Source organism: Juglans regia, chromosome 9 (genome assembly GCF_001411555.2).
Source record: "Juglans regia cultivar Chandler chromosome 9, Walnut 2.0, whole genome shotgun sequence".
Taxonomy (NCBI): Eukaryota; Viridiplantae; Streptophyta; class Magnoliopsida; order Fagales; family Juglandaceae; genus Juglans; species Juglans regia.
This window is the reverse complement of record NC_049909.1, coordinates 2752460-2824548: the sequence shown is the minus strand read 5'-3', so window position 1 is coordinate 2824548 and position 72089 is coordinate 2752460. Positions and strand designations below refer to the sequence as shown.

The 72089-nt window shown below is 36.1% G+C and overlaps 4 protein-coding genes across 4 annotated transcripts; all 4 read left to right on the top strand.

Moving 5' to 3' along the window:
* Positions 1–182: 182 nt before the first annotated feature.
* On the top strand, positions 183–6384 carry LOC109011467 (SNAP25 homologous protein SNAP33-like). The gene is made up of 6 exons (XM_035694228.1): positions 183–459; positions 1486–2078; positions 4022–4115; positions 4330–4457; positions 5536–5633; positions 5793–6384. Exons 2-6 carry the CDS (start codon positions 1593–1595, stop codon positions 5890–5892), a joined length of 906 nt encoding a protein of 301 aa, XP_035550121.1. The 5' UTR covers positions 183–459; positions 1486–1592; the 3' UTR covers positions 5893–6384.
* Positions 6385–7492: 1108 nt separating this feature from the next.
* Positions 7493–8158, top strand: LOC109015446. The gene is made up of 2 exons (XM_018997914.2): positions 7493–7724; positions 7931–8158. The coding sequence occupies exons 1-2, from the start codon at positions 7575–7577 to the stop codon at positions 8021–8023; spliced, it is 243 nt and encodes an 80-aa protein (XP_018853459.1). The 5' UTR covers positions 7493–7574; the 3' UTR covers positions 8024–8158.
* Positions 8159–41902: 33744 nt separating this feature from the next.
* On the top strand, positions 41903–43347 carry LOC118349397 (replication protein A 70 kDa DNA-binding subunit B-like). Its single transcript, XM_035693797.1, has 7 exons — positions 41903–41955; positions 42054–42178; positions 42260–42338; positions 42460–42604; positions 42684–42841; positions 42945–43065; positions 43180–43347. The coding sequence occupies exons 1-7, from the start codon at positions 41903–41905 to the stop codon at positions 43345–43347; spliced, it is 849 nt and encodes a 282-aa protein (XP_035549690.1).
* A 4763-nt stretch (positions 43348–48110) lies between these two features.
* LOC109011465 (translation initiation factor IF-2, chloroplastic) lies at positions 48111–65410 on the top strand. Its single transcript, XM_018992689.2, has 13 exons — positions 48111–48299; positions 48453–50071; positions 50217–50249; positions 50516–50629; positions 51214–51363; positions 51517–51615; positions 51707–51769; positions 52554–52709; positions 52870–52935; positions 53819–54055; positions 61935–62210; positions 63073–63261; positions 64864–65410. The coding sequence occupies exons 2-13, from the start codon at positions 48548–48550 to the stop codon at positions 65023–65025; spliced, it is 3069 nt and encodes a 1022-aa protein (XP_018848234.2). The 5' UTR covers positions 48111–48299; positions 48453–48547; the 3' UTR covers positions 65026–65410.
* Positions 65411–72089: the final 6679 nt, after the last annotated feature.

Below are 72089 nucleotides of genomic sequence, written 5' to 3'. Positions count from 1 at the left end.
CCATACATAAAATCAAATAAAGGCTCCAAAATCTAACATAACCAGCAAGTTTGAAGGCAATTACAAACATGATATCTTATCTAAAAAAAAAAATGACGTGTGGGGTGTGTGATTCGTAGTATAACTTAAATTAATATTAGTGTCATCGGTGTTAACGTCCAAGCTGATAGAATAGATACACTTCTAAGGACAATTCCGTCCAAGAAAAAGACAGTAACGGGATCTTTATTCATAGAGAACGGATATATCATGACCGGGAAAGGGCCTTCCGTCTCCGTTCTTGCTAGTTTTCTAGGGGGGAAAAGCTGGGGCCCCCGAAGACTTTGCTGATGCAATTTATGTGTCCTTGCCCCGGCCTTCGCTATGTCTTCATTTGAAGGCTTGAAACCGTCTCGAATATATTGCCTGCGCTTCACTCGTGCAGGATATTGTCCCTCATGATTTGGTGGAGCTTTTGAGGTACCCAGATCGAGTTACCCACTGATCATAATTATTGATGTGTTTAAACGATGGATTCTTTTTCTGGGTTTTGATGGATTTACTCTATTTTTCTTTTAATCTTGGCTTCTCTTGTTTTATTTTTAGTAACATCAATACTATTTCCATTTTCTTCCTTTTTCTAGTTTCTTACGGGCTATAAAGCCGAAATCCCTTCTACTAGCATGTGCTTGATAATCCTTCTGTGGACTTGTCCTTAAACTTTCGGGTACTTTTTGTAATATCGTACACGGGTTCACTTTTTGATTATTTTCTGTCCTGATTCACTTTTTGGTTGGTGAGAAAACAGGAATGAAATGGAAAAGAAAACGACATTTCTACTGTTTTATTGCTGTTAGAGAAATTTTAAGTCAACCGAGTGAAACCGCTGTCTTGGGATCCTCGTTCTGGTTTTCTCTATCCTCGAACGATCAATAATTTTAGATTCACGACTTTTCCTGTATTTTTTTTCGCAACCTGGCAGAATATTCGAGTATGTTGATTCTTTGAAATCTTTTTTATTAATTTTTAACCAAAAGATAATACGTATTTTGTTTGAACTTTTATACCATTTGATCTATTTCGTTTCTCGCCAAAGTGGCCCCCGGTATGTTAATCTTCAAAAATTAATAATAGAAATCTATGATTAACTTTTCGTGCTTCCTTTGGTCACCTCACCTCTTTGCTTTTGGAATTTCGGGTAAGTTATGGTCAACCTCGTAGTAATTTTTCCCCTCTTTAATGGTTACCTATTTATAGCAATGAACTGCCTTGGTTAGATTGCTCTTGGGTTTATTTTTTTTATTCCTCTCTCTTTGAATCTTTCAGTTCTGGTGGCTTTGGATTATTCTTTACAATTTTACTTTGTAAGCTTTTTTTTTTTTAAAAGTCTCGAAGACTTTATAATTTTTTACACTAAATGCTCTTTGAATTTGGCTTGTTGGCTATCGATTTTCTCATTGTAACCGGTGGTGCAATCTCACATATTGTTCTTGTTTTCCTTTGCAGGATCATTGTTAATTTCTGTACGATTCAATAGTATCGGTGTTTTATATGCAAGAGCTCGTACACAATCAACTTTTTTTGACTGAATTCTGCATATTTTTCATTGCAAAATGTTTGGTTTAAAGAAATCTCCCTTGAAGATTGCTAAACATAACTCAGTTGATCCTGGAAATTCTGTTCCCTCTAGCTTGAACCCTTTTGGCCATGATGATGAGTTGGATAATAAGCGAAAACACAATTCCTCGAGGACTTCTTCTGAGGTTACACCAAACTTTGGAACCAACCCTTTTGATGATAAAGAGCAGAAAACAACCTCCTCTTCTTCATCTTCTTATGCACTTACTTCAGCAGAGAGAAACAGGTACAAGAATGCTTTCCATGACTCTGGTGGATTAGAGAACCAATCTGTGCAAGAGCTGGAGAACTATGCCGTGTACAAGGCTGAGGAGACTACGACAGCAGTCAAAGGTTGTGTGAAGATAGCAGAGGACATAAGAGACAATGCTACCAAAACTTTGGTCACCTTGCACCAGCAGGGTGAGCAACTTACCCGGACCCACATGGGTGCTGCTGACATTGATCACGATCTTAGTCGGGTATGGCTCGTTTGCGTATCAGAATATCTACTATAAGAAATTAGTTTATAGAAGGCAAATTAAAGTGATATGTTTCATGTTTGTCAAAGTATAAATTTCTAATATGTGAGGATCACATGGTTGTCTTTGATATTGCTCACTCTCTATGATAATATGTAGATATCGATTTTGGATGTCAGCTGCATGCTTTAGAAATTTGATTTGTAATGTCTCTGCATTGGGAAAATATCTTTTTATTTTTTGCTCAATCCTGTCTCCAGTTTGAGACCCCAAGGAGTCGTAGCTTTATAATTTTTGGCACCACTCCTATCCAATAAACCTAATATACAACACTTCACTAAGCTTTCTAACTGTTGCCACCTGGATGGAAACAATGAGCAATGGTGATGAGGAAAACTAATCGAGATGAGCACAACCGATCTATAACCTGCTGCTCTGCCAATCCTATCACCAGATATGTACAATCACCCTATCATTATTACCACAACTAGTCCTCTGCTGCACTGTCTTCCTGCACCACCATCCTCAACTGCCACCACTATGTCAATGTGCTGATTCATTTTGCCGTTCCTCCATCAACCAGTGTGTATAGGTATGACCTTAATAAAATAGCCCATGCTCCAAGAGTCAAAGATAAATATTTTAATCAGAAGTGGACTAAATATATCTTCATAGACTTGGTATTTTATAAGATAAGAGTAAAGAGTAGGTGATCTTTTGAATTTCTTATGTAGTTGTCATCAAATGTCACCTGTAGGATTTCTATTATATTTGTTGTGTGCATGTTATGCTTTTTGGAGGAATCTTCTCATTCTTTGTTGTTATTTATTTGAGCAATTAGTACTCCCACTTTACAGAGACAGAGAGACCACTTGATGGATCTGATTTTCATATATTGATGTTCCTTTTTCAATCCTGCTTTCCTATTGTACTCTTGTTTTAAATAACGTACATCGTCAGGATTCCTCACACTTCATTTTGTGGAGTTTCTCGTGTTATATTATTTTTACAGGAATTAACACGATGCAGACTGAATATATGAGAAGTGTTAAATCCACAAAGGATCTCACAAAAGTAAACTTACAAACTGACATTACTTGTGTTACATCAAATCTACTTTGTAACAAAAAGAACTTTCAATCTAACATACTACATCAAATCATATCAATTTGTAGGTTTATTTTTGTGAGATCCTTTTGTGAATAAAGCTTTTCTCTAATCATATCTCTTCAGTCTTCATAGATTTAGTATTTTTTAAGATAAGAGCAAGAGAAGTTAATCTTTTGATTTCTAATGTATTTTTCATCAAATGTCACCTGCAGGTTTCTATTATATTTGTCATGTTCATTTTATGCTTGAGGAAGGGAGGGATCGAACGCTTATATCAGTTTCACATACTGATATTGCTTTTTGCATCCTGTCTTCCTATTGTACTCTTGTTTAATATACATGCATCGTAGATTTCCTTGCACTTTTTTATGGAGTTTCTCGTCGTATATTAATTTCACATCTTCATGGAATTGCAGAATCGTCAATCAACAAATACTTTCCATGAAAAAAAATTCAAAATGTGAAGACATATGACTTGTAGTCTCAATTCCGAAGTAGTATTGTAACATTCCAAGCCACATATCGGCCTATATTCTAAAAGAATTAGTCAATATTACAATTAGAGCCTTTTGGAAATATTATAGAGTGTAAGTACTTATCTCTTTCAAGCAATTTGGAATTTCATTTACCACCTTGCTATACACAATCCGGGTTAGTACAAGTATATTCTTCATGGGAGTCTTGACGTAGGAAATATTGCTTCTTTTTGCATTTCAGTCCTTTAATGGCAACTATGGTCCTCTTGATTTTTATATTGTTGTCTTGGGATTTTCTTTATTGATATTCTGAATTTAAAGAAACAGTTTCATTTCATTATTATTTGCTGATTTCAGGGTGAGAAGCTTCTTGGAAGTCTTGGAGGCATGTTCTCTAAGACTTGGAAGCCAAAGAAGACACGCCCAATAAGTGGCCCTGTTATCATAGGAGGTTAATTTTCTTTCTATTCTATAAATGCCATGGCTCATTGCCCTCCTCCCCTCCCCTGAAAAAACAAATAAAAATTATATTGGTTTTGGAAAATGATCAAAGAAGACTGGCAATGACTGAACCATCTCTGCCTTGCAACTCTTTGCTATCTGTCCTTTTTCATTATCATCTTTTGCTCTGTTTTCTTTATATGTGGTTTTTTTTGGTTATACAGATGATTCATCCAGGAGAAACCTCAACCACTTGGAGCAGAAGGAAAGGTTAGGATTGAATACAGCCAATGGATCGTCAAACACACTAAACCCATCTGCTGAACCCATAAATGCACTTCAGAAAGTTGAGGTATGTTCGTCTTTTCATAATCGAGCAATAAGCTCTTTTTTTTTTTTAACAAAGCATGAAACAACATTACTTTGAGGGGTTATCTGTTCGCTTGACCGAGTTAATCCAGATTGGGTTTTGAGGGGTCATCTGTTTGCTTTAGTTTAAATTCATTCGCCATAAAATACGAAAGCAACACGTTTTGGGTTTCCCTCTAGGAAAGGGAAATTCGTTGTCCGTTCATTCTATTGGACCACAAATGGAACTTTGAAGACAAGGAATGCTCAATGGATGAACTTAGATGTTTTTTATTCAATACTTTATTTCTATGGGAAATTGCAATAGACTTCAACGGATCGAGCTTTCATAATTTTCTTGTATCTATTTATAGCCTTTGACCAACTGTTTTCTCTTGAATACATCCCGTGTACTTGAGTTATGCCTATTCCTTCATTCCTATTAATAAAATTTCATATATCTATAAAAAATACAAAAACAGCGTATCAAAAACAACATGTATGTATTAATTGAAATATAAGACATGCTCAAAATGGGTTTTCATTATTATGCGTAGGGTATTTGTTCAGTTCCTAATTTCATTCAAACTGAGCCGTCCAACCTGACTACACAAACTGGGCCAACCCAAATTTTGCTTTCCCCCTCTCTTTTTGTTTTTGTTTTGGCCAATTCAACTTGATTCCTAGCAAGCTACAATCAAAATAATTTTGATTCTAGCAAACCATGCTCAGATTATGCTTTGTTTGCTTTATTTTTGACTTTTTTTCTGAAGAAGCTTCTGGGCTTGCCAGGCAAATCTGGGTTTTGATATCCTGGGCTTGAGCTTGAACACATGATAAACTCCCATCTATAGTTTTTTCAACTTTTTGTAATTTACCTCCTTTCCCTCACCATTTCTTTCTCCAAAAGAAACAAAGAAAAGAATCCTTTTCTTTTCTTTTTAGACGTCTTTGTTCATAATGTTTACTCATGAATAGGAAACATCTGCCTCCAAACTCTGTTAGGTTGTGTGTATTGAAGTTTTCTAGCTTTCCAATGCAGTATATATCTGTCATTCAATCTCATTCATTTGTGTTAGCAGGTGGAAAAGGCAAAGCAAGATGATGCGCTGTCTGATCTAAGTAATCTATTGGGAGAGCTCAAGGAAATGGCTATTGACATGGGCTCTGAAATTGAGAGGTTGGTTGTGTTGATTCATTCGTCTATTTGATGTTTTGCCATTTTAAAACATCCTGCATTCTCTGACTCTCCCCTTTCAACCTTCTGAACAAAGCGAGGTGGCCAAGTTCTTGAAACTGTAAATTTATTCCTTAATTACATTACTCATGATTCTTGCAGTCAGAACAAGGCTTTGGATCATTTCGATGATGATGTTGATGTGATAGACACACGTGTAAAAGATGCTAGTCGACGTGCTCGTCATTTACTTGGAAAGTAGGGTGAGGATTTGCACTTCTAATGCCTTGTGCACTGCCCTGCTAAAATACTTGTGACCCCTTCCGAAACCCAAATTCTCTAATAATTGTTTCTCTTAAAGCGCCCGTGGAAAGGGATTAGAACCCCTTTGGTGTGTGTGTGTGTGTGTGTAAGTTTTAAATTCTGCTCATGTTGAGAGAGTGGCAATGATGATGTAAAAGCCATCCTGAAAGAAATCTCAATTTCCTATGGTCAGAATTGGAAACTTTACAAACTTTCGTATACACGGTTTATTTTTATTCGGATTTGATGGAAACTGAAGAAAACTCATTTGATTTTCTTGGACGATGTATGGTCAGTAAATAAGATTGGCTTTTCATAATGAAAAATTATATTTGTAAGCCAGTGTGCTTAAAGCACATCTTCCATGCTGTTAACATGAACAAGACTTGATTATATATCAAGGTGCAGTGGATCAGATGCCATTTAGTGGAGGAAAATTTTGAGAATTTTATGGTAACAGAGTCTGTGTCCACTGTCCAAGCTCTTGTAATAGCTAGATTCTATGTTTAGTCATTAGTAAAAAATATTCTATATTGTTTTATACAGTTTTAATATGTATAAATTCTACACTCATTTTGAAAAAATAAAAAAATTTAATACACATGAAAAAACTCACATTTTAATAATACACTCTACTATTTGTAAAATAAGGGTGTGGAACTTGTCCACGTAATTAACTTCTTTAAAAAAAGATTATTGGTTGGTTTCTTTTCTTTACTAAAGAGTAAGGAAAATGCTAGGGATCCTAATAATGTATCCTAACTGTTTATTTTTTTGTTTTATTTAATGATTAAGAAAGTATTTTTTAATAATGTTATAAAATTTTTTTTAAATGCTTAAAAATATTGAAAAAATACACGGAAAAAAATTGAATACACTTCTAGAAACAATGTTTTGGTGGCTATAGTGCCTAGGAGTGTAATCAGTCCGGTTCGGTCTGATTTTGGATCAAATCGGTATGTACTGGTGTTGTATTTTTGAAAATCGATTACCCACTAGTTATCCTTTTAAACTGGTACTTCCGATTTTGTTAGTTTCGGTCCGGTTGGGTCTAGTTTTTCGATTTTAATAATATTAGTATTTGGACATAAAATGTAATTAATATATTGATATGCATTAGTATACTAATTAATTAAAGTGAAATGTAATTAATATACTAATGTATATTAGTATTACTAATATATTATGTATTTATCAAAAGGAATATATCGAGAATTTATTAGGCCATAAAATGTTATTTATATATATTATATTTAAAGCATATGATCAAATAAATTTTTATGTTTAAAATTAAAATTTTTTATTATAAATTATAATAATATTATTTTATATATAATTATAATTTATATTATTATATATTATATATTATAAAATTAATTTAATATATATAATATAGTGAACCGGAAAAGCATAAAATCGGAACTGGATCCATATCGACTAATTTTAAAATTAAAGAAACCGATTTCGGACCAGATTGATCTAAAACCAAACCGAACCGATTCGGTTAATTTTTGCATCCTAAAAAAAAAAAAAAAACAGAGTAATGCATCACTTTTTAAATTTTAAGCCCCTGCCTTGGGCGAGCTTAGGCTTGGGCCGCCCCTCATTTCCTGTGACTGAGTGTGAGAGAGTGTTGCAACAATGAAAGTTCCGGAGATTTCGATCAAATCAACAACCACCGGAACCAACAACAACAATAACAATATCCAAAGCAGTTCGGGGCAACCTCACAAACCAAAACCCCCTTTCAGACCTGCTCAAGATGACACCAAGCCTGTCCTGCAAGATCCAGTACTCTCTCTCTCTCTCTCTGTATATTATATATTTATATATATATATAAATATATATATTTATTGATTTTCCTGACGCGTGCAGTTTTATTTTATTGTAAGTTTTCCTTTTGTGTGTGTTTATCGCTTAGAGCATAAGTTTATTCATTTTGTCGATTTAAGACTAATGGTAACTTACATAGATTTCAATTTCTACTATTTTTTAGATTCTGAGATCGGACCCGTTGGAGAATGAGGAAGCTGTGCTCCGATTACCTCCTTTCCCTGTTACCAGTAGAACAAATCTCGGTCCAAAATGAGTTAAATGCTACTATATTGCTGTATTGTACCTTTCTTCTTCCGTTTTCTATCTTTTGGAATGTGATGTTGAATATGCGTTCAGAACCAATTGTGCTTCCCTTCAAATGAGATTTATCGGAATTTCTGGTTTATAATGCGTGCATTGCATACCTATGTATCATGTATGACTTGTATAATACCCATGAATGTGTTGGAGTTCACACACGCGCGCGCGAGGATAGTCTCTTAGAAGTGAGTTCTATTTAGGATGCTTTTGGATGTAAGTTGCTTTTTACGGGAAGTTGAAAAAGTAGTGGGTCTCATCAGTATTTTGTCGTCTCAGTAAACAGTGATGAAAACACATGACCCCTTGAGATCACTTCAGATGGGCATACTTGTGAGCGTTTGAATGATGAGTATAGTCTAACGTATGGAAATACCTCAAATCACCTTAGCAGTTAGCATTCAAACGCAACCTAGTCCGACTTTCCTGTGAAAACTCAATTCAAAGAACTTTATGCTTAATTCTATATGATACAACTCCATTAGCTTCTTTGTTATAAATGTAATAAAACTATTAACTGAATTTCTTGGTTCAAATAAAGGGAAAATAGGAATATAAAAATTCTGCTTTGTCTTTTAATTTACGGTTTTGCATTGGCCTCTTTCTCATAATTTGGCTCAACCGCAATTCACTCGTCCATGTGAGGCTTGTGTATGACTTGTATCGGCTGAGTGGGAAGCAATATGACATCGAGACAGATTGTACAGCTGCTAATTTCTAAGTAGATTTTTGAGACAACCCATTTCTGCATTCCTCAAACAAATTCTGTCAGGATTCAGGTGTCTTACATGACTTAAGTACAAGTTTCATCCTGTGTATATAAGCTCTTGGGAACCCTTCCCCTGCAAGCTGGTTTCAAGGGTGAGTTGTACCCGAGTGTTTGTATCTTTTAATATTAGAGCCCTACACCACGGTATGGGGATCTAATGCAACTTGACTTTGTAGCCAGGTCTAGGAGTGAAATACCGTGAGGATAGATTAATGTGTTGGTAATGTATGGATATAGTGCTAAGTTATTGAATACTGATATATGGAGTTGAGTCACCAAAAAAGAGAAAAGAGGGTATCATTGGGTCAGCACTCTTGTTGCGAGCTAGTTTTCAAAGGTTAAGTTCTGATCAAGGTCTTGTACCACAATGCTACAGAGTAAGTACCCAACTTGTTTGTTCTGTTATCATCGACTCATTGAAGGGCTATTTTCAAAGCTGCCATGTATGCTAGAAGTTGGTGACATGACATTTGTGTTAGAGTTTATCATATTTACTAGGCTGTGAAGATGATGTGTAGTTGTTCTGGGTTGCTGAGATGATGCTTGATGTGTAGATAATGCAAACAACAACTAGAGTCCTGCTACCTGTACTAACTAAATACGCGGTTTTGGACACGCGCTGACATGGCAGTGACACCTGTCACTGCACATCATTATTATTATTAAAAAAGAAAGATCTTTTGCGGTCTGAAAATTCTGTCTAGCCGACTATTTCCTCTAGCCGTGGCAGCAAAACCCTAGGGGATAGTCTGGGTCTTTGGTTTGGTGTGGATTTTCTCTAACTTTGGATTTCTCTAGCCGCTTATTCACTCTTCCGTTTGGTGGTATTTGTTTCGTTGTCGATCTGTTTCAGGTTGCAAATAGATTTCGGTGCGGACGAGTTTCAAGTGGTATTTGTATTCTTTTGGCCGTGTAAATTCTCATAAGCAAAAGTTTCAGGTCTGATCTCTATTTGGGTGTTCAAGTTTTCACTTACTCCCTTTGTCTCGTTGCTGTCTGTTTCAGTTAATTCCTTTGTTTCAAAAGTTTTGAAATCACATCATAGATTGATTTAGGGTTTTATAATAACCCAAAATTTAGAAATTCCATAAATCAATCTAGGGTTTTCCAGGAGCCCAAAAATGTTTGTAAGAGTAGAGAAGAAAAGGCATCACCAAGTTGCTGCCTCTATTGCTTGCACCACATCCAACTTTTTCTTGGAAAAAAAATATTTTTCACATGGGAGAAGATGGTGTACATCTGTTCCAGCCGTTTGAAAAATGAAAAAGCAAAAAAGGGATAGCTGGGAAAGAGGAGAGTGCAAAAAAAAAAAGGAAGATGCAGAAAGAAGAGAGCCTTACTAGGGGTGTAAGGAGTTTTGGTCTAGACCAGAAAAATCGACCGGATCGGACTGGACCAGACCGAAGTTAAGACCGGTCAGTCTCGATCCCACAAATTGTGGATTGAGAAAATTCGGTTTGGTCCCCGTGTTTATAAATTTCAGACTGGACCAGACCAAACTCCTATATATATTTTTAATAATTTAATATATTAATTTTATATAGTTATTATATAAGTTATGATGTAATTTTCATCTAATTTATTATCTTGATCAAATAAAATATAAAATAATATATGATTCAGAGGAGGATGAGTTTTATTACCACACTTAGGATGAGATGTCAGAGGATGGCGATAAGAGACCCCTATTGAGCCTTGAGCTATAGCATAGTTGGTGATTAACACTTAACTTTTCTTTAATGCACGTCTTACTTTGACCCTAATTTCGAGGACAAAATCTTGTTTTAAGGGGGAGGATATAATATCCCACCTAATTAACTATTAGGATTCATCTTTAAACGTCCTTAGATTAAAACTTATGATTTTGAGTTTTAAATGTTTTTTTTATTACTATTATTATATTATTTTGTTTGTTTATTTTATTTATTTATTTCAATGGAGATAGCTAGATTTATTTAGACTATGTCACTTAGCATCATTAATTATTAAGCATGAAGTATTAGATAAGCAAACTCATTAGTAATTCTATTAAGGCCTTCAAAACTTTAGGACATTTAGCCAAGCTTTAGAAGCCTTAAACCAAGCCTTATAGGAGAGGGCAGGTTTGGGGGCAAAGACAAGATGAGATTTTTCATCTTATCTCATTTCATATTACAACTATTCCAAATTCTCACACAAAATATAATAAACAATTCAACTTTTTCAAATCTCAATTCAACTTTTTCAAATCTCAAATAAATAATAATATTTTAAACTTTCATCTAAAACAAAAAACTTTCATCTCACTCTTCAAAGTATGAGGAAGGCATAAGGCCTTTTGGGCCAAGCATGTTGTTGTTTTGACCCATGGCCCAATTATGTCAAGGTAAGTCTTTCAAACCCCATCTTTGTGAATCTTAAGAACTCTTTTAATCCCTTAAAATCTAGAAACAAAGCCTCTCATCCACTCAACAAAGCCTATGGACCATTAACCCACACTCATGACCCTTTTAAGCCCCACAAGGCCTAAAGGCTTGTTTTGCTTCTATTCACTCTTTAATTTGAAGCCCAATACACCATGCCACGAGTTTCCTCAAACCCATGTCATACCCTGTGATATCCTATATGATATGGATAAGGATAGGTGGTGTATGGGATCCCACGTTGCTTGGGAAGGAGAAGTTCTTGCTCTTTATAAGGTTCCAATGAGGCTCCAATTGTATCATTGACTAGTTCTTTTGGAGTATGGACCATGTGGTTTGGGCCTTCCATTGGGACGTTACAAATGATATCAGAGACTATCTCAACCAGAAATGTGGGACTTGAGCCATGTCACCTACAATGGACAGGCCCGACAAGGACATCAAGAATTTAAGGGGGGTAGATTGTGATATCCCATATGATATGGATAAGGGTAGGTGGTGTATGAGATCCCACGTTGCTTGGGAATGAGAAGTTCTTGCTCTTTATAAGGTTCCAATGAGATTCCAATTGTATCATTGACTAGTTCTTTTGGAATATGGGTCATATGGTTTGAGCCTTCCATTGGGGTGTTACATACCCTAAGTACCCAAATTAAGTTTTGAAATTGGATTAAGACCATTAATTAACTCATCCATGATTAGTGATCTTTAAACCATGTTTTAGAGCTTAATTTTCTTTATTAATCTTTTTAGCCTTTTTTATATGAAATTTTCTTGATTCATTATTCAATTACATCATTCTTAGATCATATTAGGACCCTAGATAAAGCTCCACACAAGCCATTAGAAGAGATGACAAATCAAAACCCCAAACTACACCAATCGGCACACATGTGTGCCCTTTGTGTGCAATGGACTGTTTTGCCCTTAAGTCTAATCTTTTTGTGCATTTTTCTCAAGGGAACTATAATCTTTAAACACCTCATATGATCCCTTTAGACCCAAACCAAGCCATAGACGAATTTGGTTTCAAAAAATAAAAATCAAAAACCAAATCAAAACACCAAAAGTGATTTCACCTTGGGCACTAATTGGATGGGAACCAAGTTGGTTGAGTTTCAACCCCCTTCTGCCCATGGCTAAGCCACCATCCCATGCCCCCTCCATCACCACCCAATCCCCAAGAAGTCATCATGGTCATCACGAGCTTTCGACCAATCTTTCCCACTCAAAGAAAGCAACAAACCAAAGGCATCAAACCACCTTCATTTTGGCAATCCACTTTCCTTCATTTGAGTTGTCACTTCATCATCACTTGGCAGCCAACTAAGAACCATTCACTCATCTAGAAAGCCTTTCAAGAATGGCTTATGACCTTCACAAAGCAGTCATGGAGATAAGACAAGAGGATGAGTCAAAGGCATGATCAAAACTGCCCAAGAAAACCACCATTGAACCCATCTACTTCATGCTTGATTTTGTTTTGTTTTTCTTCTCTTCCTTTTGCACCACAACCTGACTAGCACCCTTAAGATCAATGTAGCACCTGAATTGATGAAGTCATGGTGATTTAGGGCACTATTCACTTTGCACAAGTGACACAAGATGATAAAATGCAAGCTGATATTTTAGCTCCTTACACCACTACCCATATCACCCAATCCCCATGGGCTTAGGCGAACGTCTCCTTCCCCATGGGCTTAGGCTTAGTTGAGAAGTTCCACAGGAAGAGTTATACCTAAACAAAACATGCTCTTTGAAAACTTTATGGCATATATGATTTATTCATGTTGACCTAGCTCCAGATTGTCAGCCAAATTGGGGTCATTTTTTGTTTCTCTCTCCTAAATTCTCTCCGTACACTTTCCATTGTTTGGTTTTCATATTCTTGTTTCTGGAGTTTTTGGGCCGTTAATGGTGGTGTTTCCTTGTGGTGATTAATATGTAGTCCAGTTTAGAGTGTTCTGTTCAGACTGGAGTGATGGTGCCATGATAACTGGTTTTTGAGTTATTGGGGTGTTTTAAGGATGGTTTATCCTGTAGAGGTGGTGATTGAATCTAAATGTTTTATCTTGTCTAAGGCTGGGGGTGGCATGCTGAGAGTCATCGAAAGAAACTGGAAGTCAGAACATGTGGTTCTGTTTGGCCCATCTTCAGTGCAGTGGCTTGGGAAGGTGTTAGAGGAGAGTATGGAAGGTGGAAGAAAGGAGGTTTATTCAGCAACTAGAGAAGGATACTGTAGTATTACTGCCCAGCGATGCTCTAATCATCGAGGTAGATATATTGAAGTTGTTGAGTATAACCAGGGGGGGAGAAGAAATGTCTTGTGCATTCCAGAAGGGGAGAATGGTTGGGGGTGGAGGAAGATGCGGGAGGTGCTGCTTGAGCCGAGAAAGGTGCTTCGGGGTGGAGGACAGTGGGATGCTGTCAAGGGGGGGATGAGACACCAAGCTAGGACGTACAAGGAGGTGCTCGCTTCGACGTTGCCGAAAGTGGTGAGGAAGGGAGACGGTGATGGGAGGGGCTTTGTCAGGGGAGGTGGGCGACGTGAAGCTCTGTCGAAGCAATATGGCGTGATGAGCAACTCACATGGCAGTAGTTGTGTGACATGTCAGGAGGTATGGGACGTACGTAGGACGTTGCAGGAGGTGCAAGGGCAGTTACGCATGCTGCAGAAGGACATGTCCGAAGTATTAGAGGCTGTCGTTCTATTTAAGGAAAGGGATGAAATGGCGAATTTAAAAGGCAAAGGGAAGGCTACGGGTGATGGGTTTCAAGTGGGTAAGGGCCGGGGCTTGTGGAGGCAGAAGGGTGGGTTTCCTAAGGCAAGTTCTAAGGTTTCGTCGGGCTTAAGCCAACCTGATGGGGCTGGGCCATCTAAGGCCAGGGAGAAGGCCTCGTCGAGCTCGCGCCCAAGTGATGGGGCTGGGCCTGGGCCGGCAGGCCCATGCGATGGATCTGGGTTTGGGGCGAACCCAAAGTCCACGGAAGGTTCACGAGTTTTCGTGAGCCCCAAACCCGTGAGCACCAAACCCGTCGAGTTTCAGAGCCTCGGTTTTGTGCCAGAAAGTGTGCCGGCGACGGAAGATCAGGTGGAGGTGGCACAGACGGTGCGGACAAAGGAGATGGGGGTTGCCGTTGATGGGCCGCCGTCGTGTTGTGCGCAAAATGCGCTGGTGAAGTTCGGATCGCGTTTCTCTACCCTAAAGGAAACTCAGACAACGCCGATGGTTGGAGGGGATGAAGGCCTTGCTCCGGCGAACGTTTCTGTCAAAGGGTATGATGATTTTGAGGTGGCTGAGGAGGAGGATGATTCGGTTGATCTTATGCACTCGGTGGAGAACGAGTTGTTTCTCCCTGAGTCGTGCGACCAGATTCTGAATTCGGTGGAGGATGATTTTTTCTTCTCTCAGGCGTGTGATCAGGTGGGGTTGGAAGGGATTCCGGTGGGTGAAGAGTTCCAGAATTTTCAGATTGATAGGAGGGGCATTCCTACTCCATTAAACTACTGCTATCCAACCCAAGCCTCAGACTGGGTCATTAATAAGGTGAAAGAGATTCAACATTACGTGGGGATTAATTGTGAAGGGTATGAAGAGCAGTTCATAGCATTGTTAGCGGCTATGGAAGCTGGACATCAACAAAAAAGGAAAGGGGATTCGAAGAAGAATCGGGAACTAAAAAAATTGGCGTGGTCTATGAATTCAGAGGGAAGTTCCAGTAGGAATAGGGTAAAAGGGAAGGGGCTGGCTGTTCCCAAATGAAGCCTAAGATTGTGTCTTGGAATGTGCGTGGGCTTAACGAGGTAGATAAGCGCCATCGGGTTCGACACTTGCTTCGTGAGTGGAAAGCAGACATTGTGTGTTTACAGGAGACGAAGCTAAAAATGATTGATAGAAAGATGGTGTGAAGTTTATGGAGTGGGGCTCATGTGGATTGGGTTTACTTGGCCTCTATAGGGGCATCGGGAGGAATTGTGGTAATGTGGGATAGGAGGGTGGTGGAAAAAGTGGAGGAATATATAGGGATATATACGGTAGCGTGCTCCTTTAAAAGTGTGTTCGATAATTTCTTATGGGCTTTTGCAGGTGTCTATGGTCCAAATCTAGATGCTGACAGAGGTTTTTTGTGGGATGAACTAGCAGGGGTACATAGTTGGTGGGATCTTCCGTGGTGTATTGGGGGTGATTTCAATGTTGTGAGATTTCCAAGTGAAAGCTTCAGAAGAAGAAGAGTGAGGCCTGCAAGTGTGGAGTTCTCAGAGTGTATTTTTTACTTGAATTTGATAGACCTTCCTCTCGCAGGGGGCCATGCCACATGGTCAAACAACCGGACTTGATCTCGCTTGGATCGCTTTCTTATTTCCCCTGAGTGGGAAAGTCATTTTCCTGAGGTGTGTCAAAAGCGGTTGGTACGTTTAAATTCTGATCATTGGCCTATTTTTCTAGACTGTGGAGGTATTCATAGTGGGAGACGATACTTCAAGTTCGAGAACATGTGGCTGAAATCAGAGGGTTTTGTGGAGAGGGTTAAACAATGGTGGATTTCTTATCAGTTCAATGGAACGCCTAGTTTCATTTTTGCGAACAAGCTGAAGGCATTAAAGAGAGACCTGAAGGAGTGGAATAAACAGTCGTTTGGAGACATAAGGGAGAACAATAATATCAAGTGGTTGGAGATTCAGGAGTTAGATAGACTTCAAGAGGTGAGGCCACTTTCTGAGGAGGAACAATTACAAAGAACTGTGTTGGTCGCAGATCTTGAGAGAATTATTTTGCAAGAAGAAATGTCTTGGCGTCAAAAGTCAAGAGCATTATGGTTAAGGGAAGGGGATCGGAGTACGAAGTTTTTCCATAGCATTGCAAACTCGCATAGAAGAAACAATAATATAGAGGTTTTGAAAATTGAGGGGATGGAGTGTAGGGATGAGGAAGTTATCAAAGAACATGTTACTGATGTCTTTGAGAAGCTCCTTACCGAGCCAATGGGATGGAGGCCTACTCTTGATGGGTTGGTTTTTGACACCATTGAGAGGGGGGATGTAGCTAGGATGGAGAGGGTTTTTGAGGAGGTCGAGGTGTATGAGGTGGTAAGGAAGATGGTGAAAGACAAGGCCCCCGGACTAGATGGTTTCTCTATGGGGTTTTTCCAAGATTGTTGGGAGGTGATAAAAGATGATCTTATGAAGGTGTTTCAGGAGTTGTACTCGGTTGGAAAATTTGAGAAAAGCCTTAACACCACTCTCCTTGCTTTAATACCTAAAAAGGTGGGGGCAACTGAGATTGCGGATTATCGGCCTATTAGTCTAGTGAATGGAGTTTATAAGATTATTTCTAAAGTACTAGCTAATCGGTTGAATGTGGTGTTGGGGAAGATTGTTACCAAGCCTCAAAATGTTTTTGTAAAGAGTAGACAGATTCTTGATGCAGTTCTTATTGCTAATGAATGTTTAGACAGTAAATTGAAGGATCAGAGTTCAGGGATTCTGTGTAAGTTAGATATGGATAAGGCGTATGATCATGTTAATTGGGATTTTCTTCTATATCTACTGGATAGGTGTGGTTTTGGGGAGAGGTGGAGGTCATGGATTAGCTGGTGTATTTCCACAGCAAGATTCTCTGTATTGATCAATGGCAGCCCAGAAGGTTTTTTTGGCGAGCTCTCGGGGCTTGAGACAAGGGGATCCGCTTTCTCCCCTACTTTTTGTCCTTGTGATGGAGGCACTAAGCAGGATGATCTCGGCTTTGGTAAATAATGGTTTTGTAAATGGTTTTCAGGTTGGATCCTTGAGTAGGGGTATTACTACTATCTCTCATTTGTTGTTTGTAGACGATACGCTTATTATGTGTGAGGCCAATTCTGATCAGTTGCGGGCTGTGAAGGCGTTGCTTCTTTGTTTCAAAGCTGTATCTGGCTTAAAAGTGAACTATGATAAATCCGAGGTGGTGCCGATTGGGGAAGTCCAGAATGTCCAAGAGTTAGCAGGGATATTGGGTTGTAAGATAGCGTCTCTTCCTATGATGTACCTGGGACTATCGTTGGGTATAAACTCGAGGACTTGCTCGATATGGGATACGGTGATTGAAAAAATAGAAAGGAGATTGGCAGGTTGGAAGAGAATGTACTTGTCAAAAGGGGGCCGGATCACGTTGATTAAGAGTACACTTTCTAACCTACCCACATACTTCTTATCCTTATTCCCTATACAGGCTAGTATGGCTAGTAGAATTGAGAAGCTATAAAGAGATTTTCTGTGGGGTGGTTTAGGAGAGGAATTTAAATTTCATTTAGTCAAGTGGGAAAAAGTCTGCCGTCCTATTTCTAGTGGCGGATTGGGTATCAAAAACTTGAGATTGTTCAATCGGGTGCTGCTTGGGAAATGGTTGTGGTGTTATACTAAAGAACCGGATGCCTTATGGAAAGTAGTGATTGAGATTAAGTATGGTGGATTAGGGGAGGGTTGGTGTACTAGAGAAGTTAGTGGCACCTATGGAGTGGGGCTATGGAAACATATAAGAAGAGGGTGGGAGGCATTTCATCATCATACTCGGCTTCAGATGGGTACAGGGTCCAAGATCAGATTTTGGAAGGATGTTTGGTGTGGTAACAACGCCCTTCAAGATTTGTTTCCTCTACTTTTCCTAATTGCAAGTGATAAAGATGCTACAGTGGCAGAGCTTATGGGAAGGGTGGATGGGAGTACACACTGGAATATCAACTTCATCCGGGCAGCACAAGACTGGGAGGTGGAGAGTTTTGTAGACTTGTATAGTCTGTTGTATTCTTGTCGTCCGAATATCCAGCAGGAAGATGGGTTGTGGTGGACTCCAGTGGGGAGAGGGGTATTCACAGTTAGATCCTTTTATAAGGTTTTCACACAAGAACCTGAGTCACAATTTCCTTGGAGAAGGCTTTGGAAGAACAAGACTCCACCCAAAGCTTCCTTTTTTGTATGGACAACATCCTTAGGTAAGATTCTCACTACAGATAATCTGAGAAAGAGGATGATAATCATTATAGATTGGTGCTGCATGTGTAAAAGTGAAGGTAAGTCGGTGAATCATCTACTTTTACATTGTGAGGTTGCCAGGTCTCTCTGGTATGAGGTGCTGAATAGAATGGATCTAGCGTGGGTGATGCCAGAATCTGTGGTGGAAATGTTGGCAAGCTAGACCTCTATTAGAGGTGTGCAACAAATCAAAGCGGTTTGGAAAATGATTCCGAATTGTATCATGTGGTGCTTGTGTAAGGAACGCAATGAGCGGACATTTGAAGACAAAGAGAGATCTTTGGCGGAGCTTAAAGTTTTCTTTTTTAAGACTCTCTGTACTTGGGCTATTGCTGTAGACTTCAATGGCATGAACTTTCATGATTTCTTAGTTTCTAACGTGCCTACGTAGATAAGGCATAAAGGCATTTGTAACTGGCACTTTGTGGCCTTTATTGAAATAATAATTCTTGTTTACCTATAAAAAAAAAAACGTCTCCTTCCCCTTGGCTGCCTATAAAAAGCCCCTTTATCCTCTCATTTCCTCCACACCTCATCTCTAGCTCCACTTGAGCATTGAGAGCCACCTTCTCCTTAGTTTTGAGAGAAACCGAAAGGGGTGTGTGTGTGCTTGCTTGAGTGTTATTGAAGTTCTTGTAAGTTCTTATGTTGGAAGCTTGAGTGGGCCATGAAATTTGTAAGTTTTCTTGCATTAGATCTTAGTTACATGTCAAGTCTAGTTTTCGAGTGTTAGATTGAGTTTTGGTTAATTTTAGAAGAGATTACCATGCTTAATTCAAAGCCGGGTTCATTAAGAATGGTTTAAGTATTTATATTTTTTTAAGTGAAAATTTTAGCGATGGCATGTCTTAGCATATTTTTTATATGATTTATTAATGTCTTAAAATGATCATGGAAGGTTTGATTTTTTATTAGAAGCATGTCATGATATGTTTTAATTCTATTTTGTGTTGATCATCAAAACATGCATGGGTTTTAAGTAAGTTTGTGATTAAGACATGAAGTTTGATTTATTCCACCTAGGCTTGATGATTAAGCATTTAGAAAACCTTTTATTGGAGATAAGAATGAAAATACATGTTTTGGGTGAGTTTTGAAAGCACGCCTTTGTGATTTATACTAGAAGCAACAAGTTTGATTAATAGAGGATTAATGAAGATTAAGGGTTTTAGCCATGATTAAGTATTGGGATGAACTTACTCACTCAATTATTGGCCTTTATCATATCATTAAGGACTATAGTGATTATTTTTTACTAGAAAAAATTTGCATAAGCATGCATTCATAGAGATCAATAGTTGAAATCACTCTAAAGCATCAGTGATTTCAACTAAATTGCATGCCACTGGTTGAGAATGTTTAAACTAGTTCCATTTTGAATTGTACAATTATCAGGGTATAGATGATCTTAGAATATCAAAAATATAAGGTCCATGCAGTTTGGTTAAATTTGAGATTTGTTTGCAAATAGTGAAAAATTTAGGGCCTTAGTAGTAATTTTTGAGAGTTTAGGGTTATTTTTATAAATACTCAGTTTTTAAACCTTTGATTATAAACATCTTCCATAGTGATGTAAATCCTAACTTAGTATGAATTTGATTTCAGCTGCTACGACTTTTCAAACTCAAAAATTTTGTAAGTTGGTATCTAACTTACACATTGATAAGTTATTTATGATTTATTGATAAATGTCACATTCATGTTATAATTGTCATTTTGAGCATTAAATATCATGTTATATAATAAATTGAGTACATACTTACATGACATGTGATATTTTCACCATTTTAGCATATTGCATCTATAAATATCATTTTTACATGAAAGGTCGCTACATATGCACATGTCATGAAATATATTTTTTAACGACACAAAAGGCTAGGATGAAGAATTATCCTAGTGGTACTCCTCTATCCACTCTGGAGTGTTTAAAAATGGAATGGTAACCCTTGGGTTGACGAAGAATAACCAACAGGCTTCAAATGAGTTCTTTTTTAAAAAATGCCGAAGCGAAGTCAAATGTTATAACATATAAGGCTGGTGGGTGTACATGTTATAATGTTATGTTATGTTATCAATGCATTGAGAACGAGTCTGCAGACAACGTAGTTTTAACGTGAGTTATACTACGATCACCATAAGGTACTCAGAAACTGTGACGATATCACACGTTATAATATTACGATTAAATTGTTAATAATGATGAAATATTATGATTATTTTGCTAGTAAAGTGAAAAATGTTCTTTGTATGAAAATGTGTCTCAGTTTTTTTGAAAATGTTGAGGAATCTGAATGGGTGACACACTGATTTTCCTCATTACATGCATTTCATATTTATCATTCATCATGCATAATTTATTTTTGTATACGTTAGTTGTTTAACTTACTGAGATTTCAAGCAAATCTCACACCTTGCGGACCCACTGTCATTCTACTCGGAATGATAAAAGTTGTGTTAGGACTCGAGTAGGACGGACTGGATGGAAGTGTGGATCAAACTAATTGAAGAGGAGATATACCTCGAGAAAAAACTAGACCTTATCCTAATGTTTATAGCGTTAGTCCTTCATGCTCTAGAACGTATGAAGCAGTTGATCTAACTTTGGAGACTTTTTATGATGATTAGTTGTACTAAGATTATGCTACTATTTGGTTTGAACTTATAATGATTATTAATGAATTGTGATGTTTTTAGGAGATGTTTGGATTCGAAGATGACTTGAGATGATTTGAGATGAGCTGAGATAGATTGTGAATAGTAATGAGATGAGTTGTGAATAGTAGTGAGATTTATGAGTTAAAGTTGCTGAATAGTAATGAATAGTAGTGAGATGAGTTGAGATGAGTTGAGATGAGCTGAGATAACTTGCGAATCCAAACAAGCCCTTAGTTATTCTGGCATAAGTTTTATTTTTACCTTTAATTCGCTGCAAATATTACATTATGTTAGTTACACTTATATGATGCATTGCATTTTAATTGTCATGTATGGAGATATTTAATCTTGCGTTACATGTCCTGACACTCTAAGTCTTCGCTCTATCTCAAGCTAAGGTTGGGGGCGTCACACTTTCTCTCATGATTTTTTTTATATGTATGTTTATTTTTGCAAATTACTTATTACTTTGACGTTACTCTTTCAAAGTACTTAATACTCAGTTTTAAGAAGAGTTTTGGGTGCGTGTGTGTATTACAAACCCCAAGCCAGAATGTATCATTATCTCGATGGAGCTTCTCTGGTTACTTGTGTATAAGAAACCGTCGGGAGCGAAAGGTAACAGACCATTCTTGGAGTTGAGTGGACGATAAAGATGAGAAATACTCCAATGGTCTAAGGAATTAGCAACAGGCGCAGCAAAGTGTAGTCAGTATAGCACATGGTCAAGCAATCACCTTGCAAACACTTGGCTAATGCGTCCTAGAATGAAGTGGAGATAAGTGTGTTGTTTCACTAAAGGCGTGCACAAAGGGCCACTTACCGAGAAGGCGAGAGTGAGGAGCCGTGGAAGCCAGTAACTCTAACAAGACAGAGAGTTACCCACCAAGGCGAGTAGTATTCTGGAAGAGACTAAGTATGTGAGGGAGCTTTCCGAAAGTACATGGAAGTGTTTAGAAAATTGGTAGCATAGCATTCAGAAGCCCTACTCCATCTAAAGGGTCACATCCGAGTGGTTCTGTGATGAAATGTGAGAGCTTGACGGGTCATGTCGTCTGAACGTAACAGTACAACTCAAGCCACGACCAAGACCTTCCTCTTTCGAGGAAGTTTAGAGGACCAAGCATGTGGGCAGACCATGCTTGGCAATTTGTCTCTATCATCCTACAGTATGCAGGAAAGGTTTAAAGAAAATCCTTATTGCAGATTCGAAGTAAAGAATGACATCTAACAACTCCACCCTATTTAAAGGACCTGGACGTGGGACAAGATCTCACTTTTGAGACTTTATTCACCAAAGAGCTCGTGAAGTCAGCTACTTCGGAAAGCAAGGAGCAGAGAGGCGTTGAAAGAATTTTAAACGTAGGAATGTAGGTTAACTTCTAAGACAATGTTGGGAAATGTGGGATAAATGTTGTGAGTAAAAGGCATTGCATTACCTCTGTAACTTCTCTCCCTCATTCTAAAAGTATGAATAAATATTTCGATCATTATGTTTATACCAACATTATGCACCGATTTCCAATGTTTTGAATGTTTGAATGTTTGAATGTGTTGATTGTTTTCATTACATGACTCTAAATCCATGTGTGGGAACTCAATATCTCTGTGTGAAAATATCTATCTATGTGTGAGAAGTCTATAGCGCAAGTCTATGATCATGGGACCAGATGAAGAATTCCCCAAACCATTATTGAGAAACATTTCCATGTGCTTCACATAAGAAGGAGAATGCCTCCTCGAGATTGGGGTGGAACGTTGTCATATTTGGCCTCACTTGATGGTCGGGATGTAGGATGTCCCAACGTATCACATGTTGGTGTATTCGAGTTGGTTGACTGGGTAAAAGCATCCTTGATACAAAAAGTATCTTTGTGTGAGAAGTCTGTGTGATAAATATCTATATAATAAGCACATGTGCACCGGAAGAATGTTATAGGAGCTAAAACAAGCCGAATATCGATTTTACAGGTTTTATACTTATATTGTAGATGGGTTATTCCTCATCATACTAGTACTAATGTGTTTCTGTATTTTGCATAAGAGTAGAAGGCATTGTCCCCAAAGTGTGATCCCTCGCCAAGCATATGTATGTACATGTATTATATAAGAGGGTAATTCTTCACTACGTATAAGGATGCACGTAGCTGTAAGTGTGAGTGTGATTCTTTGCCACGCAAATACATGTCTATTCAATCTTTTCGTGAAAGTGCTCATAGCATCTTCAGTAACATTATCTCTCATTTGCAGTCTTGTCATAGCCACCTAACCTACTTATAGTTTCATTCTTGAGACCATAGATTTTGGATAGATCCAGATCCTGGCATGATGCCCGAGTAAGAAGAGTCAAGTCCGCCCGACCTTTAAGTATGGAGACCAGTACCCATTGTAGTTTTCTTATACCTTCCGTTAGAATATGTATAATATTAAGTCAGGCAACTACTTGTAATCGGTCCACCACCTTTTGACGACTAACTGTATGTACATTTAGATGATGTAATATCTTGAGATTTAATGAAGGGTGAGAGACCCCCTTTTATGGTGAAGTTTAGTATTCTGTTACTTAATAGCTAGCATTGTCCTCACAACGTAATCCGCTCAAACTTCTATTGCGATTTCATAGACATATACCTTTCACGTGTACTTCACTCTAGAAAATTACACGCCTAATTCAATTTCTTCTTAAGTGTTGACCGTTGGCCAGTACTCTTGGCACCACCGATCATCGCCTAGACCTTCATGAGGAACGGGGCACCACATTGGGAGTGTTTAAGAATTGAGTAATGTCTCTTGGGTTGTCACTATTTGATAACGAGATCAAGCGAGATGGTAACACTCTCATGTCGATATTTTTGCCTCTCTGCTGGCAGAGGATAGAGGACACTTGGCCGTGAACACGCCTAGCGCAGAATTGGGTATTGCTTGTTACAAAGTCATGGTCGCTACCCACGGTGTGGCGAAGGGAGCCATGGTGTGTGTGTATGTGTAACGTTCATCTTTGTGGTGAGACTATAAAATAATTTTGGAAAATGATATGGGAATTACTGAACTTTTTAGAACTTTTTATTTTCCTCCCCACGATATAAAAGTTTCTATGTTTAAAATTAAAATCTACTTTGTAAATTAAAAGAGAGTTTGCAACAGTACTCATTAGATTAAAAAAAATACAAAGTCCTTTTACAAAATGTGAGTTCATACATTACATAAAATGTGCCTACGCTTCTGTCATCTATTCCATGGGCCATGTCTGTCGTGACGCATCGTCCTCATTTTGAGTCAAATACTCAGCGCACATTAACTCATACTGTAAAAATATATTAACATAGGTTTTCATTTATGTATTTATCATTCATCTACATACTTTATATAAAACATTTATTATTATTATTTTTCTTTTTTGAAAATATTACAAGGTGGAGGTTTTTCTTTAAAAAGTTTTCATTCTTTATGAAACATTTCCTACACCTTTTACATTCTTTCATTAAGAAATAAAACATTTCATACATTCAATTAACTCTTATCATTTTTCTTTGGCCAATAAACACTGTTACGCCCCATGTGTTGGAGTTACCGGTCTATTGGACCTGGATTTTGCCCATGACCACAGGTTGTGAATCTCTTTTAGTCAGGGACAGGACTGGGTACACTACTAGTACTACTTACTTGGCATTGCAGTCTACCTTGTCTATTGATATCATCATTCATTCAGTCATAACCGTTATGTAGCTTCATACATTAAAACATTATCTATTTCTTTTCCTTTCCTTCATTCATTTTAGTCCTTTCCTTTTCCTTCTTTTGATTCATCATTCCATTTTATTTCATAAATATCATTTCATCGTATAAGCATAAACATCATCAATAAACATCATTTCATTGCATCATTTAAATATCATTCCATAGCATCATTTAAACATCATTCCATAGCATCATTTAAACATCATTTAAACATTGTTTCATAGCATCCTTTAAACATCATTTCATGGCGTCTTTAAACATCATCATAACATCAAGCATATACCTTAACATTTCATTTCATGGAACATAAAGGCAATAGCCACTACATATAACATTCATTTCACATGCATATAACTATTCTTGATGTCCGTGAAAATGGACTGCCAAAGAAGTTCATTACATACATATATATTTTAAACATTAATGCACTAGCATATATTCATAAGCATCATTTCTTTTCATAAAGCGTCATAAAGATAAATATTTATTTTTCATTTTCATATCATTAGAAAACTCTAGAAAAGTATGAACAATAGTACTCACCTGGATTCCATGTTATTTTCATTTCATGCAGTCCATTTATATGCATGTCAGATGGCAACCTACATTCATACATAACTTTACATCATTTCTTTTCTCAGGTGCATAAGCAACTTAACTTAGAAAATGCATAAAACTACCATTGACTTAGGCTTCTTTCACTTAGACTCATTCAGTTAACAAATTCATCCTCCATACATTCCTTTATCACCCTCCTCTAAATTCTCAAAGTTGTAGCTTGGGACCCACTTGAGGTTACTTTCTCAACACAAAACATTCAATTTCATGTTCTTATCATTTAAAGTGAACCTCCATGATTCATTTTAAAAGTTAAGATATACTATCACCTTAATCATTCTCTCTCTACCTTCATTTCCATTTTAAAACTTCGACCAAGTTATATAACTCATTCTTAATCAATACATACATCCATTCCTCTATTCATATATAATCTAACCAAGACATCATCATAATCTCAACTAAGCATAGTACACAATTTTAAGCCAATTTTGAGGCTTAAACATTGTATATTCATGCTTAATATATATTATCCATTATATATGATAAATTTTTTCGATACATGCATCGAACCAATTTACACATATACCCTACATTTTTATCGCCTAAGTTCAAAATACAGTTCGCCAATCTTGATATATTGAACTTTAACCATACTTCACTTAAAATTCCAGCCCATGACATCTCATACCATCTTCACATATAATACAACATCTCAATTTAATCCCAACACTTCACATAGTATATAACCACTTCACAAGCCACACAACCATCCCATCACTTCACAAAGCACAACCACATCACAAACTTCACATTTAATCCCCATCACTTCACACTACACATAGGCACATTACAAACTATACAAAAATCCCATCACTTCACACAATTCACTGCCACATTCAAAATTGTATAATAATCCCATCACTTCATACAGCACACCGCATCACAAACTACACCATTCACAATTCACAGTTCAAAACAAAGAGCACATTTCACAATTCACAGTAATCAACAACAGAACACCTTTCACAACATCATTTCAATTTCACAAGTATAATATTTCTTGTAATAAGGAGATAGAGATTTATACCATAAATTAGGGGTTGAGCCAGGCAGAGGTGCAACAAGCTAGAGGCAGTAGTGAGGAGCTCGGGCATTTTTCTGTATGCTCGTCCGCGATGATCCAATGGTGGTTCGCAGTGACAATGATGGTGGGTTTGGTTTAAAGAGGTGAATGGCCCTACTAGTGGGGTGGTTCATGGCTAAGTATGGTTGAGTTATGGGCTTGTTGAGTTCTTGGTCTAGCATTACATGTACATGGGGTTGGGTGGTTTTTCGATGGGTGGTGCAAGGCAATTCCATGGCTGTCGATTGGTGGTTGGCCATGAGATGAGAGAAACAGAGAGGGAGATGGAGGCGGTTGGGCTCACGACAGAAGGGGAATTAACGGCTAAGCTTCACAGCAGCTAAGTTGGACTTCACTAGCTATGCACGGTGTAAAGAGGGAAGTCACGGGTAGGTTGCCGTTAGGGCTGAAAACCGATGGGTTCGGCGCGCCGATGTCTGCCATGAGAGGAAAAAACTGGCCGAAATCGGTCGATTGGGGGAGAGAAAACCGATATTATCGGTCTCGGCGCGGTGTGGTTCGGTTCCTAGGTCTGCCGTCGGCGTCTCTGTGATGGAGGAGGGATGTGCCGCCGTTTACCATGAGAGAGTAGAAGAAAGTTGCATGTGAAATGGAGGAAGGAAGAAGACGTGGGGAAGAAGAAGAAGAGGGGCCAGGGGCATATTAAATCCATTTTGAAATGGCGCCGCTTAAAAGGCAAACGGCACCTTTTTATATACATATATTTTTAAATATATATATATATATAAAGGGTCGGCCGGTTCAGCGGTTTTCCAAGGGTTTGAACTGGCGCCGAACCGGCCGATATCGATTTTCAACAAGTCCTACTGCCCACCGACCGGTTCCTTGCTGGTTTCAGCCGGTTCCTGACTCTGGCGACTGGTCTGATTGGTTCCCAGCCGGTTTAGGCGGTTTTTGTACACCCCTAGCTGCCGTGGTGGAACTTGCGGTGGAGGGAGAAAACATGGAGGCCGACTAGATGGCTGCTACAATCGTGAACTGCAGTTTCTAGACCTCCATGGTGGAGGTTTGTGTGACGATGAAAGATTCTGGTTCTAGGCAGCAGTGGCTTCATGGATTCTGGATTTTGCATAAATTGACAAACAAGATTTACGGCATAAGCTATATCAGAACGGGTCAATGTAAGATACTATAAGGAGCCAACTAATTGTCGATATATGGTGGGATCATGTAATGGAACTCCTTGGGCAGTAGACAATTGTGATCTTGAAGCAAGAGTCATGGAAACAACTTTAACACCATCTAAACCAAATTTGTGTAAGAGAGAGCACATATCTAGTTTAAGTCAACATGAGAGTAGATGCATCCTGAGCTGCTTGAATCCCCAAAAAATAATGCAGATTGTTGAGGTCTTTCATGTTGAAGGCTAAGGAAAATTGAGAAATAAATTGAGTAATCTGCAAAGATAAAATTTCGATAACAATAATGTCATCCACATATATCAAAAGTAGAATAATATTAAAGCCGTGATGTCGATGGAACAAAGAGGTATCATAGGGATAACGCTGAAAATTCATTTGCTGAAGATAGGTACTGAACTTCATGTACCAAGCTCTAGGAACTTACTTTAAACCATACAAGCTTGTGAAGGTAACAAACATAATCAGGTTGGGATGGACCCACAAAGCCAGGAGGTTGAGAGAGATAAACCTTTTCTTGTAATTTTCCATGGAGAAAGGCATTACTTACATTAAGTTGCTAGAGAGACCAATCTTGAGATAAAGCTAACGTTAAAACGAATCAAATGGTCCCAGGTTTGACAACCGGACTAAAAGTTATCACAGTCAAGGCCATGAAGTTGAGTGAAACCTCGAGTGACTAGACAAGTTTTATATCTTTCAAGAAAGCAATCCACACGAGTTTTAGTTTTAAACACCCATTTGCTACCCATTAAGTTCATATCTGGACGTTTAGGAACAATGGTCCATGTATGATTAGCATGCAAATCATTTATTTCTTCTTGCATAGCTTTGCGCCAATGGGGTTATTTGAGTGCTTGTTGGAAGGTTTTTGGTTCCTTTGAATGAGCAACCAAATCTGCCAAGAAAAACGTGGGAATAAGATGATGTGAAGAGAAGTAAACCTTGGGTTTTCTAGTACCATCTTGAGCCCAAATAATTATGGGATGAGTTTCGGTGGGAACTGGTATAGATTCGGGTTGAGGAACATTAGGTAAGGCTGAATGTGAGGTATCAATAGTAGCAAATGAAGAGCATGAAACTAGGTCCACAGGTGAAGAAATTTTGATCTGCAGGTGTACATTTTGAAGGTCTTTTGGAAGGGGCCGAACCTTGAAAGGTTGAATTTTTTTTTTGTGTATGGCCCTGTACATGTTGAAATGGAAACATTAGTTCATTAAAAACAACATGACGTGAAATGTATATGCGGTGTGTTTGAACGTCCATGCAACGATATCCTTTATGTTGAAGAGAGTATCCAATAAAGACACATCTAGCAGATTTGTACTCAAGTTTGGATCATTCAAAAGATGTTAGACATGAGAAGCATGCACATTCAAAAATTATTAGAGATAAATAATGTGGTGAATGTCCGAAGAATATCTCGAAAGGTGATTTATTATGTAAAATCGGAGTGGGCAACCGATTAGTAAGTGTTGAATGTACTAGTCCAATATTTTCATGGAACATATGAATGAGCCATAAGCGTTAAATTGGTCTCAACAATACACCGATGACGATGTTAGGCAAAACCATTTTGTTCAAGAGTGTCGGGACAAGAAAGCCTGTGAATAATTCCTTGAGACTCAAAATAATCCTTCAAATACCATTAACATATTCCCCACCTCCATCACTTTGAATGATTTTAATGCGAGTGTGAAATTGATTTTCCATCAACATGAGGAGTAACTTGGAAAAAATATTGATCAAATTAGATTTTTGCATGATAGGAAAATGCCAAATAAAACGAGAGTACTCATCAATTATAATAAGATAAAAGCAAAACCCATTGTAGGAGATAATGGGGGCTAGTCCCCACACATAAGTGTGAATGGTGTAAAGAAACGTAGTAGCATAATTTGTACGAGATTGAAACGACAATGTTGTTGATTTCCCAAAATTACAACTTTCACAAAATGAAACAACTTTATTTGAAAATGGTAAAGAAGGTAATAATAATTGAAGAATCCAAAAATTTGGATGTCCCAAACATGCATGCCATACATTGCCTAATACTTTATTTGCTTGAATCCAACTTTATTTACTTGGAAACACCTTGGATTGATTGGGTACAAGCTATCCACCATAAGAAATCCTTGATGAGAAATCCTCATGGATAAAACAAGAAGTGGCAGTTATCAGCTTTTGTAAATTGAGAGACATAAATGAGATTTTTAGCTATGGTAGGAATTATAAGAACACCATCCAAGCTAAGATTAGTTTTAGGAAGTTGAAATTCACCAATACCAGTGATGGATAACCTAGCACCATTTCCAACCATTACAGAATCATTACCATGATAAGAATCAATACCTTCAGCTTCAGTAACATTAGAAGTCATGTGTTGATTTGCCCCAGTATCATGATACCAGGTATCCTCAATAATTTCACCAACCTACAATGTCGCAAAAGCTTTGTATTGTTCAAACTCATCGTCGGTTGCACAACAACCTTCAACTTTATGATTCGAACCACCACCACAGAAACAAGTGATGCAAGGGCAGTGACTTTCACCACGTCCACGACCAGCATTGGAAGCATCACGATTTTTGAGTTTTTGACAACGCCCACCAGATGCATGACCTTGAGAAAGACCACCTCCTTTGTGGCTTGTGTGACGTTGCTGGTTGGATGATGAAGGACCACGTCCACAACCTCCACGATGACCTCGAGACATAGAGTTAGAACCACCTCAGTTCATGTAGAAAGCAATAGTAGACGAAACTCCTTTTGCATCTGTGAGTCTTATTTCGAAGTCTCAAAGTTTTCTAATAACATTTCCAAGTGAAGGAAATGCAGCACTAGTGTTTATAACAACAATAGTAGAACCAAATTCAGATCCCAAGCCTTTTAAAATACAGATAATGAAATTTTCATCATCTATTGGTTTCCTTGCACCCCTAAACAAGAGAGCAAGAAACTTTGCTTGAAGGTAGTCTTCCATGGATAAAGCACCTTTGGAGAGGGATTGGAGTTCACCTTTCATCTATTGAACTTGGTCTCGTGTATGACTTCCATACAAAGTTTTCATCACAACCCAAGCATCATGAGCAGTCTCACTATTGATCACCTGAAATAGAGGAGTATTCGATAATGAACAGTTGATCCATCCAAGAATCAATTGATCTGTGCGCAACCAACATGTGACTAATGGATTCGGAGTTGACACATCATTATCACCAATGAAAATCTCTGGAGGACAAGGAACTTCATTCAAAACATATCAAAAGAAGACTATGGCCATAGAGGACAAGTACAACTTGAGTTTTACACAATAGATAAATTGTTTGAGGCTAATCTAATCGAGATATCGGGGAGATTGGATTTAACAGAGAACACAAGGGAAGCAGAGTCATCAATTTGTGGGATCGAGGAAGACGTAGAAGACGATGCCATGCTATGTACCTCAGTGGCTCTTGATACCATGTGAGAAAATTGTCTGCACCATTCTGCATGCTTTATATTAATTTATAGTTGACTTACATCTGTCAACATTGAGATCTTATAACTAGTCTACCAAGTATACAACATGTTATACATGGCAACTAACAGCTATATTACAAAACATAGAATGCAAAAAATATGGACCATTACATGTGGAGAGTATCACTGCTAGAACTATGGAAACAAAGGATCACAGCTATAACTATGGAAATAGTGGATCACAACTATATTCTAAAAGTTATTTCAATATGTCAGACGCTGCAAAGATATACGTGTATGCACACTTGCTTGTGCCTATGCGCATATCATATCTACCTATATATATAAAGAGCCTATCTAACGGCAATTCTTGTTTTAACAGTAAACAAGATTTTTCCGTTTAAATTAATTTCTCTCCGTTAAAAGTTCTTCAAATCGTTAAATAGCTCTATTACCAATTTCATACCCATTGATTGGGTCTTTCACGCCATCCGTATTTAAAGTCTGATGATGCCGCCCATCTATTAACTCTTTAATACCATTTATTACCATTTATTGGTTGTTAAATTATGAAAAATAAATATATTGATCAACAGTTGATTTTTGAACGAATCATTTAAATTCTCTCTTTTTAACAGTTCCGGACGATTCAAATGCATCCATATCATTCTGAGATTCATTATATTTGATTCATTATATTCTGCCTTTGACGTTACAAATCCCAATTAATAATTACATATAAAAAATTACAAATACATAAAATTGAAATAATATCAAATACTATTCTCCTAAAATAACTCAGAAAATTCTTCCCAGCCGAGCCGAAGAAATCCCCCGTTTCCCTTGAGTTTGTATTCATCATTCCCCCTCCTGTTTCTCCAGTTTGTATTCATATTCCCCTGTTTCTCCTTCACTCGTGGAAGCTATTAGAGACTTGCATACACAAATTCTGCTGAATTTGAGGTAATATTTTGTTTCTTTATCAATCTTTTATGTTTAACTATTTGAATGAAAATAATTCTAAACAGAATTTTCACAGTTTATCTTTTCTCCTATAGGCTGTTTCTCTCAAATCAGTTGTCTACAAGTACTGCAGTGGTGATAAAGTTTGAAGGAATCACCGAAGAGGTCAGTCTACCCACTTTTGTGTGTTTATGGTATATCTATGGTCTACCTATGTTTGGGATTATAGTCTGTCTAATGTTTATTTCTCTAGAAGCACAAACACAAGCCAGATAGATATGTTCTCTGTAAGAAAAAAACTACATAACTTTGTGTTTTTTGTTGTTTACAAGTATATAACTTTAGGATTTGTATAGAGTAATTTAATTGTAACAGTGTCTCAGCTGGGCTAAGCAACAGCTATTTGGAGAGGGAGAATCATACATTCATATTTAAAGAAGCAAAAACGAAAAAAAAAAAAAAAAAAAAAACAGATCAGAAGAAGAAGATTTTAAGAAAAAATCCACATTTCCCGTGAAGTGGATGGCCTCACACACACACACACAAAGAGGTCGTTTACTTTCACAAAGAGGTAGGAAAAAAGTATGGACATACTCTTCAGATCTACACCATCCAAAATAATGAGCCCAAACAGGAAACTAAACCCAAACCCAACCTCATACGGGCCTAAGGCCCAAGGCCCAACAAAAGAACCCACGGGTTCATCAAGAACCCGAGAACACAAAAGTATTCTTCAGATCTACACCATCCAAAATAATGAGCCCAAACAGGAAACTAAACCCAAACCCAACCTCATACGGGCCTAAGGCCCAAGGCCCAACAAAAGAACCCACGGGTTCCTCAAGAACCCGAGAACACAAAAGTATTCTTCAGATCTACACCATCCAAAATAATGAGCCCAAACAGGAAACTAAACCCAAACCCAACCTCATACGGGCCTAAGGCCCAAGGCCCAACAAAAGAACCCACGGGTTCCTCAAGAACCCGAGAACACAAAAGTATTCTTCAGATCTACACCATCCAAAATAATGAGCCCAAACAGGAAACTAAACCCAAACCCAACCTCATACGGGCCTAAGGCCCAAGGCCCAACAAAAGAACCCACGGGTTCCTCAAGAACCCGAGAACACAAAAGTATGGACATACTCTTCAGATCTACACCATCCAAAATAAGCAAAAACACATCGAACAAAAATAAAGAAAAATACATATATATATATATATACACACAAACGGGATTGCTCGAAAATTTAATGAGTTCCGAAAACATATAAATATAGAGGGAAACGAGTAATCATCCACGAAAACAAAAGGTAAAATTTTTAACTTTTCTCAGGAACCAAACATATTCATTCAGATCTACACCATCCAAAATAATGAGCCCAAACAGGAAACTAAACCCAAACCCAACCTCATACGGGCCTAAGGCCCAAGGCCCAACAAAAGAACCCACGGGTTCCTCAAGAACCCGAGAACACAAAAGTATGGACATACTCTTCAGATCTACACCATCCAAAATAAGCAAAAACACATCGAACAAAAATAAAGAAAAATACATATATATATATATATACACACAAACGGGATTGCTCGAAAATTTAATGAGTTCCGAAAACATATAAATATAGAGGGAAACGAGTAATCATCCACGAAAACAAAAGGTAAAATTTTTAACTTTTCTCAGGAACCAAACATCCAAAATAAGCAAAAACACATCGAACAAAAATAAAGAAAAATACATATATATATACACACAAACGGGATTGCTCGAAAATTTAATGAGTTCCAAAAACATATAAATATAGAGGGAAACGAGTAATCATCCACGAAAACAAAAGGTAAAATTTTTAACTTTTCTCAGGAACCAAACATATTCATTCAGAGAGAGAGAGGGAGGGAGAGAGAGTACCAGATGAACGGACTGATTTTTAATCCCATCGAGACTGATGGCCTTCTCGCCAGCCATGTTGGAAAGCAGGCAAGACTATAGCCTGAGGTAAGAAGAAACCAAATCGGATCAGAAACCCCTTAAACGAGTTAAATAGATCAAATTTATAGTATAAAATACACGGTGGAAGAACTACAAGCACTTCGTCAGAAGTGAAAAAGAAGACAGAAAATTAAATGGGAGAGAGAGAGAGAGAGTAGATGCCGACGGTGTGATCGGGAGGGATGAGAAATCTAGAGAGAGAGAGAGGCTATGTTGAGCCGAAAACAATGGAGATACTGAACTTCCTTCCGTGAGATACAGAGAGAGAGAGAGAGAGAGGGTTGCGGGAGTTTCTTTAACTTTCTAAGAGAGAGAGAGAGGGTTGCGGGAGTTTATTAAACTTTCTAAGCACAATCCGTCTGTTGTGCTTTTCCTGTGTGAGAGGGAACGGTCGATGCAGCTCTATGTTGTGTTTTCTCGGTTGGAGTGGACGGCCAGGATATGATTGGAGAGTAGTGACGCGGATTGTGAAAAATAAAATAAAAAATAAAATAAATATAATATATAAATAAAAAATATTTATCACTATTATATATAAATAAAAAATAAAATCACTATAATATTTATCACTACTAAATATAAATAAATAAAATAAAATCATTATAATATATAAATAAAAAATAAAATCACTATAATATATAAATAAAAAATAAAATCACTATAATATATAAATAAAAAATAAAATCACTATAATATTTATAACTATTAAATATAAATGAAAAATAAAATCATTATAATATTTATCATTATTAAATATAAATAAAAAATAAAATCATTATAATATATAAATAAAAAATAAAATCACTATAATATATAAATAAAAAATAAAATCACTATAATATATAAATAAAAAATAAAATCACTATAATATATAAATAAAAAATAAAATCACTATAATAAAATAACTATAATATATAAATAAAAAATATTTATCACTATTATATATAAATAAAAAATAAAATCACTATTATATATAAATAAAAAATAAAATCACTAAAATATATAAATAAAAAATAAAATCGCTATAATATATAAATAACAAATAAAATAACTATAATATATAAATAAAAAATACTTATCACTACTATATATAAATAAAAAATAAAATCACTTTAATATATAAATAAAAAATAAAATAACTATAATATATAAATAAAAAATAAAATCGCTATTATATATAAATAAAAATAAAAACGCTATAATATATAAATAAAAAGTAAAATCACTATAATATATAAATAAAAAATAAAATCACTATAATATATAAAAAATAAAAAATAAAATTACTATAATATTTATCACTATTAAATATAAATAAAAAATAAAATCATTATAATATATAAATAAAAAATAAAATCATTATAATATATAAATAAAAAATAAAATCACTATAATATATAAATAAAAAATAAAATCACTATAATAAAATAACTATAATATATAAATAAAAAATAAAATCACTATTATATATAAATAAAAAATAAAATCACTAAAATATATAAATAAAAAATAAAATCACTATAATATATAATAAATAATAAATAAAATTACTATAATATTTATCACTATTAAATTTAAATAAAAAATTAAATCATTATAATATATAAATAAATAATTAAATCACTATAATATATAAATAAATAAAAAATAAAATCATTATAATATTTATCTCTATTATATATAAATAAAAAATAAAAACACTAAAATATATAAATAAAAATAAAATCACTATTATATATAAATAAAAAATAAAATACTATAATATTTATCACTATTATATATAAATTAAAAATAGAATCACTATAATATATAAATAAAAAATAACATTACTATTTATCTCTATTATATATAAATAAAAATCAAATTATTAAAAATCAAATCACTATAATATTTATGAGACCCACACATTTTTCAACTACCTACTCAAAAGTCAACAACTCAAAATACTTCACACATCCAAACAACTCAAAATAATCAAATCATTATAATGTTTGTTTTAGATTTCTGTTCCATAGTATTTAATCATTTGATTATTTATTTAATTTTTTATATGTAATATTGAAATATGTGTTTGTTAGATTCCAGTTTCATAGTATTTTGTTATTTAATTATTTATGTAATTGAGCATTAGAAATAATAGTTATTTCTTTATTTCATCTTGCTTGTGTAGAACAGTATCCAACAGTTGAAACAATCATTTTCTTCATTAACATAATGAGAAATGGTAAGATTCTGTCAATAATTTATTTTAAAAAATTTAACAACAAAAATATAAATTTGTGTCAAATTTAAATCTATAAACAATTTCTTGAAGATCATGGAAAACAACCTGCAAAAAGAATCTTGTATAAAGATTTACCAGAAGAGAAGAAGGAGGAGATTCGTAGAAAGCAAAGAGAAAGATATGCTAAACAAAGAGCATATAGAAGCAACTCGATTCGTATTAATGATTCGACATCATTTGGTGATGATGATTCTAATAGATCTGTTGGTGATCAAACGACTACGTCAATTGCTCGATATTCAAACAATGACGTCCAATATACAGACAACATTGAAGACTTTAGTCTTGTTCAAAGAGTATCAAAGAGACAACGAAATTCTGATATTCATATTGATATCACTGAAGATGATTCGTCTCGTGAACCATGTGTTCTTCATGGTGTTGATGTATGTGTCATTAATTCAGAGACACATTCATCTATAACCAATGTCTCTGAATCTTCTAATCAACTCTTTATCCAGCAGGTTCTCCTCTAATAATTTCTCTAAATTTCTTTTTCACCCATCATTCTGTTATTTTTCTCTAAGATTTCGAAAAATATTATACAAATAGGATCCATATGTTGTTCGAGAGGAGTCAAGCTATGGTCAGTCGCATCACGGTTCTACTGGATTGAGACAATTGTTGAAAGTAGTGCCATCTGAAGCGTATTCTCTACCATTAGTACCCAGCTGCATACACTGTAAAGCAAAGCGATTCTGTCATGAAACAACTGGCTTTTGCTGTGCTGATGGGAAAATTTATTTAGCCACAAATGATGTTCCTGATCAGCTTTATGCATTGTTCACCTCCAACACGGATGAATCTACACATTTTAGGACTTACATTCGAACTTATAACAACAAGTTCGCTTTTACATCATTCGGAGTGAAATTTGATAAAGATCTATGTAGGAGAAATAGAGGAATTTATACTTTCAGAACTCAGGGACAGATCTATCACTACATCAACGATTTGCTTCCTTCAAATGGTTGTCCTTCTTATCTCCAGTTGTATTTCTATGATACAGAGCATGAATTAGAAAATCGCATTTCTGATTCAAATAGAATGGATCCATCAATTATAGCTCAACTCATCGATATTCTTCGCATCAATCCATATTCCATTTTTTTCCATTCTCTTGGTGATTTGCCAGATTTAGAAAATAAAAAAATCCGCATAAGATCAGATGCTGGCCTAGATCAACGTGTATTTAATGCCCCTACATCTTCACAAGTTGCAGCAATATGGGTAGAAAATGATGATGGAGGTCAACTAAGAGGACGCGATATTTTTGTCTTTAACCATTCTGGTGGAAGTCATATAGTTCAGTACTATTTTGGATGTTATGATCCGCTGCAATATCCATTATTATTTCCTTTTGGTGAAATTGGTTGGCATCAAGGAATTGAAAGGGTAAGTAGAGGAAGAAGATCTACACATAACGAAACAAGCCGATCAATAAATCCTCAACAATCAGGAACTGCAGATGAATTACTTGCAAGAGAACAACGAGGTTAGATTGCGATATTAATATTCAAAAATTTAATTTAGCATCTACGACCAATTTAATAACATTCCATTCACATTTTACTTTTGCAGCATTAAACAGAGAAAGGAAGGATCCGATTGTTTCTTGTCGTGAATATTATTGTTACAAATTGCAAATAAGAGAAAATGTCAAATCAATTTTACTACTTTCTGGTCGACTACTGCAACAATTTGTAGTAGATATGTATGTCAAAATCGAGACGTCAAGATTAGATTATTTTAGAAATAACCAACAACATATCCGATCAGAGGTATATCAAGGTATTGTTGATACCATTACGCTTGGGGAAACAAACGCTTCTAATGTTGGGAAACGGATTATACTGCCTTCGTCATTTATTGGAGGTCCAAGAGATATGAGGAAAAGATATATGGAAGCAATGGCTTTAGTTCAACGATATGGCAAACCAGACATTTTCTTAACAATGACGTGCAATCCAAACTGGCAAGAAATTACAAATGAATTAAGTCCGCATGAGGAGAGTCAGAATCGACCTGACTTGGTTGCTCGGGTCTTCCATTCAAAATTAGAAGAATTAAAGGATCAATTATTCAAGAAGCATATTTTTGGTAAAGTCTCAGCATATGTCTACGTTATCGAGCACCAAAAAAGAGGTCTTCCACATGCGCATTTTTTAATTATCTTACAGAATGATTGGAAAGTCTATGCGCCTGAATCTTTTGATGAGATCGTATCAGCAGAGATACCTGATAAAAATACAAACATGTACTTGCATAACGTTGTTGTCAAGCATATGATGCATGGACCATGTGGAGCCTTGAACCCATCAAATGTTTGCATGAAAAGAAATGGTTGTTGCAAAAGTAATTATCCAAAGAATTATGCATCTGCTACGACTGTTGGAAATGATTCATTCCCAATATATAGACGTAAGAACGATGGAATAACTGTCAAAGTTAGAGGCAAAAATTTAGACAATCGTTGGGTTGTGCCATATAATCCATATCTGCTTGCAACATTTGACTGTCATATCAATGTTGAGATTTGTTCTACAATACAAGCAGTTAAATATCTTTATAAGTACATTTATAAAGGGCATGATCGTGTTGCTTTCAACCTGGTATCTGAACAAAACAATCAACAAGTTGATGAAATCCAACAATTCCAATCGGCTCGATGGATTACTCCCCCCGAAGCTATGTGGAGAATATATGGGTTTGTTATTAATGAAATGTATCCTGCAGTGTATAGTTTACATTTACATCTAGAAGATCAACACCCAGTGACTTTCCGAGCAAATGAAGATCTAATTAACGTTGTCAGTTTAGATCGTTCCAGAAAATCGATGTTAACAGAATTTTTTACATTAAATCGAGTAGATGATAATGCAAAGAGATTACTGTATAAAGAATTTCCGGAATATTATGTTTGGAACCAACAATACAAAGAGTGGACTCCTCGGAAAAAGAAAACTGTTATAGGTCGTATTGTTACAGTAAATCCATTTGAAGGCGAGAGATATTATCTGCGGATATTACTAAACCATATAAGAGGACTTTTGTCCTTTGAAGATCTTAGAACAGTTGATGGTGTTGTGTCCCCAACATTTCGCGAAGCAGCAACAATGCATGGTTTGCTACAAAGAGATAGTAGCTTAGAAGATTGTTTACAAGAAGCATCTCTGTATCAAATGCCCTCCAGTTTTAGACGATTATTTGCAACAATATTGGTTTATTGTAATCCAACCAATCCCAGGGAACTATGGGAACGTTTCGAGCAAGACATGTCAGTTGATTTCAAATCAACAGAAAATTCTATATCAAATGTAAGAACCAAAGTATTGAGGTCAATCTCCTTCACAATCGAATCAATGGGCAAAGATATTAATTCCTACAATCTACTTGATGATGACATCTGTTTTGATGAAGAAGAATTTCAGTCTAGAGAAATCGATGATGAATTGGCTGTTGAAATTCCAGAAGAAGATATTGCCGCATCAGAATCTCTTAACAGTGAACAAAAACATGTCTATAATGCAGTGTTGGAAAAAGTATTTGCAAACCAAAATGCTGCATTCTTTGTAGATGGACCGGGTGGTACAGGGAAAACATTCTTATACAAAGCACTTCTCGCAACAGTACGATCAAGAAAATTGGTAGCACTTGCAACTGCTTCATCAGGTGTTGCCGCATCTATTCTTCCGGGAGGTCGAACGGCACACTCACGTTTCAAGCTTCCACTTGATACTGACAAAAAAAGCACGTGTTGTGTCAGCAAACAAAGTGCATTGGCAAACCTACTTCGTTCAGCAAAACTAATAATATGGGATGAGGCTCCAATGACAAGAAAACAACACATCGAAGCATTAGATAAAATGCTACGAGACATCAATAATTCGGATGTAACATTCGGTGGAAAGGTTGTTGTTTTCGGCGGAGATTTTCGACAGGTTTTACCAGTGGTTCGCAAAGGAACAAGACAAGAACAGGTTACTTCCAGTTTGGTTTATTCGTATTTGTGGCCTACATTGACCAAGTTCCACTTAACTGAAAATATGCGAGCAAGATTTGATCCAGTTTTTTCAGATTATGTGTTAGAAGTAGGCAATGGAATGCCGCCGAACACAATTGATGAAACGATAAAAATCCCGAATGGGATGCTTGTTCCCTATGAAGATGACAACACTTCTTTAGACCATTTAATAGAAGATGTTTTCCACAATATTCAAGAATATTCAGCAAATATTTCAACTATGATGAATCGGGCCATATTAACACCAAAGAATGGTTCTGTTGATGAAATAAATGCATTGTTGATTGATAGGTTTCCAGGTGAAGTTCATCGATATTACAGTTTTGATGAGACAATAGATGCATCAGAACAATCAGTTATGGAAGATTTCTTAAATACTCTAACCCCAAATGGACTTCCACCTCATGAATTATTACTCAAGAAAAACTGTCCCATCATGCTGCTTAGAAACATTAATCCTTCAGAAGGTTTATGCAATGGAACCCGTTTAATTTGTCGATCTTTTGATCGAAATATCATAGATGCAGAAATTGCAGTTGGACATCATATCGGAAAAAGGGTGTTCATTCCAAGGATACCATTCTTACCAAATGTTGATGAAAATAGTGGTTTCCCATTTAAACGAACTCAGTTCCCTATAAGATTAAGTTTTGCAATGACTATAAATAAGTCACAAGGGCAGACATTGGATTATGTTGGGATTTATTTACCTCAACCAGTTTTTTCACATGGTCAATTATATGTGGCTTTATCAAGGGCCAAGACAGCATCTACAGTGAGGATTCTAATACGACCAGTGTCCACTGAACAACGTGAAAATAACTACACAAAAAATATTGTGTTCACGGAATTACTAACATTATCATGTTCAAATTAATGTTATACAGGTAACTAGATTTAATTGTATAGTTCCGATTTACTGTCTATTATAATATTAATCTCTATATCACTAATATTGAATCATTTAATTAAATGCCTTCGTCAATTGCTCTGGTAGATCATGAATTTAAATCAACACTTGTTATACTTATGCATTTGAAATTTTTGTATCTAAAAAGGGGAGAAAATGCGGACGGTGTATACATCAATAAAGGATATCACTCCAAATACAAGAAACTGGAAAATTAAGATGATCGTTGCGGAGAAGTCGCCCAAACGAATAAGCCAACGTACAAATGTGAAGTACCAAAATTTGACATTATTTGATGAAGAGGTATAATATTTATTTTTTTTAATAACAAAAATACTAATTACATTTGTAATAGCAATTGGAATGATATTAACTCATATTTATTTTTATTGTTATTCCAGGGAAATCGTGTACAGGCAGCAATGTTTGGAGCTGATATTGACCACAGGGAAGACACTTTAAATATTTTCCAGTCATATTATATCAGCAATGCATATGTCAAACCAGTTGATCCGAGGTACAAAATTGGAGAATATCACTATCAATGGACCTTGAACTCAAGGACAATAATAGAAGATGTTCCACAAAATGAGGAGCAAATAGAGACACCAAAATATGAGATCGTCTCATTTAAGGACATAGACGCCTACAAAGAGACGATTGGAGAAATAGGTAATTTAATTTTAATTTTATTATAAATAATATTCAATAAATTAACATTTCTATTTGAATATTTAGATATTTTAGCTGTTGCGATCAAAATTAAGCCAATTAAAGAAGTAATGACAGCATATGGACCAACAACTATCCAAGAGATATATGTCATTGATGAAAGGTAACAAATTCTTATAACTTCGCATTTCTTTTAAATTTGAATTCCAATATTAATTTTGATAAATTCTATTAATTCTTTTAATTATTTCAATTTTGTAGCTTGAACCCTATATGTTTGACTATGTGGGGTAAATTTGTCCAAGACGAATGCCAGAAAATATCAGAAATTATTGAAGATAAACCAATAATACTTGGAACAAAAATATCTGTTCGATCAAGAAACGGTATTTATAATAATTAAGAAGCTTAGTTATTTTTCCGTATTATATATGTCTACATTAATATTTATCTCAATTGCAACAAAGGATTGTCTCTGTCATCACGTCCGTCAAGTACCTTTACAATCAATCCCATTCTTCCTGAGGCAGCTACAATGAAGAAATGGTAATTCTCAAAAAATAAATATTACATATTAGTGCATTTATATTATAGTTAATTATGCGATTTATGTAATTTATCTACATATTTCATTTCCTTATATTATTCTTCATTCCTGTACTTTAAGGGCGGATGATAATGATTTGATCATCAAAAGTATCATTGCAAGAAACCTAACATACCCATCTGCCCCTCTGTCATCTGTTGGTATCCGAGAAATTGTGAAGAACTGCGATATTGCAGAGTTGATTAAGGGTCTGCAACCCATGGAGGTAAATATTATTTTATTAGTAATAAATTCAAATATTTACACAAACATTCATTCTAAAAATTGATTATGATTTAATGTAGAAACTCAAAATCTGGATAGAGGCCAAGATAAAAGTGATTGACTTGGACCAAATCTTTTATTACATGTCATGTGTTGGCTGTAATAAAGGAACTGGATATAAATATAATGAAAGCTTCGTTTGTATGTATTGCAAAAATCAAGGAGTCTGCAAACCACGGTATGTATCTTACAATTTAAATTTACAATCGATATCTAATTTAATTTAGAATTGAAAAATATTCAAATTTAAATTAATATTAATATATTCAATGCATTTAAAGTGCTAGGGCATATGTTGAACTGGACGATAATACTGGAAAGATAGCTGCTATTATGTTTGGTGAAGTAGCAGAAGAGGCATTTGGTTGTTCAGCAATTGAATTGATGGAGAATTCTGGAGAGGTATCTTTTAAAATTTTTATTCAAAAATTGAGTTTGATTATAATGAGTAAATTAAAAATAAAATTAGGCTTTAATTAATTATGTAAAGCTATTAATTTTTTTTTTTTTTTGTAGGAACATCAACCATATATAAAAAGCGTTGCAGACAAATTATCAACAAAAATATGGAAGATTCAAGTTTATGCAGATCCAGAGAAACTGAATGAGAAAAGACATAAGCATTTTAATGTTCTCTCTATCGAGGCAATGGAAGATGAGAGAAATGATGGATCATCATCTTAGAATCAAAATTATCTTAAATAACTTTCATAAGACTATGGACGACGTTTATTTACAAGACTATGATATAGTTTCTATTAATGCTCTTCATTTATTTGTGATGTTAATTTATACCAAATAAACATTACACCGTTATTTAATTAAATAAAAAAATATGTCCTTATTAATAAAAAAATAATTCTTAAAAAAATTAAAATATAAACTAAGCAAACGTGCATTGCACGTTGCTTTTACCTAGTATATATATATATGTATATTATCTCCACACAATCAACCCATCTATCACTACCATGTCGAATATAATTACACTAATGAGCTTTAATGGATAAAAATAAATTTTTTGCGTAGGCAGTTAAGATAAAATATATAGGAGCAAAAGGAGTTAAATGGGTCACTGCAAATGATCCTCATAGCTTCATCAAACACCTCGCTTGTAGCCCCTCTCATGCCACTACATAATGAAGAATTACCATGAACAACAGCTGCATGCTATGCATTTTGTAACTTCTATTCCTTTAAAGGATGTCATGAATGGAGGTTAAAGGGACAAAATGAGGATATGTATGCATGATTATGTATTGAATACATAAAATAGTTGTAGTTTGATTGGACAAATTTGCTATAAATGATATAGAGGTTGTTTTTATGCATGAATGTACAATGGTTAAGCATTAGAGTTTGAAATTGTATCTTATGCTTTTTATTGGATTGAATTGTGAAAATGAATAAAATCTGGTAATGTGCTATGTTGAAGTGTTGGGTTGGATGGCACATGAATAGAGGAAGGGATGCATGCATTGATTAAATTGGGATTGTGTAAATTGGTGGGTGTATGAAATGGAATGATGGATTGGAAAGGAATGATGGAGTTGATAGGAATAGTTCCTTGGACTTTAAAGTGAAGAGGGCTATTAGAGGCAAATGGATTCTACAAACTTACAAACTGATGTGGCATAGTGACAACGTCCACATCCCCTCACCAACGTCGCCCCTCATTGCAACCCAACCATCTTCCTCGCCCTTCACCAACGTCACTCTCTCATCTCTCTCTCACAATCTTTTGGCAAGATGAGGGACATCGTCATCGTCGCCCCTCATCGGCAAGTGAGTGATCTCTCTCTCTCTCTCTCTCTCTCTCTCGATCTCATGCTCTCTCTTTGGGAACTGAATGGGTGGGGGGGAGTGAAAGAAAGGGAAAAAAGAAAAGACAAGAAAAAGAGACTGACGTGGCACACTCAGTTTGTGGGATTTGTTTGTGTCTCTAGTGTTTTTCTAAAGTAAATTATAGAGGTTCACTTTAGAGTGTAAGACCGTGTAGTAGGATGTAAGGAGCTGGAAAGCTGACCTCAAGGAGTCACACGCTATGGTCTTCAAATTAAGACAAAGGAATGCATGGAGGTTGGATTGGATAATGGAATGGGTACAAGTGAAGGAGGTTCAAGTCAATGGTAGTTTTATACAAATTCTAAGTTTAAATTGTGTATAAATGTAGGTTGTCATATGATACATACATGAATGAATTGAGTTAAATAAAAAGGCATAGAATCCATTTGGCGGCATACATACGATGATGTCATGATAGAACTATAAGAAACTCCCAAGAAAAAAAAATCAAACATCAATTTGTTTGCAACTTTACTCTCAATATGTTTGCAACAACGATAGAGTAATGTGGCAAATTGACTTCGTTTGGGTCAAGGGTGAGACATAAATATCATGAGGCTATGGTAGTACTATAAGAAACCCCTAAGCAAAAAAAATTCAACCTTGATAAGTTTGCAACTTTGCTAGAGTAAAGTGACAAATATGTGACCAACTCCATTTGGCTTGAGGATGGAGCATTCATACCGTGAGGTTATGGTAATGGTATAGGATGCTCTCGAGTGAAAAAATCCAACCTAAATATGTTTTCAACTTTGCTCTTAATATGTTTATTACAATGGTATAACAAAGTGATAAAAATGTAACTAACTCAGTTTGACCTGATGATGGATGTACATACCATGAGATTATGGTGGTACCATACGAAGCCTCTGAACAAAAAAAATTTAATTGATAATAACTTGATTGTGCATATATTCACTAATTTAAATAAAATATTATCAATTTTTTAATGTCTAAATCATGAACTTAAATGAGTATATTTGGTTGAGGCCCAATTTTTATTTATTCAAATATATATATATATTATTAAATAACACATTTGAAATAAAAGGATCAGGGCGATACCGCGTGGGCTATGTGAAGGAACTATTGTCAAAAGGATTATATGTGTATGTACACGTGTGTGGAAAGGGTGGAAAGCTGATGTGCAGGACGAGATCGCAAGGCTGAGCATGTGCAAGCGTTAGGATGGCTCTACAGCCATCGCTCCCAGCTCTCGCTGGCAGCCACTGCTAGTCTTAGGATTGTGTGTGTGTGTGTGTTTTTTTTGTCATATATGTATTTTTTAACAATTTTAAATATTTTTTTAAAAAATATAAAAATCATAATATTTTTAAAAAATACTTTCTTAATCATTAAGTAAAAATAATAATAAAAAAAGCGGGAGCTACCAACAGTAGCCTTGAGCGGGACATCTATCATTTCCCGCAAGCGTAATTCATCATTATGCATAATACATCATATTTATTTTATTTTATTGTTCTTAAATTAATTGAATCGTTCTTCTCATTATCCATATATCACACATGAATAATGCTCGAGTCACCACTAGGGACTCTCATTGGAAGCTCCCGTTAGGCTCTAACATGTGTTTTTTTTTTAAGTTATTTTTTACATAGATTTTTTAGCACTTTTTAAATATTTTTAAAAAATAAAATAAATTTAAAATATCATTAAAAAACATTTTCTTAATCACAAAGTAAAAAAAAAAAAAAATTAGTCTTCTTGTTGGGAGCTCCCGCTGAGATTTATTTTTTACTTTTTATTTTAATTTGTGATTAATGAAATATTTTTTAATAATGTTGTGATTTTTTTTTATTTTTTAAAATATTTAAAAGTGTTAAAAAATTTATATAAAAAAAAGAATTAAAAAAAACATATGCTAGAGTCTAGCGGGAGAGGGAGTCCCATCGATGGCTCTAGCATTATCCATCACACATTTAGTAAAAGAAAATAATAAAAAAAATAAAAAATTATGTGTAATATATGATGTGTATTGTAGAATTTTTCTATTAGAATACTTTGTCAAATTTAAGTTTACAGACCTTGAAGTTATTTTATTCGAATTGGATTTCCATGCCTCGCATCAGAAGCACGCTAAAGTCCGGCAGCTATAAGATTCGGATATTACAAATTACACGTTAAACAGTATACAACTACAACATCTACATAGGCAGCGGACATTTTGACCACATTAATGGTTTTTTTTATTTTTTATTTATTTTTATTTATAAACCACGGAATTGTTCTACAGAATAGCTACAACATGTCATCCAATAGTCAAACATTCACAACTACAACCTCAGGGACACAATTTTCTTTTTTTTTTTTTTCTATTTGCCAACAATACAAGAATTTAACCCGGAAAAAAAAAAAACAATTTTCAAGTGAACAATATTATAGGAGTAATGTTACATATAGTTATTGAATGTACAAAGACCGTACAGTCGTTTTGAAAAAGAATGAAATCTATTATTAAAAAATTATTATTATTTTATGTGGGTCCTGTATTTATTATTTTTTTCAAAATAATTATACGATATTTGCATACTCACGATTACAACTATCATTTTTTTAGGTTAAATACTATTACGGCTTGCTTTTTGGGGTGAGGCTACTTCTAATCTTAACTAAACATTGACAAAGCTCTAAACATTGATCAAATCCTATACAAACAAAATCAAAATCCTAAAGTTTTAAGACCAATACTTTCTCTCCTAATTCAACGGTATCTCAACCCCTTCACACATATCAAATCCTCTCTCTCTCTCTCTCCCCCTCTGTGCGTAATGAGATCATCCCTAGCTTAGAGGAAACACAAAAGAGGGCTTGACATGCTGCAAATCCTCTTAAAAGAGATGAGTGCTTTTGGAAACGCGCATACAAGTGTTGCATGGTTGTTGTTAGCTCGTGCCACCTGCATTGCAAAAGGTGACCTAACTATTACTTTAAATCTCAATACATTTTGTTTAAATAAGTCGAGTTTCATTAAGAAAGATTATATAGAAAGTTCTTAAAAATACCTGGAGATAGTAACGACAGCTTGATAACAACTTGAATGATCCGGTTAGAGGATAGATCACGAAAGTTGGATGAAATGTGTTCTGTGCTCGTTTGTATTTACAGTTCATCTCAACTCATCTCACTACTATTTATTACTATTCAACAACTTTAATTCATAAATCTCACTACTATTCACAACCCATCTCACTACTATTCACAATCTATCTCAACTCATCTTCGAATCCAAACGAAGTTGAATGAAGGGAGAGCATCATATATATAATACCATATATATTGCCCATTGTAATGGTCGAAAGTTAGATAACTGTTTGATGAATGAAGTTGAATGGTCTTATTAAAAAAAAAGAAAAAACAAGGAGGGGGGACTTACCCAATGCCAGTTGCACCCGTTTTTTTTTTTTTTTAATTTTAATTTCTCAAATTATGAAAAAAAACGAAAAGGAAGAAAAAAGAAAAAAGAAATGAAGGGAGAGCACCACATAATGTCATAAACAAGGCACCCTAACCTTATCACATACAACATGAAGGAATTGGAAGGCAGAGAAATGACCACACGTACTGTCTCTCCCTACCAAAATTGGATTTTTCCGTCCCCACCCTTACCATACTATCCATAACCACTAATATCGTTTACTCTTAAAACTTCCTTTTCACCCATACACCCACACACAACTCTCTCTCCCCATTTGCGAGATTGTTTCTAACCTTAGGAATTCCAGAACGCTGTTGCTTCTTCTCTGTTCTCTCACAAAATTTCTGGTGGAGAGGTAAGATTGATTCTTCTTCTATATGTCGTAAATTCTGGGAGGGTTCCCTTTCTTCGTGTATATATATTGATATTATTGGGGGCAATTTTATTCCTTGAAAAGCTCAAATTTCGTCCCTTTTTTTGTTGAAAATTTCGGTAATTCATATTGTAGGAACTTAGCTAATTGACTTGGAATTCGTAGACAGCGTAGAATGAGGAATTACTGAGAACTGAAAGGTTTGGTTTTGGGACTGGTGGGGCGTACCCATGCTAATCTTAGTGGGAGGAAGTATGCAAGGAACTATGACTTCTCTGGTGAGTTTGGGAAGTAGTATAGCATCGGAAAGGTCCCACTGCTCTCTGTTTAGGAGAGTTTCTTTGTCTAAAGGAAATTTTACGGTTAAGAAGAAGAGATGGCACTGTGTGTCTTTGTCTGTCTGTAAATATTCGGTCACAACAACTGACTTCGTCCCCGATCAAGGCAATGCAGTGTCCCTTAATCCATCTAGTAACACCTATAGAGGAGGAGGAGGTAAAGGTGATGACGGTGATGCAGGTTTCCTACTTAAGCCTGCTCCTAAGCCAGTGTTGAAATCCTCAGGGTCCAAGGGTGAATCCCTTCCGGTCACTTGGGAACCATCTGGAATCAATGGTGATTCTTCTGATGGTGAAACTTTAGAGGATGCTGACGAGAGGAATAAAGTGATTGAGTCGCTGGGAGAGGTATTGGAAAAGGCAGAAAGGCTAGAAAGTTCGAGATTGAGCGAGTCTGGAAGCAAGAGAGAGAGTGGGTTTGCTAGTAAATCTACATCTACTACGAGTAGTAATTCGACAAGTGGAAAATCGGCTCAGAGTTCTAAAACTTTGAAGAGCGTGTGGCGTAAAGGAGACACAGTCGCAACCGTCCAGAAGGTTAAGGGATCATCATCGAAGCCTAGTAACATGACTGCAAAGGAAGAGATGAAAACAGGGCAAGGGGAAAAGATAGACTCTGAAGCCCGTACTTCTTTTACACCCCGTCAGCCACCTTTGAGACCTCAACCAAAATTACAAGCAAAGCCTTCTGTAGCTTCTCTGCCTGTGATAAAAAAACCTGTTGTCTTGAAGGATGTTGGGGCAGCTCCGAAATCTCCAGTGACTGATGAAACTGATTTAGATTCGAAAGCTACAGAACGTAAACCGATTTTGATTGACAAATTTGCTTCCAAGAAACCGGTGGTTGATCCTCTGATTGCTCAAGCAGTTTTAGCCCCTGCACGACCAGGAAAAGGCCCTTCCACTGGAAGGTTCAAAGATGATTATCGTAAAAAAAATGCCTCAGCGGGTGGACCACGGAGACGAATGGTTGATGTGGACGATGCTGACATTCCAGATGAGGTCTCGATTCCTGGTGCATCCATTGGAAGGAAAGGGAGGAAATGGAGTAAAGCAAGTCGAAAGGCTGCCAGACTTCAGGCTGCCAAAGAGGCAGCTCCTGTAAAAGTAGAAATCCTTGAGGTTGGTGAGGAAGGTATGCTGATTGAGGAGTTAGCCTACAATTTGGTTATTGGTGAAGGTGAGATTCTTGGGTATTTATACTCAAAAGGAATTAAGCCTGATGGGGTGCAAACTCTAGACAAAGATATGGTGAAAATGATTTGTAAAGAGCATGATGTTGAAGTGCTGGATGTTGATCCCATTAAAGTTGAAGAAATGGCGAGAAAGAAGGAAATTTTTGATGAAGAAGACCTAGACAAACTACAAGACCGGCCTCCCGTTATTACTATAATGGGTCATGTGGATCATGGGAAGGTAAGTGGCAGCAATTTGGATCTTCACTTCTGTTTGGACCTTCTGCATCTATTTCCTATTACTTTCTATTGGTATTGCTTTAAATTTTAGTATATCCCTGCAGCTAAACTTTGCTAATATGTTTTTGTTGCTACACCCTTGACAGACAACCCTTTTGGATTATATTCAAAAGAGCAAGGTACATATGGAAGCTTAATCATCTTGATACCCCTTTCAGTTTCTTTTGCAATGCCCATTGTGGGGTCTTATGGATTTGTTATTTGTAGTGATTCCGATTAATTTTGTCTCTATTTTGTGAGATACTTTTATGATTTGGCTAAGATGCATAATTTAAGACAAGCCGCTCATTGTCTTGTTCGGCTTTGGTACTGGATTAATATTTGATTGGAGTTTGTGCTGGTTTTGCTATTGTTCAGCTAATGCCTGACTGCTAGATATTTGCAGGTAGCTTCATCTGAAGCTGGTGGCATTACCCAAGGTATTGGCGCATATAAGGTGCAAGTTCCTATAGATGGCAAGGTGCAGCAATGTGTTTTCCTTGATACACCAGGGCATGAGGTACACTTCCAGCTAACATGTTAACTTTTAGCTTTTCTTATTCCTCCCCCCTCCACCGACCTCAAAAAAATATATACATTATTGTTTCCTCTTTTATAATTCATATTTTGGGGTTTTATAGTCATTGTTTGAATGGTAAATTATCTTTTGCTAGTGCATTTGTAATGACCAAGAGAAAGCACTAGCAACGCCTGCACTACAACCCCAAAATGACTTAGTCAATTTGAAACTTACCTAGTAAAGACTGGTTTCACCTAGTAAGTAGCAAATGTGGGATATAACTCCTGTGATTACCTTTATAATTTACCCACTCTATGTAAGCTTATTGAGAATTACTTATAAAACCCAATTTCATATAATAAGTATCTAATGTGGGGGACTTAACACCTATAACTACCTTTATACTTACTCTATATGAGTTGTTTGTTTCACCAATGTGGGACTGGGGTGTTACAACATTGTTATTTTCTCGTTTGTGATCTGTAATTTTCTTGTGCATTTTTTTACTCCCATTGTTACTTACAAAAACAAATTTCTTGTACGTTTTTTGTTTTATGGATATCTATTATCTCTGCTCCTTTTAGGCCTTTGGAGCAATGAGAGCTCGTGGAGCCAGGGTGACAGACATCGCTATTATTGTAGTTGCTGCTGATGATGGAATCCGTCCTCAAACAAATGAGGCCATAGCTCATGCCAAGGCAGCTGGAGTTCCAATGGTGGTTGCTATAAATAAGGCATGTCAACTATAATTGTTTGGTTATCATATTTCTTTTTCTTTTTGGGATAATATGATAAAGCGGAAAAACACTTTTGAAATTCTTTTTGCTCTGCTTTGTCATGGCTTCAGGACTTGCTGATTCTCAATCTTATTTCTTCCATTGCACCAGATAGATAAAGAGGGAGCAAATGCAGAACGAGTCATGCAAGAGCTTTCGTTGATTGGTTTAATGCCTGAAGACTGGGGTGGTGATATCCCAATGGTTCAGGTTGTTATATCTCAACTGCAGGGTTTGTAATGACTGATATTGATACTTTATGTAGTTTCTGAAATTTTCTTTCTTCGATCTCCTCTAACAGGTTAGTGCTCTTAAAGGGGAGAATATAGATGATCTTTTGGAAACAGTCATGCTTGTTGCCGAGGTGAGTTAGATGTCATTGATGTGCAATTTCTTGTAATAAGTTACAAAAAGGTCTTGCTTATCCACCTCCCCCCCCTCCCTAAAAAAAAAAAATCAAATAAAGGAAACCTAGTTTTTACTATTGGTATTCAAAACTTTGAGGAAAGGTTTATTTCTCCATTGTTCATTTTTCTATTTATCATTATTTGTGCATTCATCTTTCTTTCTGGGGTTCACAACTAGAGTAAAAATTATGCATGGACTAGTCTTTTGTTCCTATGAAATGATTTATCCTTTGTAATGGGTCACTCTGTCATGGGTAGGCACTATACCTTTTCCTATAACAGATTTAGGCATTTTTCTTACTTATCAAAAAAAAAAAAAAAAAAAAACATATTTAGGCATTAGGACACATGATTTTCACCCTTACACTGTTTACCTTTTTATATATGCAGAAAAGCCTTGAGAAGCCATAAATACACTAAAATTCAGAATCTACTATAGGTGTGACTTGCTGAAATGTTTCCAAAAATGAAGGCCTATTTAATGTTTTAAAATTTGTGCGCAATAACATGTCAGCTAACCCGATGGTAGAGAAAATATGTAAACAGAGGGCTCTTAGCATACTACCATAGATTTATGGTCGAATACCACTGCATTAAGCCATTGGGGCATCTGGGAGGAATGGGGGAGGGGGTTACTTCTCATTGTGCTACACAGTATTTGGAAAAAAATATGAAGATCTTCATCTTGTTGTTTTGACATCTTTCTCCTTTATATCCTTAACATTTGCATGCTTGTTTTAGTTACAAGATTTGAAGGCTAATCCTGATAGAAGTGGAAAGGGCACAGTCATTGAGGCAGGTCTTCACAAAGCTAAAGGGCCAGTAGCTACATTTATTGTGCAGAATGGGACACTTAAAGTTGGTGATATAGTAGTTTGTGGAGAAGCCTTTGGAAAGGTTGGTATATAGGAGTTTGAAGCTCTAGAAGTTTCTAGAAGATAAAGTACCCTGATCAAAGAATTAAATTTTGCATGCTTAATTATTTAGTTTGATTTTTTTTTTTCCATTATGCCCGATACACATTTTTAAGGGATGTTTTTATTATGCACATGGTCAGGCGCGGGCTTTATTTGATGACGGTGGAAATCGTGTCAAGGAAGCTGGACCCTCTATACCTGTACAGGTATTTACTTTAGTTGATGTGAAGTGGTGAATTGTATTATTTACTTTATATTTTAATGCTTCCCTCATATGTGGGTCAGATGGATTAGACATCACGTAAATGTTTCTAACATGTGAAATGTTTAATTGAAATGGTGGCTAAAGACCATTGTAAGGGTTTTGATCTTCAGACTGTTTTTCTATTACTATCTTAAAGAAGAGGTGAATTTAATAATTTAAAATTTTATCCTGAAAATTTGTATTTAGCAGCATATCATATGATGTTGCCTCCTGTGGAGTTATTTGAATCAAATAATATTTTACTATCAGTCCTTAATTACCCCCCTTAATGGATATCACTATATTTGAAAATTTTCTTGCAAAGTCAAACTATAGAAATCTTTGCATCAACTTCCTATATTACATTCAATTAATATATATTTTTAATTCTTTCGATAACCACATTTACGTGTTTTGCTTTTTTTAGCTTATCGTTAAGAGTTTGAAAAATAATAGAGATGAGGATACAATGAAAATAACAATGAGTAGACAAAAATAGTCGTACTCCCCTTTTTTTTTGATTAAAAAATGCCTTGGATTGTAATCCTGGCTAATCATGCAAAAAATGAAGGTCTCGTCGCCTCAACCCACAGAAGGAAAATTATTGGTCGGAAGATCTGATGGACTTTGGTGTCTCCCCTCTCCCATTTGACCAGTACATGCAAAAAGCATAGCTTATAACGTATAATTTTGCACAGAAGAACAAAATCTCTGTGATACCTTCTTTATCAGCAATACACAAAGTCTAGCAAAGATATATGGTCCATGTTTACCCTTTTTTCTTTAATTCCTTGAACTTTTGGTTCAACTTTTAGCTTGTAATTTACGTCTATGTGCATTCACAGGTGATTGGATTAAATCATGTTCCAATTGCTGGTGATGAATTTGAGGTTGTTGATTCCCTCGAAATTGCACGTGAAAAGGCTGAGTTGCGTGCTGAATCATTACGAAATGAACGTATCTCAGCTAAGGCTGGAGATGGGAAGGTTACACTTTCTTCCTTGGCTTCTGCCGTTTCAACAGGAAAGCTCTCTGGATTAGACTTGCACCAGCTGAATATTATCCTGAAGGTTGATGTTCAGGTACGCATATTTATTTTATGTATAAAAGAAAAGTAAATAAGTTTTGTATACTTTCTGTCTTGCGCTTTACTCTCTCTGGATTAAACTTGCACCAGTGGAATAAATTTTTGTTATAATTTACAAGAAAAGCAAGGCTATGGAAGGGGGCACACCAGGGCAGGGATTAAAGAATGCGGCTCTTGAAAATTCTAAGGGTTGAATGAAGTAAAAGGGGCGACATTGCTGGTGTATTTATAGGATACATGACTTAGGCTTCGCGATTCCTAGGCTATTTGGATATGGAGGCAGGGAGAACGTCTTATTGAATTAGTATTTCATGCAGTTGAGTTTTCTAAGGTTTCCTAATGTATTGGCAGCTAGGTTTATGTGGATATTTTGATTGCTACTTAGGGCTATAGAGCACATAATGTGGCGGGGTTTGAGTTGATTGAAATTCCAAAAACTCTTGCGGCAACGAGGTTTGAGAGTGGCGGCATAACACAGATGGCTGTATAGACCTGGTTCTTGGAGGTTTCTTGGAGATTTTCTTGTTTATTGGATGATCAAAGGTATTCTAATGGGGCTAGGGGTTTGGCAGCCTTTTTTTTTTTTGGATGTTCTTGGATTTAATTGGTTGTAGAAGCCAGCTCCTTGCGAGTTTCCTGCAGCTTTTTAGTTTTCAACCAAAATTAGGAGTCCTAATGACTGTCTATATCGGTAGCAGCATAATGAGGATATAGGTTAGCCTATGTCACAGTTCTAATGGTTCAAAATAATACTGCAGTGTTGGCCAGCTACAATTCTAGGGCTTCTTGACTTCACTTTTTCTAGTAAAACTAGGATTCCTAGTCCATCTAGGAATATGGAAATTTCAAGATTCCTGTATTTTTCCTATTTGGAGAGTAGATTCTATTAGGAATACTCTTAACAGCAATATTGGATTAATTGACACCAAGTAATGTGTAAAGACTTATAGATCTATGGGTCTAAGTTGGAAAATTCACTCCGCCCAGGGCCTAGTGAATTTTCCAACCTGTTAAGTGCACTTACCAATTTACCAATGCTGGGATTGGTAATCCAACCTGTTAAGTGGACTAATTAATGTATAGCAAATCATATTAATTAGTAATCCAACCTGTTAAGTTGATTACTATCCACTTAACAAATTTTGGTTCTTCAGATTAGCAATCCAACTTGTTAAGTGGACTAATTAATGTATAGCAAATCATATTAACTTTATAAATTTTGGTTTTGTCTTTCTTGCCTTTATATCCTTGAATAATATAAAACAAAAGATTTTGTGAAATTCAGAATGATCTATATTTACCTATCCTGCTAAATTAAAGTTGCATACAAGCATTGCCTCTGTATGAACTTCTTGAGAATGTTATAAAAAACTGGTATGGACAGCAAGTGTAAGGCACATGCTTGGTTCCCCATATCCAGCAATCAAAAGAAATAACCTCCAAAGAGATATCTAATAGTTTAACCATGCCAAGTTGGAGGTACAAATTGGTAGGAACACCCCATGTATGTTACAAGCTCAGGTAATTCATTGATGCTTTGTTTCATAACGAGGATTGTAAGGAACAAGTTATCAAAATAAAACACATAAAAGTACTTGTACATACAACAAACAGAATCTAAAGCATGTAATTTCAAAAGCCATCAATAATGATAATAAAGAGCTATGTAGTTTCATGCGAATCATCATAAGTAGATAAAACTTTATATCTATAATGCATTTCTCTTGGGCTTCCAAAGGTGAGGCTTGAATGCAGACAATGAACCATTATCTTGAGGAAGTCCTTGCAATTTTGTCCAGGTCCTTAATGCCATCCTATGATCAAAAGGATAAGTTGATGAGCATTTCTATCATATGGAGAGACATGAAAAACTGGTTTATTTGTTTTGTTTGTATAGTCTAACAGCAAATTCAGAACACAAGAAGTAGCCAATGAAGAGAGCATTGAGTTAGCAAGAAATTTGTGAACAGATTGCAGAGAGAGAGAGAGACTTGACCTAAATTTCATATTAGGTTTCATATTAGAATATTGCTTTTCCCTTTTCGTTTTGATGTTCTATTGTACCTACCGGAAGTAAGTTGTTAGCTGGTTTGTTTCTTGGTGTCAGGGCAGCTGGACAATATTTGTCAGCAAAGCGTAGGTCCCTCCTATAGATTATTCTATTAGTTTCAGCTCTCCATTTTAGTTGCCTTTTTTTCCCTAAGCTGCATAGCTGACAGTTTTTTCCCTAAGTACACAAGTAAGTTTTGTGTAGTTGTCATATTTTTTTCCCCTAAGCTGCATAGCAGACAGTTTTTACACAATGCAACCATGCAACATTGATGCATCAAAAGAACCCATTTCTACTACATTCGAAGACATGGAACATTGACATAAGCATTGACATAACTCTGACACAACAAAGCACATGCTCACTCTTATAATACAAGGTTATCACACACGCTAAAAAAACTTCATAAAAAACTCGTATTTTTTGGAATAAATACTTTGTCCCAAGTAAAAATGAAGTACGTTTAGAATGATTTTTTCCCAAGCTAAAAAATAGAGTACAATTAGAATATATTTTTTTCCTCAGAATATATCTGTAATTGTTTTTCAAAATCTGAATATAGTTTCGAACCACTCATATCTTTAAGATAAGGAATGATATTAGTCACTGGTTTTCCAAATTTAAAAGAGCCTCGTCTATCCTGAGGCAATTCAAACCAAGATATAGAGGAACATAAATATAGAAGCACCAACAATAGAAGCGACCAAGTATACAACAACATAAGAGCAAAGAAATAAAACTATACGAGAGAAATGATACATATTTCACCAAGCAAGATTTTAAAGACCAGATGCTTCTCTATCCTGCACCAAACTGCCACCCCAAGACATTTTTTTTAGAAGTAAAAGTAAAAATTTATTAAAAGGAAAAGGCATAGCCCAACTACATAGGAAGTATACGCAGAACATGCCTAAGTACCACTAAGCACCGGTGAGGGATACAAGCAAGTCATGAAAACTGTCCTCATTCCAAATTATGACGGAAACCCAAGAAAATAATGTATTATAAAAGAATCTCTTCATCTCATCCAAGGAACGCTCCTGGTCTTCAAAACATCTCTGATTTCTCTCCATCCACAAATACCACATAATACAAAGAGAGATCATTTTCCACACAGCAGCAATGTAATATTTCCCCTAATACTGTCCAGCACTTGAAAATAACCATAACTCTTCCGGGCATAACCCATGGCACACTGGTCCGGTCAAGGATCTCATTCCACAAGAACTGAGCCACCTCACAATGTTACAATAGCTGGTCCAAGGATTCCCCATTTTTCTTTCACAAGAAATGCCAATCCATAATGATGAGACCATGTTTCCTCAAATTGTCAGTGGTGAGGACTCTCCCAAGAGATGCATTCCATATAAAGAAAACGAATCTTTTTTTTTTTTTTTATAAGTATAAAGAAAGCTAATCTTAGGAGGGACCTTACACTTCCAAATAGCCTTCCAAGGAAAACCATGATCATTAGAGAAACCCAAGAGGGCCTTATAATAGGAACACACCAAGAGCCTTTTACTCCCATCAGGAATCCTAATCATCCTATCCTCCATCATGAGTAAAAAAAATCAGCAAACGTTCCAAGTTCCTAGCCTTTTACTCCCATAAAAAAACTTTAAGCTCTTCCCTTGTTCTCTCTTGATCATCAAAACATCTAGCATTTCTCTCCTTCCAAATACACCAACACATACATATTGGTACCAATCTCCAGATTGCCGCTACCTGAGAATCTCCATGTATGTCTAGCTTGCGAGGAAATCCACCAATCTCCAAGGCATAACCCAAGACAATCCAACTCTAGAGAAGAAATCATCCCATACAGCCTTAGCCACCTCACAGTGTAAAAACAGATGATCAATAGACTCCCCATGCTTCTTACACATATAACACCAATCTAGGACAATGACCCGTCGTTTCCTCAAATTATCTATAGTGAGGATCTTGTTCAAAGATGTTGTCCAGACAAAGAAAGCTGCTTTTGAAGGAGCTTTTGTCTTCCATATGCTCTTCCACGGGAATATAGACAAACCAGAGTTCGTGAACTTTTGATAAACAGAACTGACCGAGAAGATACCTTTCTTAGAATGATTCCAATGCAACTTGTCTCCAGAGCTCCCTAGAATACTTGCGGAATATAAAACCGCAAAGAATTCCGTAAAAGACTCCAATTCCCAATTATGGGCTGCCCTAATAAATTCAATATTCCATTGGGGGGTGCCATTTGCTGAAGAATAAAGGTGGGCAATCGATGCCTCCTTTACTCTAGCAAGGGCAAAGATGGCAGGAAAGGTATCTCGTAGACAATGGTTAACACACCATATGTCAAACCAAAAACGGACACGTGAACTATTACCTACAATAAAATGTTCATGTTCTTGGAAGGTACCCCAAAGACTACTAATATTTTTCCACAAACCCACTCCATAAGTGTCTCGTACCTCATTCGAGCACCATCCTCCCCAAGTTTTTCCAAACTGAGAATCTATAACCGCCCTCCAAAAGGCCTCCCTTTCATTTTGTTACCTCCACAACCACTTACCCAAAAGAGCTTGATTGAATTTCAGCAAGTGGTGAATCCCCAAACCTCCCCTAGAAATTGGGGTACAAACTGTAGACCAATTAACCAGGTGGAATTTGAAATCTTCCCCCAATCCACTCCATAAGAAATCTCTTTGTAGCTTCTCAATACGGTTAGCCACCTTTGTGGGAAGCGGGAGCAAAGACAAAAAATAGATGGGTAAGTTAGAAAGAGTGCTTTTAATCAAAGTCAACCTACCACCTTTCGATAAGTAAAGCCTCTTCCAAGCAGCCAATCTGCGCTCCACCTTTTTGACTACATTATTCCAAATCCTTTCAGATTTAAAAGAGGCACCCAATGGTAAACCAAGATACTTCATAGGTAGTGAAGATATCTTGCATCCCAAGGTAGTAGCGAAAATCTCCACATTGGGGGCGGCTCCCACTGGCACTATTTCTGACTTAGCAAGGTTAATACTCAATCCAGACACGACAACAAAACAAAGGAGTAGCGCCCTCAAGTCTTGAACTTGACTGATGTGTGCACCACAAAAAATAAGTGTGTCATCAACAAATAACAAGTGAGAAATGTTAAGAATGCCATTCCCCACCGAAAAACCATAGAGTAACCCACCATCCACCATCCCCTCAATCATCTTGCTGAGAGCTTCCATGACAAATAAAAAATTAGAGAGAGCGGATCTCCCTGTCTCAGGCCACGAGAGGAGTTGAAGAAACCCACCGGAGAGCCATTTACCAAGATGGAGAAAGGAGTTGAAGAGATACAAAATTCTACCAATTTATTCCATTTCCCCCCAAAACCATATCTTCAAGTAAATAAAGAAGGAACTTCCAGTTGACATGATCATAAGCTTTCTCCATGTCTAACTTGCAAAGTAGCCCAAGCTCTCTAGACTTAAGTCAACCATCCAATACTTCATTTGCGATAAGAACCAAGTCAAGGATTTGTCTACCTTTGACAAACGCTTATGGGCGGGGGCTTTAGTTTGTAACGGACGTAGTGTCCATGATCTTCTTCTTTCTATTGTATCCGCTAGCTAGGCGTGATTTCATGTATACTTCCTGTGTACCTGGGCTATGCCTGTTTCTTTGAATATATTATCTTTGATTACCTATCAAAAAAAAGTTCCCAGTCATGAGCTGCTCTCAAAAACTGACGTTCCAATGGAAAGAACCATTAAAACCACCCCAAGACGTGCTCAATTTCAAGTAAAAATGCCAAAATAGGCCAAAAACAGGACCACAACAAACTTAAAATTAAGGAAACAAGCAAGCAGCAAGATGGGCACCAGGGGTGTAAGTTATTTGGTCCGGACCGGAAAACTCAACCAGACCAAATGGTCCATATATACCTTAAAATTTTGGTTTTCGGTCCATTCCAAGGGTGTGATTGTTTTGGACCGGGCTGGACCGGACTGACCAAAATATATATAGTTTTTTCAAATATTTTTTTATATATATTATTTTATATAATAGTTATATAAGTTAATTATGTAATTTTCAAATAACCTATCACCATTGACCATATGTATTTGGAGTTTGGATGATATTGCATTTTTGAATTTCATTTTCTTTATTTTTTGTTTCTAACTTTATTATGATATGATTGCTAGTTCTCATGGATGGATATGGATAATTTTGATAATTTTTCCAACTTTTTTTAGGCTATTTTCAAGTACAAAATGTGCAAATAAAGATAAATAGTTGATATTCAAAAGTGTAACATTGTGAGTTTTTTTGTATCGATGGGCCGAAAATAGTTAAAATACACATTAGAAGTGATTTTGGGCTTTTTGTATGTTTGACCCATTTACACTAGCCCGGACTGAATTTGACTGAATGGACTGACCTAACCGATGGCTAACAGTTTGGTCCAGTCTATAGGGGTAATCGGTCCGGAAAAAGGGTGGACCAAAATTTTTGGTCTACGAGCCCCCTGGCCAGCAGACTAGACTGGACTGGACTGATTACACCCCTAATGGGCACACTGAGAAAGAGATGTAGACAACAGAATGATGGTTTGCGATAGGTGTAGCACAAAATGGGCCTGGACAGGAACATAAATATCTAGAAGAGTAGAATCCACATCTGCCACAAGAACAATCAATGAAGACTAAATCCATCCACATTGTTGTACCTAGCAAATCCAGAGATTAGACATGCAACCGAAAGGTTTGATATGGAGCTGATCAGGGAAAGCCGATTTCGTGCAAAAGCTGACCGTGAAAGTGTACTGTTCTGACATGGAGCCGAAACTGTAGAGCCACATCCTGAAAGCTGGCTGTGTGACCCTCACCATTGTGTCGCAGAGTTGGATTCAATGCTACCAGAACCTCTGGACTTCCCTACCGTAAAGCAAGAATCTCAGAACCTCTACTGGAAAGAAAGAACAATCAAATCGGAAATCTATTTGAATCCAACTGAAAAGAAAGCCTGATAGAGTTGCAAACAGAAGTCAACCTATTTGCAGGCTAAGCTATCCGAAACACACAGATTTTCCCATCATACCAATTTTTGAAATAATAAATTGAAAAGAGTAGAGAATATATACAGAGACTCACATGAAGGCAGTACTTGGCCAAGAGAATTGACAATGCCTGCATTAACATTGAAAAGATCATCACGGGTCACTTTGGTGTATGTGTTAGTTTTGCAGGGAGGGAAAAGGGGGGAAAAAGCAAACAAGAAGTTAAGTCTGTGCAAATCAAGCAGAATAAGCATCAAACATAATCAAATACAGAAATGTTGAAACATGAGAAAAAAGGTTACTGGTTTTAGAGAGAAAAATGGCGTACCGACATGAATTCGACAGCAAGAAACTTTTCTGGGAAAAGAGCAGAAATAAAAAGGAAAAGCAAATGAAAAATTGGAGAGAGAGAGAGAGAGAGAATGGTAACAAGGACATTGGACGGACACAAGCTGCACCACAAGTGTAATAATATATGATAAGACAAAAAAGCCGTTAACTTCAGCAAGTATCCAAAGGTAAAGCAGCACCCTATGTATAACCAGTTGGGGGCAACAATTAGAGCCATTTGAAAGGACAAAAAATCCAATGAGAAAAGATTTGTTCCTGACATAATTATGTATTATTTAATGATATCTAATAAGCTTTTAGATTCTCTCTTGTGAATGAAAATTTGAATGTGTCGGATCAATTCATTTGTTGTACAATTGGTTATGATTAGCAGAAATATATGGTGCTTGCACACATATCATTTCATCTCAACTATGTAGCTTTCTTTACAAGTTACCAAACTTAAATTCTCTTCATCATGAGCAGGGATCCATTGAGGCTGTCAGACAAGCGCTACAGGTGCTCCCACAAGATAATGTCACCTTAAAGTTTCTCTTGCAAGCAACAGGTGATATAAGCTCTAGCGACATTGATCTTGCTGTTGCCAGCAAAGGAATTATTTTGGGATTCAATGTCAGAGCTCCAGGTTCTGTGAAAAGCTATGCAGAAAACAAAGGTGTTGAGATGAGACTCTACAGAGTCATCTATGAACTTATTGATGATGTGCGGAATGCAATGGAAGGACTCCTAGAGCCTGTTGAGGTGAATTCAGATAGCTTATTTTAATTATGTTATTTTACTGAAGATGCTGTGCATAGATGCCATGCATGGTGGATATTATGTTTGTCCAATTGTGCTCAAGAGATTTTATTGTGCACTTAAGGTGGTAGTTTGCCTAGGTGTCAAATTTATCTAACCTTCCAATTTTTGGACAAACCTTTTTTTATAAAAGTTTTGAATGGACACAAGTTCTTGAAATCTCCTTTTTCTTCATTCATCTGAAACACAGAGATCATAATGAAGTGTCTTATTTAATATGGATACGATATTTCACATGGGCTCCAAACATTGCTGTAATAAGACCAACATAGCCTTAACCCAATAGCTTGTGTTGGTTATGGAATTACCTGTATTTAGCTGTCAGGGGCTTATTTTCTACTAAAATACTTGTGATAATATCATTTTTCACCACCTTTACCTTCAGTATTATTAATCTCGAATGGTCCTTTTGGTACTTTATAAAACAAAATTTCAGCTCAGAAGGGGGAAAAAAAGGACCATATTGTGCATGTCTAGATCCATTCATTAATCTTTTAGGTTTGGGATTGCTCGTTGGCCTCTTTTCCATAGTATAAAAATATATGAAGAAAGCTTCCTGGAGACCTACTAGATAAGTTAAGTGTTATTCTCTTTGCCTGGACATGCTTGCATGATCGGTAATCGGCATCTATAGCATAGTTCAACCTCGTCAGCAATGTCATATACTGTTTACTGCTACTTTATATGTATGCATGTGTATGTGTGTATGTGTATGTGTGTGTATAAGATGAGATGCCTGTACATGCACAAGCATGAGTGTCTGCTTAATGCTTACAATTGAAAGTTATTGTTCTTATGTTGATAGGATCAAGTAACAATTGGTTCAGCTGAAGTCCGAGCCGTTTTTAGTAGTGGCAGCAGTCGTGTTGCTGGCTGCATGGTGATGGATGGAAAAGTGGTAAAAGGCTGTGGCATTCGGGTAATTCGAAAGGGAAAAGTAGTTTATATTGGCATTCTTGATTCATTGAGACGAGTGAAGGAAGTTGTGAAAGAGGTACGGTTTGAACAAATTTTGCACTGTTTTGTAATACAAGGATATGCCCACATTTTGTATTCTGTCCTTAATCAAACAAATATGCGTGTGTAATTGATCTTCTTGTCTCTGTGATGTTTTTCTAAACTTCCATCTTTTATCGATTCTACTAGAAATCAGAGAAGAAACTGTTATAAGTGTGAGTTTATTGGATTGTTTCATCAGTGGTGTTGGGTTAGAGGGATCTTCTAGCAATTCAGATTATGCTAAATCACCTTACGATGGACAATCATGTCTTTGATATCCAGAGCTTAGGACTGGGGAAAAAATGAAACCATTGCCATGCGCACGTACATATAGTTATATGTTCTCATGCACATGATCTTGTGTGTGCTGTGTTATGGGGGCTGCCTTGGAGGTGGCGTTGTGTGGATGGTAGATGAGAGAGAGAGAGAGAGAGAGAGAGAGAGAAGTAATACTGGTGGAAAGATCAGGCAAGTTTACATATTTGCAGCATTGTCTCCTTTTTAATATTAAAGCACGGATAAAGAATAAAAACTGTAAATAATTATTTTAAACTTGGCTTTGTTCCTAGCATTTAATGGATATTGTGCCAGGCAGTGACAATTTTGAGATAAAGGCAAGAGTTAATGATGGTGAAAACCCTAAAAGTTAGTTAATTATAGGAAGTGCGTTTTAATTAAATATTTTAGAGGTGAATAAGTACAAAGGTAGTGTTGTGCTGTTGTTGAAACAAATAAAAATAAATGACTCAGTGTTGGTTAAACAAGTTTCAAAATCGGTTTAACTCTGTTTTTGGTGGGTTTTTGGACAGTAGAATTAAGTGGAAGGCAAATGCTTCTAAATGGCTTTCTTTCTCATGCTTTATTCATTACTCCTGGTCTTCTTTCCATTCTTTTACCTTTTTTAATTGAGAGCAATCAAAAGGTGAAAGTGTGATCACCATTTTAATGGATATGTCATGTGCCACCATTTACTGTAGGGCATAAACAGTAATGTCTTACTCTAATGGCTGAAATGGATATAGTTATAATGTGTCGTGTTTGCTGGCTTTATCATTCTCTTGTCTGGAGTTGAAAGCTATTGGTAATCTAGAACTTGATAGACGCTTAAAACTGGAAAAGACCCTCAAAACTAACGGTTTCTCTTTAGTCCGGTATTTTCATGAATAACGATTTGTCTTTGCTGGTTACTATTAGGATTTTTCCCTCTCTCTCTCTCTCTCTCTCTCTCTCTCTATATATATATATATATATATATATATGTACTTCCCTGGTGGTTATTGAGTAGGATGTAGAGCTTTAACTTGATGCGTAGCATATGTTTTTCCAGTATCAATGTGAGGCCATTTTTTACAGAAGGATGTCTTGTGCTTTACTTCATCATAAGCGTGTATTTAAGTGTTCTTTTGTATACTTTCTGTGTATATGGGCTTCGCCTACTTCATTCGTATCAATAAAATTTTCATTGTACTTAACAAAAAATGTTTTTACAGCCAAATCTATGCAGGAACAGAGTAATTGTCCTAAATATTCTTGTAGTCCTATTGTCCATTTTGCTTTGTTTTCTCTCTTTTAAAATGCTGTGTGTCCTCTTGGCCAGGTAACTGCTGGACTAGAATGTGGGCTTGGGATGGAGGATTATGGTGATTGGGAGGCGGGAGATGTTCTTGAGGCCTTCAGTACAATTCAGAAGAAGCGGACCCTTGAAGAGGCATCGGCTTCCATGGCAGCTGCGCGTGAAGGAGTAGGATCTGAACCGTAGAAAAGCATGTGGCTAACAAATTGCCTTCTAAGCTTTTTTCCTTGAGGAATCCGCGTGCCTTTTCCCTCAAAACAGAGGCACCACTGTCCAAGTGGCATTTCGGCAATGCTTTCCCAGTATTAATTGGTTACTTCGCATCACTTACAATTGACTGGAGTGTTTCTGCCAACAAGGACATGAGCTTCTAGTGGTTTTGCCTTTTGTTATGTGCGCATGTTTATGTACATAACGATATCATATTTAGCTTCTTTTTGTAAAGGGGAAACATTTATTCAAGCTGTAAAATTTCAACATGGACAAAGCTTTATCAACTGCATAAAGAATTCAGGAAGAAAGTTATAAGATTCATTTTGGTGCAGTGACATGGATGCATCATTCATTTCTATCAGCTCTTGTTGGCAGCCATTCCAAAGGGCTGAAAATTGTTCCAAAGGGCGATGCTTCATTACATTATTGAGGTATCTCCTTTTTGAGTCCTTCCATTGCATAGACAGAGTGATCTTTGGAAACAAGCTTTTATTTATGATTCTCAAATCATATGATGAATTTGACCAAAATTATCAAGTTTGCTTGATACTGACCAATAAAAAAGTGACATTAATGTTACAAAATACATCTGTGATAATGGAGAAAGGACTAGAAATGAAGATAAACTCTAATGCCAAGAGAAATATCATGTTGATAAGGAGCATTATAAGGATAAAATGAAACATGTTCAATATCATCCCTTGAGGTGTGAACCTAATCCAATTTCCCATCACCTATCAGCAGCATCATCTAGTCGTAATGAAATTATACAAACCAAGTGGTAAACTAATTTAGCCTTGTTTTGGTTTGAAGTAAAGGTAGAACTTCCGTCGAAAAAGATGTCTATAAAAAAAAAGCAAAAAAAGAACATCAAATGCCAATGACAAACAAAGGAGGAGAAGAGTTCAGGTGATATTTTCTTCAATGAATTCTTCTGTGCATTAAACAGAAATGTTGAATGTGTTGTTCTTTTTGTATGTGAATGGTGTCTATTGTACGTATCAGGGATAGAGAGAAAAGATTTGATGATATTTTTCTCTGTTGAAAAAGGTAGGTGCCTTCTCAAAATACCCTATTCTTGATACCTATCTTCCTAACTATCTGCATGTGGTGTGTCTAAGCTTGACGTGTTATGTCCCAAACTCTCTGAAGATGTAATGTACTTGCTAGCAAGAACACTACTGAACCCTCAGCAATTGAATGCACATAATTCACTCAAGAGTAATTCACATCAGTAGACAGAATTATTCTTAAATGCAAGTTTCCATTCGTGAATCTTGATAGGGAATTTTCGAGGAATTCCCAACCTCCAAATTGTATTAAACTCCAATGATCAATCAATGTCTTTTAAACACAAGCTACACTGCTTTTATACACGTAGAGCATGAAGATGACCCTAAAACGACCACGATTAAAATGTAAAACGGGCATTACATCTCTTAAAGTAAAATTCACCGTTTCACTTTAAGGCCCCAAAACACAACTCCACAAACAAAACGACACTATACCTATTATTACAATGTGCACCGTATCACTTAGACACCAACTTCCCTTTTTTATTCTAAAGGTAGTTACCGCCGTTACTTCATTCCCTCCTGCTTTCAATCAACCTCTCTCAACCAACATAGCCTTCACCCTTCTCTTCACATTATAACCTTCCCTCCTCTTCAAGGACCAGCCCCCAAGCACCCATGACAGAAGAGATGCATGAATATGAAAATGCCCAACATCCATAACTCAAGAGGTATACAACATATACAGAATACGTAGTTGGATAAGATCCAACAACTAATGAAAGAACTAAGTTAAAATTAGCTGACTCTTTCTGTTCGAAGATGTTAAAAATACTTTAGAAACCCTTTTGTGGCATAAGACTGCGAGCTGCAATTTCAATGGTGGGGACCTTGAAACTTCGATAGAATTCGTATTTGTATAACCCAAAGGTTGTATGTTGCTTGTAACTCTCCTACCCATGTGGACGCTATGTGGGGTTATGGGGTACCCATTACTAACATATGTATTACACCGTTAAGTTCTAAATTTTTAAATTTTTATCCAGGTGGAGGAATTGAAAAAACTAATTAACTATTTACATAAAGAAATATATTTGAATACAATGGTTGTTGATAGGGATTGTTTTAAAACTCACCAAATATCTCTATATTTTGAGAATTTTCTTAGTTTTATATATATTTTTTCATTTAAACTTGGGAAAAAAAACTGTCTGATTTTAAAAATATGGGATAATAGAACAAATTTCGTATAGATCCCTTAATGTTATAATAATTATTGTAGTACTTAATATGAAAAGGCTATACTAATGCGCATGCCATCAGGTAAGAGTAGGTGTTAGGCCCAATTCTCACCCCCAGTAAATGAAACCTCGCTGAGCCCACCAAGTTGAGCACTGCGTGCGGATGAAGGGAATCCGACAGTTGGCCCAAAGGTGGGAACCCGCCTGCCGAGAAGGAGCGCACCGAAGGGACCACTAGCAAAGCCCGCCTTTGTCAAGTGATTGAGTTGAATTATTGCATATTTTATACATTTAGAACTAATATATTTTATTTATTTTATTACATTATTATTAGTTTTAGATGAAAAAATGATTAAGATGAATAAATCCGAGTTGTGATTTAAATTGGTTAATAGCATGATTTATGCTTAATTTTATAACTTGTGATTTAATTGGATAATGTTCATTCACATACACAACATATTTTTGATATTCTATTATTCTTATTTTATTTTATTTCTAATTTATATTATTTTATTTCTAATTTCAAATTCAAATGACTTTCAAGTGGGCAAGACGTTGGAACAACCTAAGAACTTTTAACGAGTGTATGACTATTCAAAAAAGGATAATGATAGGGTTTGAGAGTAATTCGGATCTGAGTCCAAAATGCGATAAGAGACAGAATGGACACACTTTAGTATTTTAATCATAAATTTCTGCTCAAATATCGGATTGATACGATTCTTGATGAGTTGGAAAGCTATCTTAAAGGGTTATAAAGTTGTCTCTAATAAGAATTTCTAAATTCGAACTCATGAAGCTCGTACATGACTGCCAAGTTGAGTCTTAAAATTTAAGTGATTTTGTGTGCGGGAATATGAAGACATTAGGATTTCTTTCCTACACTATTTAAGTATATCATTAGCACGAAATTGGAGACTTTTTGGAGAGCAGCGCCGCACATTTGAAGAACTCTTCCAGGGTCCAATTGCCGCTCCAGCAGCCTCCTCTATTGCCTACCACCTCCGTCTCCATTCATTTGGCTTGCTCTTTTCACTCTCTACTATTTATTTAATTTTAATTTAAATTTTGTGATTTATTTTTGAGATATTTGGCTTAGACTTTTGGGAATTTTATTTGTTGTTTATTTATTTCGTGTTATTTATTTTTCTCATTTCTTAAGCTTTCATTTAACAATGATTACAATTGTTATGAATTAATTTTGAGAATTTGTGATTTAAATACAAGGATGAACCCTAGAATCTTGATTTTGGGACTTTTCAATTTTCAGTTCGTATTTTGTCAATTACTTTCAAATTTAGTTTAATTCTTATATTAGTTTTATTAATCTCTCTGTTCCATTGCATATTATATCGATTAAAACTTAATTAGAACTTAAATAATTTCTATTTTATTGTTTAATTTTCAGATTAATTAAGATTTTTTAGTTTAGTTGATTTTTTTTTATTGTTAATTTCAATTTGTTAGTTTTTCTTACATTTCATTTTGACACTCAAAAATCTAAAAATATGAATCTAGTCCATGACTAGTGCCCTTTTTATTCTTGTTCTACTCTTCCATCCATTGCACATACCATCATTTTTATTTTCTCTTTGTGAATATTTTCACCATTTTAAACGAGTTTGATTTTAAGTAACTTTTCCTAAAGAGACGATTTAGGAATTTATTCATAATTATTATGCGACATTCTCCTGCACTTGGGATAGCTTTTGTGCTACTCATTTTTGAGTGAGTAAAGTTTTTGGGGCCGTTGCCGGAGAATAGTTGCTTAACGTAAGTTTAGACTCATTTTTTTATTTATCTTTTATCTCAAATGTTTCTGTCACTATCTTATCTCTGAACTTTACTTGTCACCTACTACTCAATCACTTGAACTTTATTTATGCTATTTAGATTGATGTTTCATGTTATGGATGAGGGACAATTCAAATAGGTTGATTAGAGTTACATCGAGCATTGAGAGTAGTATACACAGTCCAGAGATAGATGACTGTTTTGTTTTTTCTACAGACGAGGATATTGAAATTGAACAAACTATGGTTGTACTTGCACCACGCACTCTTAAGGGCAAGTTTGAGGGGTGAGATGAGAATTTTGTGTTTTGTTTTGAAGTTTAAAATATTATGTTTTAATATTATTATTCTTTTGAGATTTGAAAAATGTGTATTGAGATTTGAAAAAATTGAATTGTTTATTATATTTTGTATTAGGATTTGAAAAATGTGTAATGATGAGATGAGATGAGATGAGAATTTTGTGTTTTGTCTTGTGCCCCAAACCTACAGAGATTACTTGCAACCCATTCGCACCACTACACCATCATGCATTATTTTACTAGATGATGCACCTAATTTTTCTATTAAGCATGACATGATGTCAGTGATACCTCAATTCCACGGAATGGATTATGAGAGTCCTTATCAGCATTTGGCAGATTTTGAGTTGGGATGTACTACTTTTATCAATAGAGCCACTACTGATGAATTTATTAGACTTCGTTTATTTCATTTCTCTTTAAAGGATAAAGTGAAGATTTTGTTTAATTCTTTAAGGCCTAATTCTATCTCTAGTTGGTCTAATATGCAAGGTGAGTTCTTACAAAAAAATTTTCCTTTTCAGAGAACTCAGTATTTACAAGAGCAGATCCGTTAGTTCAATCAGAAATCTGACTAGACTTTCCAGGCCAGCTGGGAAAGGTTTAAGGATTTGGTGAACATCTGTCCACATCACGGTTTTGAATCTTGGAGGTTGGTGAATTATTTTTACACTGGTCTCACTTCACAATGCAAGCAGTTTGTTCAGACTATGTGTAATGGAGAATTCTTTAGTAAGGAACCTGATGAAACATTGCCATTTTTTGACTATCTTGCTGAGAGCGCACAACAATGGAACACTCGCACTGATCGAGTTTCATTGATAGCACAGCCACTGAGGGCTATTGCTGGTGGGGGCATATATGAGCTTAAGGAGGACACTGACTTTCAAGCCCGAATAACTGCATTGACTAGAAGATTAGAGGTCATGGAGATGAAAAAAGTGAAGGCTGTGAAAACAGTAGATGTATGTTCTTTATGTGCTGATTCAAACCACAAGACCCAAAATTGCCCAATCATGCCAGTATTTCAGGAGAGTGGCTCTGAGCAGATACAATCAGCGAACTGGGTAAATAGAGCACAAAATCAGTCTTTTTCCAATACATATAATCTGGGGTGGAGGAATCACCCAAATTTCTCATGGAGGAATGATCAGCTTGGCCGGTCTCCACCACCTTCTCAGCAGCCATTTCATCAGGCTTCTCCTCAGCACCAATATCAGTCATATCAGAGTTCTTATAGCTATCCTTTTGTAGCACCTCCAGGATTTCAACCTCATGTAGTTGCACAGAATTCTTAGCCTCAATTATCTGCGAAGAAATCTCTAGATGACAGTATAGCACAAATGACCAATACACTTCAGCAATTCATGCAGATTTAGGCCACCACAAACAATCAGAACACACAGGCCATAAATGACTTGCGGGGCACCATCAATAAAATAAACACAACATTGAGCACTCAAGAGAAAGAGAAATTTTCAGCACAGCCTCAGCCTAATCCTCAAGTATATCGGCAACAACAACATCAAGTGTATAATGTCTCAGGGGAGGTTTTTAAGACAATGAAGACCGATCTTACTTTGAGAAGTGGAAATGAAGTTCCCCAACAAAAGATGACCATTGACAGACAAATAGTTGCTCCTACACCTGAAGATGTAACATAGACTGATGAAGCTGAAAAGAACTAGAGGTAGTGAAACCAGAGCTCTGAAAAAGCCTGTGAGTGCAGATGTTGAAACTAGTAGGGGGTACCAACCTGTGGTTCCCTATCCTCAGAGATTGGCTGCTAGCCAAAAGAACAAATACCACATTGAGATTCAGGAGATTTTCAACCAAGTAAAGATTAATATTCCACTCTTGGATGCCATACAACAAGTTCCTTCATATGCAAAATTTCTAAAGGACTTGTGCACAGAGAAGAGGAAGCTGAATGTAAAGAAGAAAGATTTCCTAACGGAACAAGTCAGCTCATTGATATTGAGCGAGACTTCTCAGAAGTTTGGAGATCCAGGCTCTCCCCACATTTCCATTATGATTGGTGAGTCACGCTGATAGGAACCAAGGTGGGCCTACTCTTAAAGATCATTTGCAAGTTCTAGATAGGCCAATTACAAGATCAAGGGCTAAGAATATCAAGGAAGCAATGCAAAGATTGGTGCAATCCACTTGGGATGAAGCTAGTAAGAGCCCAACACTTAAGATGGGTCTGAAAGAAGAAGAACCAGTTTTGATCCACTTGATTCAAGCTGTGGAAGACATGACTTAGAGATACGGCCTATTGTTATTGGAGGCTTCCAATTTGGTTAAATGATTTATTTTATTAGTTTAGAATAAGTGAGCTTGAAGATGCTTGACCCACATGTCTTATTTCTTATGAACTATGTTTTTTTGGAAGGCCTTGTATTTTGGCCAAGGGCATATTTGAAAAGTTACTTTTTAGGAACTAGGGTTTCATCAATTTATACTAGGGGTTACTGTAGCCATGCGTAGTGTAGCCGGTACTGTTCATCAAGGGTCATTTTGGGTAAAATGGGCTTTATTTTAATTAGGGTTTTGATTAGGTTTGGGTTTAAAAACTCTTTGTAGCCTCATTTGAGGGGTTAGACATTATTGAATTTTATTTGTGAGTTTAGTTTTCTCCTCTTGTTCTTGATTGAACTCTTGAACTTATCAAAGGTAAATCAC

Excerpts from the sequence above, each read along its gene's own strand:
- LOC109011467 (XM_035694228.1), top strand. The coding sequence starts at position 1,593 with ATGTTTGGTTTAAAGAAATCTCCCTTGAAGATTGCTAAACATAACTCA. Across the intron at positions 4,116-4,329 it reads TGGCCCTGTTATCATAGGAG|ATGATTCATCCAGGAGAAAC; the intron begins GTTAATTTTCTT and ends TTGGTTATACAG. Across the intron at positions 4,458-5,535 it reads ATGCACTTCAGAAAGTTGAG|GTGGAAAAGGCAAAGCAAGA; the intron begins GTATGTTCGTCT and ends TTGTGTTAGCAG.
- LOC109011465 (XM_018992689.2), top strand. The coding sequence starts at position 48,548 with ATGCTAATCTTAGTGGGAGGAAGTATGCAAGGAACTATGACTTCTCTG. Across the intron at positions 52,936-53,818 it reads GACCCTCTATACCTGTACAG|GTGATTGGATTAAATCATGT; the intron begins GTATTTACTTTA and ends GTGCATTCACAG. Across the intron at positions 54,056-61,934 it reads TCCTGAAGGTTGATGTTCAG|GGATCCATTGAGGCTGTCAG; the intron begins GTACGCATATTT and ends CATCATGAGCAG.
- LOC109015446 (XM_018997914.2), top strand. The coding sequence starts at position 7,575 with ATGAAAGTTCCGGAGATTTCGATCAAATCAACAACCACCGGAACCAAC. Across the intron at positions 7,725-7,930 it reads AGCCTGTCCTGCAAGATCCA|ATTCTGAGATCGGACCCGTT; the intron begins GTACTCTCTCTC and ends ACTATTTTTTAG.
- LOC118349397 (XM_035693797.1), top strand. The coding sequence starts at position 41,903 with ATGACAGCATATGGACCAACAACTATCCAAGAGATATATGTCATTGAT. Across the intron at positions 42,339-42,459 it reads GCAGCTACAATGAAGAAATG|GGCGGATGATAATGATTTGA; the intron begins GTAATTCTCAAA and ends CTGTACTTTAAG. Across the intron at positions 42,605-42,683 it reads AGGGTCTGCAACCCATGGAG|AAACTCAAAATCTGGATAGA; the intron begins GTAAATATTATT and ends GATTTAATGTAG.